Source organism: Aegilops tauschii, chromosome 7 (assembly GCF_002575655.3).
Source record: "Aegilops tauschii subsp. strangulata cultivar AL8/78 chromosome 7, Aet v6.0, whole genome shotgun sequence".
NCBI lineage: Eukaryota > Viridiplantae > Streptophyta > Magnoliopsida > Poales > Poaceae > Aegilops > Aegilops tauschii.
Window position 1 is genome coordinate 589,969,468 of NC_053041.3, and position 72,089 is coordinate 590,041,556.

At 46.6% G+C, this 72,089-nt stretch overlaps 1 pseudogene; it reads left to right on the forward strand.

The window, feature by feature from the left end:
* The first annotated feature begins 24,313 nt into the window (after positions 1-24,313).
* Positions 24,314-28,533, forward strand: LOC109760431 (DIMBOA UDP-glucosyltransferase BX8-like; annotated as a pseudogene).
* The last annotated feature ends 43,556 nt before the right edge of the window (positions 28,534-72,089 follow it).

Sequence of the window (72,089 nt, forward strand, 5' to 3'; positions counted from 1 at the left end):
CCCTTTGTGGGTAGTCTTTATGAAGATACCACATGAGGATTTTCACTTTTAGTGGAATCTTGGACTTCCAATTTTTCTTGTTATTACTCACTGGTACCTCAGAATGTGTGAGCGCACAGTACATAGAGTCTATTGTGAAAGACCCTGATGTAGTAAGATTCTAGCGAAACACATCCCGGCCTTGTGTCAGGTTAATCGAATCCAATTGGAACAAAAGATTATGCCATGACGGAAGTCTGGGGCCAATCAAATCCCGCCTGAACGAAATGTTCGGCGGGGATGAACTGAACACGTGCGCAATAGTATTGTTCTTATCGCGAGCAACATTATATAAGGCTGGATATTGTACTCTGAGACTGGCATTGCCTAGCCAGATGTCTTCCTAGAAATGAATCTCCGACCCGTCCTTTATCGCGAAAGACCCAAAGCGAAAGAGATGTTTCTTTGCCGCCATTAGGCCATCCCAAAAGTGCGAGTCACCACGTTTCTAAGATGCCTGGGACACCGCCTTTTGTCCTAGATACTTGTTGCGCAATATGGTTTGCCAAACACCATCCTCAGTAAGAAGTTTGAACAACCATTTACTGAGCAGGGCCTCATTTTTGACCTGCAGGTCATGAATTCCAAGGTCGCCTTGGTCTTTTGGCCTACAAACCACGCTCCATTTGGCCAACCTATATTTTTTTCTTTTCTTCGTTTCCTTGCCAAAAAATCTTGATCTAAAATAGTCAAGTCTTTGCAGGACTCTTTTGGGAGCTGAAAGAAAGAAATCATATAGAGAATCATATTTGTGAGGATGGAGTTAATCAAAATCAGCCGTCCTCCAACTGACAGCAGCTTGCCTTTCCAACTGCTTAATTGTTTCTCTAAACGCTCCTCTACATGCTTCCACTCCGCAATGGTGAGATGTCGATAGTGAATCTGTATTCCCAAATATTTAATTAAGAATCGGCCATGTGCGCAACTAGCTAGGTGGGAACTGATGTACATAATTAGTTCAGTGTAATGTTCTTGATTGTTCCTTTTTCTTCATAATATTAAAGCCCGTGGGTTCTCTCTTTTTTTTTCAATTTTTTTACTTTCATGTGGGAAGTTACATAAAGGGACACATGTGCATACTTTAGTCTGTTCTGTTACGAGCCGTCGGGAAGCCACACTCGCCTACCTCTTCACTTCTCCTTGGTAAAAAGAATTGCACGACATTATTCACCTCAGCCAGCGCACAACCCTCCGCCTGCTACGATGTGGCCGCATGGCTGCCTTGCTGGCGCAGCCGCTCTTCAATCTCTCCTCTAAATGGAGAGCAACTACTTAACGAGCATTTTTTTGAGCCTCGCAACGATCAGTGCCACTTGGCGTGCTTTCAGCCGTCCGTCACGTGTCACGCTCTGGACTCTTCCTTCGATTTAATTTTTTATTTTTTTCACATGTTTTTTGGCTTTTTAAATAGTTTTTTTGACGTTAGTTTTCTATCGGTCTTCCTTAGCTTCTGGGTCAAAAAAAATTCGAAAAAAATATTTTTGCATGAAAAAACCATTTTTTCACGAGAGTTGCGGTTTTGCTTCCGCGAAAGGCACGGTTATGCTTTCGCGAGAGTCACGGTCGTGCCTTTCGGAAATGAAAAAAAAGTGTTTTTTGTTTTTTCCTTCCGCGAGAGGCACGTTTTGCTTCCGCGAGAGATTTTTTTTGAAACTATGATGATTTTTATAGCAAATTCGGAAACTATACGCCCTAATGCATAAAAATCGAAACTATGACCCTGTCGGCCTTCTGTTGGCCGAGGAGGGATTTTTCGGCCTACCGTTGGCCGAAGTGGGCTCTTCAGCCTCCCGTTGGCTGAAGAGTGCCCAATTGGGCCGAAGATAGTATCTTCGGCTTCCCGTTGGCCAAAGAGCTCTCTTCGACTTTACGTTGGCCGAAGAGTGTCAGGGGCACAAAACGCAATTAAGATGACCTTAAATGAAAAAGATATCAACATGAAAAATCTTCGTCTCGTCGAAACGGTTGAATTTGATATAAAAATCATTTTAATCCGAGGTCGTATGCAACCTGCAGAGCCAAAACAAGGTCAGGAGCAGAAGCTGCAGAGTTACTTCGGACAGACCGAATGGATGTCAGAAAATTTATCACGGGACACCCGGTGCACTCGGTGAGACCGTGTGGAATATAGAAGAGTACATAAGTTTGGACACGTTCACTTGGTGAGACCGAACCAAACCACTCGGAGGCTCCGAATGGATCCGAAAAATTGCCAAAGATTCCTGTCCGAGTTAAAATTAGGATTTTTGATCCGAAAAATTGTTCATCTGCATCCGGAAGACTACTTGCGTACCGCGCTTCCGGCCGGGTCTTCTTCGACGTGAGCTACGGTGCATCACCCCCAGCGTCGAGGGTACACGGTGACCTTTTTGTGTGCATCACCCCCGGCGTCGAGGGTACACGTGACGGGCCTGAGAGGTGACCATTGCCTCTACTTTGCATGGTGGATGACGCCACCACCGAAAGTTTTGGTCTCAATTCCTGCCATCGCAACAAAGACATTTATTCAATGCCGGCATATGTCTTCCCGGTGCAGACGAACAATGCCCACATCGATTTATGAGGCGGCTGGACTTCCCGTACAATAAAAGGACTAAAAATTCTATCCAAAAATCTTTGGCAATTTTTCGAAGCCTCCGAGTGGTTTGGTTCGGTCTCACCGAGTGAACGTGACCAAACTTGTGTACTCTTCTGTATTCCACACGGTCTCACCGAGTGCATCGGGTGTCCCGTGACAAATTTTCTAACATCCATTCGGTCTGTCCGAAGTAACTCTGCAGCTTCTGCCCCTGACCTTGTTTTGGCTCTACAGGTTGCATACGACGTCGGATGAACACGATTTTTATATCAAAATCAACCATTTCGACGAGACGAAGATTTTTCATGTTGATAACTTTTTCATTTGCGGCCATCTTAATTATGTTTTGTGCCTCTGACACTTTTCGGCCAACGGGAAGCCGAAGATACTATCTTCGGCCCAGCTGGGCAGTCTTCGGCTAGCAGGAGGCTGAAGAGCCCACTTTGGCCAATGGTAGGCCGAAAAGTCACTCTTCAGCCAACAGAAGGCCGACGGGGTCATAGTTTCGATTTTTATGCATTAGGGCGTATAGTTTCCGAATTTGCTATAAAGGTCATCATAGTTTTAAAAAAAATCTCCACGAGAGGCACAGTTGTGCTTTTGCGGGAGTCACGGCCGTGCCTTTCGGAAACGGAAAAACAAACGCATTTTTTGTTTTTTCCCTTCTGCGAGAGGCACGGTTTTGCTTCCGCGAGAAGCACGGTTGTGGTTTCGCGAGAGTCACGGTCGTGCCTTTCGGAAAAGAAAAAAAAACACATTTTCTGTTTTTTTTTCTTCCGCGAGAGGCAAGGTTGTGTTTTCGCGAGAGTCATGGCCGTGCCTCTTGGAAACGGAAAAAATGCTTTTTCTGTTATTTTTTCTTCCGCGAGAGGCACGGTTTTGCTTCCACGAGAGGCACGGTTGTGCTTTTGTGAGAGTCGCGGGCGTGCATTCGCGAGAGGCACGGACGTGCCTCTTTCGGAAAGGGAAAAACCCGTGCTCCCAGGACGGGTTTTGAAGGAAATATGCCCTAGAGGCAATAATAAAGTTGTTATTTATATTTCCTTATATCATGATAAATGTTTATTATTCATGTTAGAATTGTATTAACCGGAAACTTAGTACATGTGTGAATACATAGACAAACAGAGTGTCCCTAGTATGCCTCTACTTGACTAGCTCGTTAATCAAAGATGGTTAAGTTTCCTAGCCATAGACATGAGTTTTTATTTGATGAACGGGATCACATCATTAGAGAATGATGTGATGGATAAGACCCATCCGTTAGCTTAGCACTATGATCATTTAGTTTATTGCTATTTCTTTCTTCATGACTTATACATGTTCCTATGACTATGAGATTATGCAACTCCCGAATACCGGAGGAACACTTAGTGTGCTATCAAAGGTCACAACGTAACTGGGTGATTATAAAGATGCTCTACAGGTGTCTCCGATGGTGTTTGTTGAGTTGGCATAGATCGAGATTAGGATTTGTCACTTCGATTGTCGGAGAGGTATCTCTGGGCCCTCTCGGTAATGCACATCACTATAAGCTTTGAAAGCAATGTGACTAATGAGTTAGTTGCGGGATGATGCATTACGGAACGAGTAAAGAGACTTGCCGGTAACGAGATTGAACTAGGTATGGTGATACCGAGGATCGAATCTCGGGCAAGTAACATACCGATGACAAAGGGAACAACGTATATTGTTATGTGGTTTGACCGATAAAGATCTTCGTAGAATATGTAGGAGCCAATATGAACATCCAGGTTCCGCTATTGGTTATTGACCGGAGATGTGTGATACGTCCATTTTGCATCATGCTTTTATATCAATATTTATTGCATTATGGGCTGTTATTACACATTATGTCACAATACTTAAGCCTATTCTCTCTTATTTTACAAGGTTTACATAAAGAGGGAGAATGCCGACAGCTGGAATTCTGGGCTGGAAAAGGAGCAAATATTAGAGACCTATTCTGCACAACTCCAAAAGTCCTGAAACTCCACGGAAGTTATTTTTGGAAATAAAAAAAATTCTGGATGAAGAAAATACCAGAGGGGACCCACACCCTGGGCACGAGGGTGGGGGGCGCGCCCTACCCACCTAGGCGCGCCCCCTGCCTTGTGGGCCCCCTGGTGGCCCTCCGATGCCCATCTTCTGCTATATGAAGTCTTTCGTCCGAAGAAAAATCATAAGGAAGCTTTCGGGACGAGACTCCACCGCCACGAGGCGGAACCTTGGCGGAACCAATCTAGGGCTCCGGCAGAGCTGTTCTGCCGGGGACACTTCCCTCCGGGAGGGGGAAATCATCGCCATCGTCATCACCAACGCTCCTCTCATCGGGAGGGGGCCAATCTCCATCAACATCTTCACTAGCACCATCTCCTCTCAAACCTTAGTTCATCTCTTGTATCCAATTCTTGTCTCCAAGTCTAGGATTGGTACCTGTAGGTTGCTAGTAGTGTTGATTACTCATTGTAGTTAATGCTAGTTGGTTTATTTGGTGGAAGATCGTATGTTCAGATCCATTATGCATTTTAATACCCCTGTGATTATGAACATGAATATGATTTGTGAGTAGTTACGTTTGTTCCTGAGGACATGGGAGAAGTCTTGCTATTAGTAGTCATGTGAATTTGGTATTCGTTCGATATTTTGATGAGATGTATGTTGTCTCTCCTCTAGTGGTGTTATGTGAACGTCGACTACATAACACTTCACCATTGTTTGGGCCTAGAGGAAGGCATTGGGAAGTAATAAGTAGATGATGGGTTGCTAGAGTGACAGAAACTTAAACCCTAGTTTATGCGTTGCTTCGTAAGGGGCTGATTTGGATCCATATGTTTCATGCTATGGTTAGGTTTACCTTAATACTTCTTTTGTAGTTGCGGATGCTTGCATTAGGAGTTAATCATAAGTGGGATGCTTGTCCAAGTAAGGACAACACCCAAGCACCGGTCCACCCACATATCAAATTATCAAAGTACCGAACGCGAATCATATGAACACGATGAAAACTAGCTTGACGATAATTCCCATGTGTCCTCGGGAGCGCTTTTCATTATATAAGAGTTTGTCCAGGCTTGTCCTTTGCCACAAAAAGGATTGGGCCACCTTGCTACACTTTATTTACTTTTTTTACTTGTTGCTCGTCACAAATTATCTTATCACAAAACTATGTGTTACCTATAATTTCAGTGCTTGCAGAGAATACCTTGCTGAAAACCACTTATCATTTCCTTCTGCTCCTTGTTGGGTTCGACACTCTTACTTATCGAAAGGACTACGATAGATCCCCTATACTTGTGGGTCATCAAGACTCTTTTCTGGCGCCGTTGCCGGGGAGTGAAGCGCCTTTGGTAGGTGGAATTTGGTAAGGAAAAGTTTATATAGTGTGCTGAAATTTACTGTCACTTGTTACTATGGAAAGTAATCCTCTGAGGGGCTTGTTCGGGGTATCTTCACCTCGACCAGTAGAGCAAAGAGTTGCTCCTCAACCTACTGAACCTATTGAAAATGAAAATGTCTACTTTGAAATTCCTTCGGGTATGATAGAAAAACTGCTAGCTAATCCTTTTGCAGGAGACGGAACATTACATCCTGATGAGCACCTAATCTATGTGGATGAAGTTTGTGGATTATTTAAGCTTGCAAGTATGCCCAATGATGTTATCAAGAAGAAGGTCTTCCCTTTATCTTTGAAGGGAGATGCATTGACATGGTATAGGCTATGTGATGATATGGGATCATGGAACTACAAACGATTGAAATTCAAATTTCATCAGAAGTTTTATCCTATGCATCTTGTTCATCGTGATCGTAATTATATATATAATTTTTGGCCTCGCAAAGGAGAAAGCATCACTCAAGCTTGGGGGAGGCTTTATTCAATGTTATATTCATGCCCCAATCATGAGCTCTCAAGAGAAATGATTATTCAAAAATTTTATGCTCGGCTTTCTGACAACAATCGCACCATGCTCGATACTTCTTGTACTGGTTCTTTTATGATGAAGACTATTGAATTCAAGTGGAATTTATTGGAAAGAATTAAACGCAACTCTGAAGATTGGGACCTCAACAAAGGTAAGGAGTCAGGTAAAACACCTAAGTTTGATTGTGTTAAATCTTTTATGGATACCGATGTTTTCCGTAAATTTAGCACTAAATATGGACTTGACTCTGAGATAGTAGCTTCTTTTTGTGAATCTTTTGCTGCTCACGTTGATCTCCCTAAGGAGAAGTGGTTTAAATATCATCCTCCCATAGAAGTAAAAGTAGTTGAACCTGTTAAAGTTGAAGAGAAGACTATCACTTATAATGATCCTATTGTTCCTACAGCTTATGTTGAGAAACCACCTTTCCCTGTTAGGATAAAGGATCATGCTAAAGCTTCAACTGTGGTTCGTAAAACTAATATTAGAACTTATACACCTCCTGAGAAAGTCAAAGTTGAACCTAATATTGCTATTGTTAAAGATCTCTTGGCTGATAATATTGATGGGCATGTTATTTATTTCCGTGAAGAGACTGCTAGAATAGATAAACCTAGTGCTAAAGATAAACATAGACCTGTAGTAGGCATGCCTGTTATTTCTATTAAAATAGGAGATCATTGCTATCATGGCTTGTGTGATATGGGTGCTAGTGCTAGTGCAATACCTATTGACTTATACAAAGAAATTATGCATGATATTGCACCTACTGAGTTGGAAGAAATTGATGTCACAATTAAGCTTGCCAATAGAGATACTATTTCACGAATGGGAATTATTAGAGATGTTGAAGTCTTGTGTGGGAAAACTAAATACTCTGCTGATTTTCTTGTTCTTGGTTCCCCACAAGATAGCTTTTGTCCCATTATATTTGGTAGACCCTTCTTAAACACTGTCAATGCTAAGATAGATTGCGAAAAAGATGTTGTTACTATTGGTCTAGGTGATATGTCTCATGAGTTTAACTTTTCTCAATTTCGTAGACAACACCGTGAAGAAGAATTGCCTAGTAAAGATGAAATTATTGGTCTTGCTTCTATTGTCGTACCTCCTAGTGATCCTTTAGAACAATATTTGCTAGACCATGAAAATGATATGTTTATAAATGAAAGAAGGGAAATAGATGAAGTATTCTTTAAACAGGGACCTATTCTGAAACACAATTTGCCTGTTGAAATCCTAGGGGATCCTCCTCCACCCAAGGGTGATCCCGTGTTTGAGCTTAAACCATTGCCTGATACTCTTAAATATGCTTATCTTGATGAAAAGAAGATATATCCTGTTATTATTAGTGCTAACCTTTCAGAGAAGGAGGAAGAAAAATTATTGAAAACTCTGAAGAAGCACCGTGCTGCTATTGGATATACTCTTGATGATCTTAAGGGCATTAGTCCCACTCTATGCCAACACAAAATAAATTTGGAGAAAGATGCCAAACCAGTTATTGATCACCAACGGCGTCTGAATCCTAAGATGAAAGAAGTGGTAAGAAAGGAAATACTAAAGCTCCTTGAGGCAGGTATAATTTATCCCGTTGCTGATAGTCAGTGGGTAAGTCCTGTCCATTGTGTCCCTAAGAAGGGAGGTATTACCGTCGTTCCTAATGATAAAGATGAATTGATTCCGCAACGAATTATTACAGGTCATAGGATGGTAATTGATTTCCGCAAATTAAATAAAGCTACTAAAAAAGATCATTACCCCTTGCCATTCATAGATCAAATTCTAGAAAGACTATCCAAACATACACATTTTTGCTTTCTAGATGGTTACTCTGGTTTCTCTCAAATACCTGTGTCAGCTGATGATCAATCAAAGACCACTTTTACTTGCCCTTTTGGTACTTTTTCTTATAGACGTATGCCTTTTGGTTTATGTAATGCACCTGCTACCTTTCAAAGATGCATGATGGCTATATTCTCTGACTTTTGTGAAAAGATCTGTGAGGTTTTCATGGACGATTTCTCCGTTTATGGATCCTCTTTTGATGATGCCTGAGCAACCTTGATCGAGTTTTGTAGAGATGTGAAGAAACTAACCTTGTCTTGAGTTGGGAGAAGTGCCACTTTATGGTTAATGAAGGTATTGTCTTGGGGCATAAAATTTCTGAAAGAGGTATTGAAGTCGATAAAGCTAAAGTTGATGCTATTGAAAAGATGTCGTGTCCCAAGGACATCAAAGGTATAAGAAGTTTCCTTGGTCATGCCAGTTTTTATAGGAGGTTCATTAAGGACTTCCCAAAAATTTCTCGGCCTCTGACTAATCTCTTACAAAAAGATATACCATTTATCTTTGATGATGATTGTGTAGAAGCATTTGAAATACTTAAGAAAGCATTAACCACTGCACCTATTGTTCAGCCACCTGATTGGAATTTACCCTTTGAAATTATGTGTGATGCTAGTGATTATGCTGTAGGTGTTGTTCTAGGGCAAAGAGTTGATAAGAAATTAAATGTTATTCAATATGCTAGTAAACTCTAGACAATGCCCAGAGAAATTATGCTACTACTGAAAAAGAATTCTTAGCAGTTGTATTTGCCTGTGATAAGTTCAGACCTTATATTATTGATTCTAAAGTAACTATTCACACCGATCATGCTGCTATTAAATATCTGATGGAAAAGAAAGATGCTAAACCTAGACTTATTAGATGGGTTCTCTTGCTACAAGAATTTGATTTACATATTATTGATAGAAAGGGAGCTGAGAACCCCGTTGCAGACAACTTGTCTAGGTTAGAAAATGTTCTTGATGACCCACTACCTATTGATGATAGCTTTCCTGATGAACAACTAAATGTCATAAATGCTTCTCGTACTGCTCCATGGTATGCTGATTATGCTAATTACATTGTTGCTAAATTTATACCACCTAGTTTCATATACCAGCAAAAGAAAAAGTTTTTCTATGATTTGAGACATTACTTTTGGGATGACCCGCATCTTTATAAAGAAGGAGTAGATGGTGTTATTAGACGTTGTGTACCTGAGCATGAACAGGAACATATCCTACGCAAGTGTCACTCCGAGGCTTATGGAGGACACCACGCAGGAGATAGAACTGCACATAAGGTATTGCAATCTGGTTTTTATTGGCCTACTCTCTTCAAGGATGCCCGTAAGTTTGTCTTATCTTGTGATGAATGTCAAAGAATTGGTAATATTAGTAGACGTCAAGAAATGCCTATGAATTATTCACTTGTTATTGAACCATTTGATGTTTGGGGCTTTGATTATATGGGACCGTTTCCTGCCTCTCATGGATATACACATATTTTAGTTGTTGTTGATTACGTTACTAAGTGGGTAGAAGCTATATTCCAACTAGTAGTGCTGATCATAACACCTCTATTAAGATGTTTAAATAAGTTGTTTTTCCGAGGTTTGGAGTCCCTAGATATCATTTCATTCATGGCGCTTTTCGTAAAATGCTTGCTAAGTATGATGTCAATCATAGAATTGCATCTCCTTATCACCCACAGTCTAGTGGTCAAGTAGAATTGAGCAACAGAGAGCTCAAATTAATTTTGCAAAAGACTGTTAATAGATCTAGAAAGAATTGGTTCAAGAAACTTGATGATGCATTATGGGCTTATAGAACTGCATATAAAAATCCTATGGGTATGTCTCCGTATAAAATGGTATATGGAAAAGCATGTCACTTACCTCTCGAATTAGAACATAAGGCATATTGGGCTATTAAAGAGCTCAACTATGATTTCAAACTTGCCGGTGAGAAGTGGCTATTTGACATTAGTTCACTTGATGAATGGAGAACCCAAGCTTATGAGAATGCCAAACTATTTAAAGAAAAAGTTAAAAGATGGCATGACAAAATAATACAAAAGCGTGGGTTTAATGTAGGTGATTATGTATTGCTATACAATTCTCGTTTAAGATTTTTTGCAGGAAAACTTCTCTCTAAATGGGAAGGTCCTTACGTTATCGAGGAGGTCTACCGTTCCGGTGCCATAAAAATCAACAACTTCGAAGGCACAAATCCGAAGGTGGTGAACGGTCAAAGAATCAAACATTATATCTCAGGTAATCCCATAAATGTTGAAACTAATATTATTGAAACCGTAACACCGGAGGAATACATAAGGGACACTTTCCAGAACGTTTCAGACTCCGAAAAGGAATAAGTAGGTGGTACGGTAAGTAAACCGACTCCAAAACAGTTCTAATGGCAAATTTTCTCCGTTTTGGAATATTTAGAAAAATAGAAAAATAAGAAGCAGTCCGGGAAGGACATGAGGGCTCCACGAGGGTGGATGGCGCACCCTACCCCCTGGGCGCGCCCCCCTGCCTCGTGGGCACCTCGTGTGCTCTCCGGACTCCGTTTTCTTGCACGTTACGTATTTTGGTCGGCAAAAATTCATTATATAATCTCCCGAAGGTTTTGACTCCTGTACCACGCAAATATCCTCTGTTTTCGTTTCGAGCTGTTTCTGTGGCAGATTTGGAGCAAGATTTCATCTCAGGATTCCGACGGAGAGAGCTATGTCTCACACCTCATTGCTGACCCAAAGACCTATGGGGATCTATCTCCTTGTGGTCGAACTATGGATGAGGAGGAGGATGCTCATTTGACGAGGATGAATGATTCAAGTTCGTCGGAGGAGGATGTCCCTCTACCTCAACCTGGGGATATGCACGTGAAGTTCAAGAAATCTAGTTTCCCTAAGAGGGCTAAACTATCTAACAACCGATCTATTCCTTCTCGTTTTTGGCAGAAAAGCAAAGGAGATTTATGTGACAAGATCTTGAAGCTGGAATCGGAGGTCGATGATTTAAAAGAGGAAATTGCCCTTCTCAATTACAGTATGAAGAAGCTAAAGCACAACTGTCATCATCAACAACTCCATCATCACCACCACCCCCTTCACCAGCAAAGGAGATATAATCACAAGGGTATGGGCACCCCCCTTGGCAACTGCCAAGCTTGGGGGAGGTGCCCTGGTATCGTATCACCATCACATCCTATCTTTACCTTTTTCTTAGTACGATCCTTTTAGTAGTATCTTGATCTAGTAGAATAAAGTTTTTGGTATGATTTAATTTTGAGTTTTGCTTTATGATCCCTCTATGTAATCGAGTCCGTGAGCTATATAATAAAGATTAGTGTTGAGTCAAGGGCTTGATTATTTTGCTATGATCTTGAGGGAAAAAAAGAAAAAAAAAAGAAAGAATAAAAAGAAATAAAGAGATCATATTGATCTTATGGAGAGTAATGACTTCACATAGAAAGAGTATGATGATTAAAAATTGTTGAGAGTTGACAAACATAGCTTTGGTCATCGTTGCAATTAATGGGAAGTAATAAACAAAGAGAGGTTTCACATATAAATATACTATCTTGGACATCTTTTATGATTGTGAGCACTCATTAAAATATGACATGCTAAAGAGTTGATGTTGGACAAGGAAGACAACGTAATGGGTTATGTTTTCTTATATCTGAAATAAAGTATATTGTCATGGATCACCCAACATGTTGAGCTTGCCTTTCTCCCTCATGCTAGCCAAATTCTTTGCACCAAGTAGAGATACTACTTGTGCTTCCAAATATCCTTAAACCCAGTTTTGCCATGAGAGTCCACCATATCTACCTATGGATTGAGTAAGATCCTTCACGTAAGTTGTCATTGGTGCAAGCAATAAAAATTGCTCTCTAAATATGTATGACTTATTAGTGTCGGAGAAAATAAGCTTTATACGATCTTGTGATGTGGAAGAAATAAAAGCGACGGACTGCATAATAAAGGTCCATATCACAAGTGGCAATATAAAGTGACGTTCTTTCGCATTAAGATTTCGTGCATCCAACCCTAAAAGCGCATGGCAACCTCTGCTTCCCTCTGCGAAGGGCCTATCTTTTACTTTTATCTTCTACCTTATGCAAGAGTCCTGGTGATCTTCACCTTTCCTTTTTACATTTTATCCTTTGGCAAGCACAGTGTGTTGGAAAGATCCTGATATATATATCTAATTGGATGTAAGTTAGCATGAACTATTATTGTTGACATTACCCTTGAGGTAAAAGGTTGGGAGGCGAAACTATAAGCCCCTATCTTTCTCTGTGTCCGATTAAAACTCCGTAACCACAAGTATTGCGTGAGTGTTAGCAACTGTGAAAGACTAAATGATAGTTGAGTATGTGAACTTGCTGAAGGGCTCTGACATAGACTCTGTCCGATGTTATGATAAATTGCAATTGCTTCAATGACTGAGATTATGTTTGTTAGTTCTCAATAAAGTTTCTGATTCATACTTGACATTGTGAATAGATTATTACTTGATGATAAGAAATCATATGACAATATCCATATATGTTGCTGTTATAAGAATGATCATGATGCCCTCATGTCCGTATTTTATTTTATCGACACCTCTACCTCTAAACATGTGGACATATTTATCGTTATCGGCTTCCGCTTGAGGACAAGCGAGGTCTAAGCTTGGGGGGAGTTGATACATCCATTTTGCATCATGCTTTTATATCAATATTTATTGCATTATGGGCTGTTATTACACATTATGTCACAATACTTAAGCCTATTCTCTCTTATTTTACAAGGTTTACATAAAGAGGGAGAATGCCGACAGCTAGAATTCTGGGCTGGAAAAGGAGCAAATATTAGAGACCTATTCTGCACAACTCCAAAAGTCCTGAAACTCCACGGAAGTTATTTTTGGAAATAAAAAAAATTCTGGATGAAGAAAATACCAGAGGGGACCCACACCCTGGGCACGAGGGTGGGGGCGCGCCCTACCCACCTAGGCGCGCCCCCTGCCTCGTGGGCCCCCTGGTGGCCCTCCGATGCCCATCTTCTGCTATATGAAGTCTTTCGTCCGAAGAAAAATCATAAGGAAGCTTTCGGGACGAGACTCCGCCGCCACGAGGCGGAACCTTGGCGGAACCAATCTAGGGCTCCGGCAGAGCTGTTCTGCCGGGGACACTTCCCTCCGGGAGGGGGAAATCATCGCCATCGTCATCACCAACGCTCCTCTCATCGGGAGGGGGCCAATCTCCATCAACATCTTCACTAGCACCATCTCCTCTCAAACCTTAGTTCATCTCTTGTATCCAATTCTTGTCTCCAAGTCTAGGATTGGTACCTGTAGGTTGCTAGTAGTGTTGATTACTCATTGTAGTTGATGCTAGTTGGTTTATTTGGTGGAAGATCGTATGTTCAGATCCATTATGCATTTTAATACCCCTGTGATTATGAACATGAATATGATTTGTGAGTAGTTACGTTTGTTCCTGAGGACATGGGAGAAGTCTTGCTATTAGTAGTCATGTGAATTTGGTATTCGTTCGATATTTTGATGAGATGTATGTTGTCTCTCCTCTAGTGGTGTTATGTGAACGTCGACTACATAACACTTCACCATTGTTTGGGCCTAGAGGAAGGCATTGGGAAGTAATAAGTAGATGATGGGTTGCTAGATTGACAGAAGCTTAAACCCTAGTTTATGCGTTGCTTCGTAAGGGGCTGATTTGGGTCCATATGTTTCATGCTATGGTTAGGTTTACCTTAATACTTCTTTTGTAGTTGCGGATGCTTGCATTAGGAGTTAATCATAAGTGGGATTCTTGTCCAAGTAAGGACAACACCCATGCACCGGTCCACCCACACATCAAATTATCAAAGTACCGAACGCGAATCATATGAACGCGATGAAAACTAGCTTGACGATAATTCCCATGTGTCCTCGGGAGCGCTTTTCATTATATAAGAGTTTGTCCAGGCTTGTCCTTTGCCACAAAAAGGATTGGGCCACCTTGCTACACTTTATTTACTTTTGTTACTTGTTGCTCGTCACAAATTATCTTATCACAAAACTATCTGTTACCTATAATTTCAGTGCTTGCAGAGAATACCTTGCTGAAAACTGCTTATCATTTCCTTCTGCTCCTCGTTGGGTTCGACACTCTTACTTATCGAAAGGACTACGATAGATCCCCTATACTTGTGGGTCATCAATGTGTCTCGGTCATGTCTACATAGTTCTCGAACCCGTAGGGTCCGCACGCTTAGCGTTCGATGACGATTCGTATTATGAGTTGGAAGGGGGGGGGGTTGATTCCTACTTGGACTAGGAGTCCAAGTAGGACTCCCCCCACGGTGCGCCCCCTCCTAGGGCCGGCCTCCTCTCCTCCCCCCTTTATATACGGGGAGGGGGCACCCCATAGACACACAAGTTGATCTTTAGCCATGTGCGGTGCCCCCCTCCACAGTTTTACATCTCAGTCATATCGTCGTAGTGCTTAGGCGAAGCCATGCGCCGGTAACTTCATCATCACCGTCACCACGCCGTCGTGCTGACAGAACTCACCCTCAACCTCAGCTGGATCAAGAGTTAGAGGGACGTCACCGAGCTGAACGTGTGCAGATCGCGGAGGTGCCGTGCGTTCGGCACTTGATCGGTTGGATCGCGAAGACATTCGACTACATCAACCGCGTTACTAAACGCTTCCGTTTTCGGTCTATGAGGGTACGTGGACACACTCTCCCCGCTCGTTGTTATGCTTCTCCTAGATAGATCTTGCGTGATCGTAGGCAATTTTTTTGAAATACTACGTTCCCAACAGTTTTTTTCGTGAAAAAAAACTTCGTCAAAACCTATCAACATGGGATCTAGTTTTGAAGATCTCGATGCGATGAATCCAACGGTGGAAACGGTTCAAGATTTGGACGCACGGTTTAAAAGATAAAACGTTTTGAATAAACAAATCAATGAAAAAAGGGAAAACTGCCAGGTTGCAACAAGTGACGCACATGCAGCGCGCCACTTGTCGCAACCTGAGGAGGTGGGAGTGATCTTTGTAACGAGTACTCCTCAACTAGTGATGTCGCTTTAAATGCCTCTCCTCCAACTCCACTCGACCATGGTGGACCGTAGCCCCAAACCCTGGGCCCGTTTACTGGGCTCGGTCAGCCTTTTGAGAGAATTCCTTATTTAACACTGTGCTTAAATTTTATGCCCTATTTGACATTGACAGAAAAAATTCTTCTCTATCTAACAACAAGTCTAAATTTTATGCCTTTTATGACACTTCTGTCCATTTTGAGCCTAAATGACACTTAAAAAGACCATTGCCCCTCATGTGGTATGTTTGTGCGCGCGTGCTGTTCGATGATTTTTTTATCATCTTTATTAATAATTATTTTATTATTATTTGTTGGATTTTCATGGAGCTCACATAATCCATTTTGAATGTCTGAGTTTTTTTAGTGCAAGATCTCCACGGGAAAATATATGTACGTGTAGATACATGATATAGTAGATGCATACACTAGATGGTCTATCATTAACTTTGTACGTGGTGCATGGCAAAATTGCCCATGTACAATTGCATGCATGCATCGAAGGCCATGCACACGGCAGTAGCATGTACGTGGCTTATGGCTCTAGCCGGTGTACGCATACACTTCTGAATACTCACACGTCTCTACTGCATGTACACAATACACATAGCCATGTATGTATATTTGTTCGATTATTCATGTACCGGCTGCCGCAAGGACATGTACATATTTAAATACCCACGTATCCGGGCTAGCTAGCTATGTGCTCTTACAATGGGATCAATGAAATACTTGTTCGGGTATTCGTGTACCGGCTGCCGCGCGTACGTGCGTGGGTGTGTGCTGCTGCTGCGTGGGTGTGTTGCGTGCGTGTGTGCTGCTGTGCGTGTGTGATGCGTGCGTGTGTGATGTTGTATGTGTGTGTGCTGCGTGTGTCGGTGCGTGTGTGCTACAGTGTGTGTGCGTGTGCGTATGTGCTGATGCGTGTGTGTTCGTTATTGCCTCACTGATGTTGTGCGTCTGCTACTGCCCCGCACACATATATATCATATGAGGGGCCAAAGAGTCTTTTCAAATATCATAAAGAGCATATAATTTTAGACTCGTTGTTAAATAGGGGAAAAAATTCAGTGTTAAATAAGGAAATAAAATTAAAGATAGTGTTAAATAAGGAATTGTTTCCAGCCTCTATGGATGTAGTTGGGCTCCGGCGGATAATGCTGCTGATCCAGCGCCGCTTTCGCGACCATCGGCCTTCCATCCCAACCTATCCTTAACGAGACTATGTAGAAAAGATGGTTTCTGCAATCAGGTACATATCCAATGTACACCGTTTCTAATTTGATTTTTCTTTTCTGCGGTATATGGCACATATACATTATGCGATATTCATAAGTTAGTTGCGTGAATTTCTTTTGTAGGTTATTGCTGAGATGGCAGTTATCTGGCGTCATTTGAGTTTGTCACCCATTAGTTCTACACGTCGACCCAAAGGCCCCAATTGATCAACATGTACGTGACTACCCTACATCCCAAACTTCCCTGCTCTACTTTTTAGCACATTGATTTCACTAAAGAGTTTGAGGTAATTGGCTTGACCCCTAATATATTCAGGTGGAGGGACTCCTCCCCGGTGATTCTTAAAAAAAAAAAATTATTGTTTATGGTCGCTCAGATATGAAAAGTTTGGTTTACCTTGTATGCGGATTTTGCAAGAATAGGGATTTGGAAGATTAAATAAGTGGAACTGATGTACATAATTAGTTCAGAGTAGTGTTGTTGATTGTTCCTCTTTCTTTATAATATTAAAGTATGTAGCGATCATTTTTTTTCCTTTTTCGATTGTTTTTAATGTCATGTGGGAAGTTACGTGGATGTACACAGGTGCTTACGAGCCTTCGGGAAACCACACTCTCCCACTTCTTCACTTCTCTTTGGTGAAAAGAATTGCCTGACATTCTTCACCTCAGCCAATGCACAACCCTCCTCCTGGACGCCCTGTTGGCGCAACCGCTCCCACATCTCCCCACTACAGCCTCTCCTCCAACTCCGCTCAGGCATGGTGGACTGCGGCCCCAAACTCTAGGCCCTTTTCCTTGGCTAGGTCAGGTCCGGCGTATGTAGTTGCGCTCAGGTCCGGCCTATGTAGTTGCGCTCCGACGGGTGATGGTATTGATCCGGCGCCGTTTCCGCAACCATCGGCATTCCGTCCCAACCCCGTCTTTAACGAGACTGCATAGAAAAGATGGTTTGTGCAATTGAGGTACATATCAAATTCATACTTTTTCTAAATTAATATTTTCTGCAGTACATATATGGCACATATATATTATGCAATATTCAGAAGTTTGTGCAAACTTCTTTTGTAGATTATTGCTGAGATGGCAGTGATCCACTAACGTCACAACTTGCTGAATTAGTGGAAGTGTCCATGTTTGTGGTTTGAAGAAAACCAGTGCTAACCATTATCTGTTAGCCGGCGTCTGAGTTAGTCACCCATTAGTTCTGCATGTCTACCCGAAGGCCCCAATTGATCAACATGACGAGAGTACCCTATATGCCAAACTTCCCTTCTCTACCATTTAGCACATTGATTTCCTTAAAGAGTTTGAGATAATCGGCATGATACTTAATGTCTTAGGAAAAGCTCATACATCATGTTGTTTATGGTCGCTGAGATATGATTTTTTTCCTTTTTGCAGATTTTTCGTAAATAGGGATTTGGAAGGCTAAGTAGGTGGGAACTGATGTAGATAATTAGTTCGGAGTAATGTTCTTGATTATTCTATTTTCTATAGATGAAATATCCATTTCTTCCACATGGGGTCTCAATGGGATTTGAGAAATAGGTCAATTTTGATTGATCCAATGATTCGTGTTCTTTCTTACCCATCAGGGTAGAAAAGATAGTTTTGTTGTGGTAGAGATTTTCAGCAAGGAGTAAGTTTTGATTGGCGAAAAGGTGAGCACCGATGGAATTAATTATATGGATGCTGTATGTTGAAAATCCCCATGATTTTCATTTGCGTTATGTTTGAATTATTACATTATATAATTACCGATACATCTTATCTATGGAGAAAGAAGAGAATAAGCTCGTAATCCAGTGAGCGTTATTATTGTTGAATGGGTTTTGGTTCTTGCTACCAAGAACAAAAAAAAAAGGAATCCAGCGAAAATTATAATTACTCACAAATCTCCATCTCTATTTTTCCTTGCCTTTCCTTTACGGGTATGCCTGTGAATTTTCAAGAGATGTCCCTAAAGAATAGGTGGAATGAATGATTATGTCTAAGTTGTTTGGCTATCTGCTGGCTTCCAATGATGGAACACCTGAAGAGTACTTGGTAAGTCCCAATAATATATTCCCTTTTGTTTTTATTCAAAAATTGATAATCAATGATAAACATTCAGCTTACAAAAGGGGCAAGCGACATGATATGCCAAGGGTGTATATGTATTTACTTCCATTACTTTTGAAAGCACTGGGAATATTTCGGTTATTTAATATAAAGGTGCAGGGGACAATAAATATTCAGGTTGACAAAGATCTTCATGTTCGAGCTTTTCGTGTTTGAACTTCATATCTCTTAGGTTTCAATGAAATTCAATGAACATAAAAACTTGATCTTATGGTGTTCTTCTCCCATCTTACATATAGTGATTTGTTGTAGAGGCGCAGAAGCACCGACCCAATATTTGAAGCACCCATAGAAACTAAAGAAAGTTGATACATCCTCGAAAACCTTTAAGCCCATCCTTAACTTCAATCATGTTTGAGCAAGTAAGCTTCATGCTATGCAAAGAAATAAAAATTCCTATAGAACCCACTACATACAATCAAAACACCAAATTAAACCTCTATGTGTACCACTAGATACAAACTGCTCCAAGACCTAGTAGTGTAAGGATAGAATAGGAGAACCACACCAGTATGAGCTAAGATAAGTGATGCGGAGCATCCCTCGCTCATCCCCATGGACTCTACTACAACTCGTCAAGCACCTCGAGGACCGATGACAAGAGCACGTGCACGCAACATCGAGAACGAGGTCACTTCTTTCCTCTCCGAGTTCCATTCTATTTCACACGAGAATTGGGTCCTACCTCAAACGGAAGTACTATGCATGATTAGGTGTCAAAGTGTTGATCACGAAGAGGCTAGCACGAACACCCAAGCAACTACGGTCGAGGAGAAGGAAGAAGGACACGCGAGGCGTGAAGCAAGAGAGGTCGCGGACCACCCCGGGTGCCCGGCCACCTGCCACCCCGGGTGCCCGGACCCCAACCGACGGAGGGCCAAGTCCCTGGCCACCTCGGGTGCCCGGCCACTAGTAGCCCGGGTGCCCGGCCCTCCCCTGGGCGCTGCCTCTGTCGGCCCCGGGTGCCCGGCCTTGGAGCCCCGGGTGCCCGGCCCTTGGCCCAGCCGCCGCCTGGGCGCTGGCGCGGCCCACGCCGGGTGCCCGGCCTCCTCCCAGCGCGGCCTAGCCCCGCCATCGAGTGCCCGGGCCATCACCCCCGGGTGCTCGGCCCAGCTCCAGCCGGCCTCGGCCTAGTCCGGGTGCCCGGCCCCTCGCGCCCCGGGTGCCCGGTCCTCCTTTGCCCGGCGCCTCTGACCGGTCCGGGTGCCCGGACCCGTCCGAGTGTGTCTACGTTTAGAGGGTCATTTTGGACATTTGTATCCGGCCCCCTCTCCCTCTATTTCGTCCCTAGACTATAAGTACCTCCCACCTAGCTCATTTAGAGGATAGCTAAGAATAGACACAAATCATAGAGCTTAGCTCATGTACCTCCCCTTGTGGGATTCCTCTTGAGAGAGAAGACTCCATTGGAGTACAAGACCTCCATTGGAGAAGATCCCTAGGGATTCAAGCCCCCCTTTGAGGGAAGGGTCTACCTAGATCATCAAGCCCTCATCTCCTTCATAGGATTTGGGATGAACTCTACCATGTATCTTGTTTCCCTTTGATTGTTCATGTACCTTGTGGATCTTGTGTGTTTGTTGGTCTAGTGGATGTTTGATTGGACTTGTTATTGAGTGTTCCTCTTGTTTTCTCTCTTGTGTTCATCTTGTTCTTGGGGATTCCCCCCTCCAATTCGTGAAAGATCTCCACTTAGGGTTCCACCCTACAACAATAAGATGTATATATACATCACTTGTTTTGATGTGATGTTGGCTTTTAGGATCACCTGCAAATGTGAATCTATTATTTATTATTAAATTATAAACTGTAACAAGATGCTTTTGACATCCACGTTAGAATACCATCGTATTCAACTTTCTTAGGAGTGTTTTCAGTTTGTGTTGTTCACTATGACCAAATAATCATGAAGTATCTTGGGTTACCATCCCCTTTCTCAATCTTTTTTGTTTAGAATGTTGCTACCACTTAATCTCCTCTTCTCTAACAATCTTATTCAAGTCATCTTGCAACTTGTTTGTTAAAACATAGTCAACTTCTGAAACTCCAGAAAGCTCACTTTTCTTATCCAAAAAGTCAAGTTTATTAGCAATATAATCTCTCTCTCTCTCTCTCTCTCTCTCTCTCTCTCTCTCTCTCTCTCTCTCTCTCTCTCTCTCTAGTAAGGTTCCAGCCAATTACTCATGAAATCCTGCCACCAATCTAGACTACTTCCTCTATGAACGGTGGAACACTAGACATTATCAACAATAACCGGAAGTTCTTCTCTAGATAACCAACACAACTCAAATTTGGATGGCTTGTTACTAACAGCAGGTTTAACACATGTTTGTAATAAAAGGGTTGCATGATCAGAAACCCTTCTCACCAAGGTTCTGACTGTAACAAAGGGAAACTATTGTTCCCCAAAAGTGCTAACTAGAATTCTACCTAATTTCGCAAAAGAGAATCATCTTGATTATTCGACCAACTATATCTCCTACCAGATAATTCTAGCTCTTTCAAACCTCAATGCTCAATAACATAATTAAAATAAAAGGACCATTTAGAGGTTTTTAAAACTTTGTTCCTCTAACCAATTCTCCTAATTAAGTTAAAATCGCCTCCCAAATCATAAGGCAATTTATTGTATCCCAAAGCCTGAACTAAATCAACCAGGAAATCCTTCTTGTCTTTTACATGAGCAACTCCATAAACATTGACTGGATTCCACTTAAATCCTAATCTTTTATCCATAATAACCATTCATCTTGTGTTTACTAGCAGTGCAAACATCAACCTCAAACAAATCCTCTCGAACCCCGATAAGCAACCCCCCCAAAAGCACCTTCAGAGGGCTACCATAGCCAAATATAAGTAAATCAGCCATGGATGCCAGCCAACCAAGGATGAGTAAAGTAATTTTTTGTTTCTTGCACACAAACAAAATTTAAGCTATGCTCCGAGATAGATCCCTAAGAAACCTTATCTTTCCGAGTTCACCCATCCCTCTCGCGTTCCAAAATAAACCCTTCATAAAAAGAGATTTATGTATCATTCTTAGTGTTACATCTAGCTTTAGGTTTAACACTGACCCCCCCCCCCCCTAGTGTAAGTACGTAGATTTCTTAATTTACATAACAAAGACAACAACACTAATTCATCTCTAAGCTCCTCATCCTCCTCAGCATCAGAATCTAAGTCGGATAAAGTGTATAATCTCATAGCTCATACACTTGTTAACTAAAAATTAATGGAGAACTTTCCGATCATATTTTTTGAACTTCATTGTCAGCTGAGGATCTATTGGAAGGATGTGAAACTTTGTTAACGTGGTGTCCAAATTTTTCCATTAAAATCATAAGAACCTTTGAGAAAGTTCGACATAGCTCCTACATGTTTAACTGAAAAATATATAGAGAACTTTATTAACTCCTTTTTAAAACTTTATCTTCAACTGAAGATTTGCGAGAATGATGCAAAACTTTGTAAATGTGGAATTCGAACTTCGTCGTTAAGATTGGAAGGACTTTTGATAACTCGTTCACTAAGAATAAATGGAGAAGTTTATTATTGCATTTTAAAAACTTTATTTTCAAGTCCCAAAGAACTTTTTATCGGTATTTGATTCATGGGTTGAAATTATTTCGAAGAACTTGCTTAGGAGTGTATTCGAGCTTCATTGTTTGTATGTCCGATTCAACACTTGTAATTTCTTTGACGAAGAGCTTTTCCATGGGCGCCATGTTAACAAAGTGTATCCTTTAGTGTTATTGCTCTATATTGACCCAGCATACCATATCATCGTCATTGTGAACTTGATGTATCTGAATACTGACCTCTTGACCCTGATATCCTATATTATCTATATATTGAGTACTTCATATATCCAATCAGGCAATCATATCATCTTCGACAAATAGATTTCCATGTGGCATGTTTAGCCATCATTGAGCACTTTATGTTCACGAATGGGGTCTCTCATATGGCGCACACAATAATAGATTTCCGATAAGGTTCACTAGATTTTCCCGTAAAGTTCGCCAATTATAATAGTAAAGTTCACTGAACGTTTTGGCGCGAGCTGTTCAGTGTTATAGGTACTGAACTCAATATGAGCACGCCGTATCACCCCCAGACGGATGGTCAGACTGAACGCGTCAACCAGTGCTTGGAGGTTTATCTACGTTGTTTCATACATGCCTGTCCAAGCAAGTGGAGTCAGTACCTCGCCCTTGTAGAATTCTAGTACAATTCAAGCTATCACTCAGCTCTGAAGACTTCACCATTTGTGGCACTGTACGGACACGAGCCGAGGCATTGCGGCATCGAGGCAGCATCGACCTGCAAAATACCAGCTCCCAAAGATTGGCTCAAGGAGTGCAAGCTCATGCAACAACTGCTCAGACAACATCTCAGCAGAGCTCGCAACACTATGAAGATTCAAGCAGACAAGAAGCGGACGGAGCGGACTTTTCAAGTGGGAGACTCTGCCTTTGTCAAGTTGCAACCGTACGTCCAAACTTCGGTCGAAAGGCGCTCCAATCAAAAGTTAGCTTTCAAATTCTTTGGCCCCTTCAGAATCATTTAGGCGATCAATCCAGTGGCCTACAAGCTCCAACTACCTAAAGGATCCAAGGTACATGATGTATTCCGTGTCTCTTAACTCTGTCCAACTCTCAGCCATGGCATCGTGGCATCGACACATCTTCCTCAACCTTCGGAGCATGTTCTGCAACCAGTCGAGATTGTCAACTCTCGCTGGAAGCAAACGCCCATAGGCCGTCGAGAGCGGATTTTGGTCCGCTGGTCTGATCCCGTGGTTCTCGATGCCACTTGGGAAGACGCAGTCCAACTGAAGGAGCGTTTCGTCAATCTGCCGGCTTGGGGACAAGCCGTCTCTCAAGCGGAAGGGGATGTCAGCGAACCAGGTTCCACTGACGGACGACACAGCAGGAACGCTGCCATGGCTGCCACCTCGGATCAAGTGACGTCGCAAGGAGAAGACTGCGTTCTGAGCCGCCCACGTAGGATCGCTCAGCCGAACCGACGCTACGTGGGCCCCGAGTGGACCACCTCTTTCCTTCTTTCCAGTCTGTAGCTGAATCTGAACAAATTGAGTTGTATCTGAGAGAGAGTAATACAGTGGGTGAGAATTAGCTGCTAACGGAGACGGATGCGGTGTAGATCTTTTTAGGAACACTAAACGTGGTTGTTGCGATCAATGTGGTGCTGGGTCGTATAGAAGGACGCGTGACCCGCAACGAAGGCGACGGAGCGCACCATGATTATGAGCCAGCCGAGGAATCTTTTCCCTTTATATTATGCGGCACATGTTGGACGATATAGACGCGGGCCTCCGTACATCTCGTCCCATCTTTTTCTCAGAGCAATATCTCGTCCCACCTATACACAGCCTGATTGATGCTCGCTGTGTGGCTGTCTAACCATCCAGCGGCCTGCGATTCTTTCGTGTCCACCGGATTAATGGAATACCATGTGTTTTGCATCAAAAAAAGCTGCATTCTTTCTATATAGATACTCGATAGAGAAGAGAAGAGAAGAGAAAATGAGGGTACACGGCGCTTGCTAAAGACCAAGATAGAAGAACCGTTGGCCACGAGCTGAGATTGACCCAAAGCAATGAGCACAACAACTACTGCCCAAGAAGCATCAAATGGTGGCGGCGACGGCCGGCGGCCGCATGCGCGCGCACGCCGAGTACTGATGTTCCCGCTGCCATTCCAGGGCCACATCAACCCGATGCTGCAGCTCGCCGACGTGCTCCACGGCCGCGGCCTGGCCGTCACCATCCTCCACTACACCGGGTTCCACAACCACAACACGCTCCGCCCCGCTGACGGTGTCCCCGCTGACGTCCTCGCGTCAGGGAACGTCATCGCTATGATCGTCGCCATGAACACAGCCATGGAGGCGTCCGTGGCCTTCCGCGACGTCCTCGCGGCGGAGTCGATGCTCGCCGGCGAGGGGAAGCCCCGCGCCGCGTGCCTGGTCATCGACTCCAACCTCTTCGGCGCGCAGAAGGCGGCCGAGGAGCTCGGGCTGCCGACGATAGCGCTCCGGCCCGGCAGCGCAGCCTGCTTCAACTGCTTCCTTGCCTATCCCATGCTCCACCAAAACGGCTATCTGCCCCCCAAAGGTCAGTTACTCCTACTCGGTACTAAACACAATTCTCGGGACATGGAGTTTTTTATCCCAACTCACACGCACCTTGGTGAACAGTAAACTAAAAAAGTAAAAAAAAATGATAAACATTAATAAATTATTCACCTGCGGACAAAATTTTGTGATAAATAACATTCATAGAGGTCTGAGCAAAAAAAGAAGATGCTTCAACAGGTTATTGTTGGAAGCATTTTGAAGAGTCGATTTCGTATTTTTGCCCGGACGTCCACCATTGTCGTTTCATCACAAAATTTTGCACGCACTTGAAACCTGAAACATTCATCAATGTTTACAAGAAAAAACAGAATTTTTAATAATTTTATTGAATTTTATCGTTCATCAAGAAGGATGTGAGCTCAAGATCAAAAGAGTGTTTTGCCAATTCTCGTGGCTAATCTCCCTTTATTTATGATAGAGTATTCCTTCCGAATGCTTAACAAACATAGAAAAAATAATTATTCGCTCAAGATTTTTTTTTTGTGAATGCTTAAATATATGTAAAATGGAGCCATAAAAAAATTACGATTTTTTCGCTCAGTATGTGAATTTTAAAATTTTGTGGGTTTTTTCAATCATCGGACCCACCCATCATAACTGTTATCAATCGTGCTCTTTTTATCACCCCCGAAACCATATAAAATTTGTAATTTTCAAATTTATTTTGGACAAATCAATGAATTTTTTATTTAAATTTAGCTATATTTGAATTTGAATAATTTGATAAATTGTTATTTTGCCTGTAATCTAAATTGGGCTTCGTTCCGTAGAACTGAAATACAGCTGAAGCAAGAGAGAGTAGAAGTACCACTAGTCTACCCGAACGAGCTTTGTAACAATGGTGGATTCCTCCTTCTTTTATAATTTTTATAAGAACAATGCTAAATGCTGATATTTTTTGAACAAAACACAAATATTTCACTCACCCTCAAAATTCTTAAATTTTGTCGGAACTCCCAAATGCCTACACCGGTAGTTGATGTTCTTTGCAAGAAACGCGAAGAATAGGTACTCCTATCACGCTAGTGTTCTTCCTTCTGCAGCACGTAGGACAAACTAAGGATTTATTTTTTGTAGAATAGTAGATTTCCTTTTCCAACACTGCTAACTGTACTGTAGCTTAGAAAAATTGGTCTCTTGCTAGTTAACTAGAATGAGACACTTGACCAAAGATCGATGTGCATCCTTGCTGCCAAGCAGCTGTCTTAATATCGGAATAGGAATCCTACTTGTACGTAATAGTTCTTAAAAAAAAACGTTCTAAATGACGGTTTAAACTGAACTGTCAAAACGTTTAATATTTCGAAAAGTCTAACGCCCACACGTGTGGGCATCTGGCAACTCGCCACACGCATGGATCCTCGTCCAACCAATTCTGCACGAATTTTGGCGCGTTCTAGCAGTTTTTGTGTGCCACGTAGGACTAAGCTGGTGTGTGGCATTCATCCGGTCGCCCACACGTCCTTTTTTCACCACACGGGGGCTGGTGTGTGGGCGTTTAGCAATTCGCCAACACACTAGTTTCATGCACGCAGAGGGGGCTGGTGTGTGGGCGTTTATCACTTCGCCCACACGCCCGTCTCCTAACCCACACCCAAAGCTGGCAGTTGCCATGTATTTCTGCAGGTACATGGCAACTGCCCTAACTCTGCTTGTAAGCAGATGGCAACTCTTTTTACCCGAGTTGCCATGTGTTTTTGCATGATACATGACAACTGCCGTAGCGTGCACGTAAGCAAATGGCAACTCTTTCTTTTACATGGCAACTGCCGTAGCGTGCTTGTGAGCACATGGCAACTCTCTCTTTTACCTGAACATGTTTTTTTGCCATGCCTTTTTGTAGTGCTACATGGCAACTGCCTAGTGTTTAGTGGGTGGCAACTCCTAAAGTTTTGAAATCATGGCAACTGCAGTAGATCAGACCATACATGGCAACTGCAGTTGAGCAACCATGGCAACTGTAGTTGTCCGACATGACAACCGAAGTTCAGCGACATGGCAACTGCAGTTAAACGAACATGGACGAGGGTCTGGACCATGGTAACTGCGGGACGCGCGGTGACTGTCACGCGGGCGTGCGGGACCACGAGGTACGAGGCCTGACGTACGGGACGTGTGGGCGTTATCTATTTCGCCCACACGCACGCGTGTGAGAGGGATCGGGAGGGGAAAAAAGAGGTGTGTGGGCATTATTTTTTTGCCCACACGTGGGTGTGTGGGCAATTCCTTTTATACACCACACAAAATGTGTGGGCAGCTCCCTAAACGCCCACACGTGTGGCAGTTATCGACGTCCTAATATTTAGGAGCAGAGGAAGTATGTACTACTCTTTCATCTCCAAAAAGAATGGCTATAAGTTTTATCTTGTGTCAAACGGTGTAATGTTTGATCAAAGTTTGTAAAATGTATATTAATAATTACTATATTAAATAGAGACTTGAGATAAAATTTAAAGGCTTTCTTTTGAAAGATGGAGGGAGTATTTTATATTTTTATTTGGATTGCAACCATCTCAATATTATTTAGTTTTGGTAAAGTTTTGGTAAAACTAGTACGCACGAATAGCACTGCTAGTTTTCATTTACCCACGTACATGTTTGTTTCAGAATCGCAACTCGACATGCCAGTGAAGGAGCTTCCCCCGCTGCGCGTGAGGGACCTCTTCCTCTCGAGCAGGGCCGACCATGAGATGTTATCCAAATTTCTAGCCAAAGCAACCCATGCAGCAAGGAGCTACTCCGCCCTTGTGATCAACACATTCGAGGCACTAGAAACAGACGAGCTTCAGAAGATCCGCGGCGAGATAGGCATGTGCACTACAAAAAGGCATGGCAGGGAGGAGCAGCAGTGTGCTTCCGCACGAGGATCACACCTGCATCGAGTGGCTGGACACGCAGATCACGGGGTCGGTGTTGTACGTGAGCGTTGGGAGCCTGGCGTGCATGGACTCCGGCGAGCTCTCGGAGGTGGCGTGGGGGTTGGCCAACAGCGGCCAGCCGTTCCTATGGGTCGTCCGGCAGGACCTCGTGCCGGGATCGGACGGACCATGTCTACCGGAAGGGTTCGACGATATGATGAAGGGCAGGGGCAGGGTGACCCCATGGGCCCCGCAGCAAGAGGTGCTGGCCCACCGTGCGGTGGGCGGGTTGTGGACCCACAACGGGTGGAACTCGACGCTCGAGAGTGTAGCCGAGGGTTGCCCGATGATCTGCAGGCCTCAGTTCGCGGACCAGATGATGAACGCGACATACGTGGATGCGGTGTGGGGCGTAGGCTTTGAGCTCGAAGGTGAGCTGGAGAGGAACAAAATTGCGGAGGTCATTCTGAAGCTTTTGAAGGGGAGCAAAGGGGAGGAGGCGATGAGAAAGAGAGCAGGAGAGCTTAAGAGGAAAGTAGCGTCCTGCTTGGAGAGTGGTGGTCTTCCTTGTTGGCCATTGAGAAATTGATCGACCAGGTATCATCTTTGTAGTTTTTACCTGTTTAATTTAATTGTTGCAGCTGAATTAAAACAAAAGTAATTTCATCCCTCGTGCTTGATTTTCATTATTTCCCTATAATGCTATGGTGTGTTATGTAATACTGACCCTCTGGAATCTCGGTGAAGGTTGGTTCCTGAACTGATGACGCCCTTTTCTCAAAACGAAGGACCTGGCTAGTCGGCGCACAGGCGCCTGTTGACATCCCCGAGCGCATCGCTGCATATGACAGGTACCTGTCCTTGTGCGGCTAGAAAAGGAAATTTTGGGGCCATCCCTGTAGTCCTGTAGCGCACATGTCCTCCCGCTGAATCATAGATGGTCCCACGCCCCAAGCTAGCTGCCGTGATTAGCATACCCCGCCAAACCCCCTCCAGGACTTCCCAAACCTCCTGTTCAGCACCACCCCTTTCTTGTGCTCCTCCTCCCATCAAAAAGAAGCTATGTTCCTCCCTCTATCCAACTCGTCACCTTGGTCCTGAATTTGCTAGATAAATTCTTAGCGGATGTAGAATCTCGTGTAGTTTCACAACAAAAATAGTAGCATATAAATCCCCTTCCACCCCTTCTCCCGGCAAAAACAGAGAAGATTGAAATATACATGTAGCTTTTTGAGCAACTATGATGTGTTTCCGTTAGCAATATAAGCCTTGCATCCCTCCCACACAAGTGTCCCTTCTCCCAACATCGAGCATTCTGATTTAAAGCAACTATCATGTATGCTCAAGGAAAGTTTGTCCATGCAAAAATGTAAGAAGATTGTTCAATGCAAAATACGATCGAACTTGTCCACACAAACTTAGGAAGTGTTCTTGTTTGACAAGAAAAGTACAAAGAAAATGTTTATGTCCTAACATTTAAAAAGAAGCAACTTCCTTCTAGTTTTGCTGGTGCCTATTATCCTGATGATGTGATTAGCAGGCAACTCTGTGTAATTTTCTGAACAACTCTAATGTTTTCCTCGATCGACTAGGTAGTATTCTATCAGAAAAACACACGGTAAAGGCTGCCCAACCCAGCAGTTTCGCTAGTGCCTGCGATCCTGATGATGTCATTTGGAGAGCAACTCTGTGGAGTTTTCTATTGTTTTCATTGAGCAACTACACACACCCACACACACACAGAGACACGCATAGTCCTTCGCCTCATATCTCCAGCTATGACACCTGAAAAAAGAGATAAAGAAACACATGTTCATTTTTGGAGGAGTTCACAGACAAACTTAATCCCCTAAATCATTCGCCATGATGGCTAGCTCCACCCCCATCACAATCTATGACCGTTCGTCAAGCATTTACGAGCGCACCAAGGAATCCCACCCGAGAAGAATAAATTATTGACGCGTCTCTAAGACACAAACCTGATTGAAAAGTAACTAAAACCTTTAGATATCGACTAAAATATGGTCTTGGTAATGTTTTTGCTCATGATGATCGGGCAACTGCATACATGGTTTTAGGCAACAGTATAGTTGATCGTGGGCAACTATGACACCTGGAAATGGGATAAAGAACATACGCATGCTCGTTTTTGAGAGGTTCACAAAAAAACTTAATCCCCTAAAAACAATTTGTGGTTTTAGTTATGTCCCCATGTCTAGCTCCACCCCCTCCCCCTCTACGAGCATTTGCCAAGTATTTACGATCGCACGAAGGATCCCACCTCGAGGGAAAGAAATTCTTGGCACAACTCTATGACACAAACCTAATTGAAAGGTATCTAAAACCTTTAGATATTTGCCAAAATATGGTCTTGGTAATGTTTCTGCTCACGAGGATTGGGCAGCTAGATACATGCTTTTAGGCAACTATATGTTTGATTGTGGGCAACTATATGTTTGATTGTGGGCAACTATGATTTGTGAAAAAAATGGATAAAGAACATAGAAATGTTCGTTTTTGGAGGGGTTCACAGAAAAACTTAATCCCCTAAAAACACTTCCTGATTTTACTTATGTCTCCATGACGAGCTCCAACCCTCACCCCTGTATGACCATTCACCAAGTATTTATGATTGCACCAAGGGATCATACCACGAGGAGAATAAATTCTTGACGCACCTCTATGAAAACAAACCTTTAGATATTGGTCGAAATATGGCCTTGGTAATGTTTCTACTCATGAGGATTGGGCAACTGGATCCATGGTTTTAGGAAATTGTATGGTTGATTGTGGGCAACTATGACACCTGGAAAAAGGGTTAAAGAACATACACAAGTTTTTTTGGAGGGGTCCACCAAAAAAATTAATCCCCTAGAAACACATTGTGATTTTAGTTATGTCCCCTGATACGTCTCCAACGTATCTATAATTTTTTATTGTTCCATGCTATTATATTATCTGTTTTGGATGTATATGGGCTTTATTATACACTTTTATGTTATTTTTGGGACTAACCTATTAACCTGAGGCCCAGCCCAAATTGTTGTTTTCTTGCCTATTTTAATGTTTCGAAGAAAAGGAATATCAAACGGAGTCCAAACGGAATGAAACCTTCGGGAGAGTTATTTTTGGAATGGAAGCAATCCAGGAGACTTGGAGTAGACGTCAGGGAAGCTTCGAGGTGGCCACGAGGCAGGGAGGCGCGCCCCCCACCCTCGTGGGCCCCTCGTGGCTCCCCTGACCGACTTCTTTCGCCTATATATGTCCATATACCCTAAAAACATCGAGGAACAGAATAGATCGGGAGTTCCGCCGCCGCAAGCCTCTGTAGCCACCAAAAACCAATCGGGACCCTGTTCCGGCACCCTGCCGGAGTGGGGATCCCTCACCGGTGGCCATCTTCATCATCCCGGCGCTCTCCATGACGAGAAGGGAGTAGTTCACCCTCAGGGCTGAGGGTATTACCAGTAGCTATGTGTTTGATCTCTCTCTCTCGCGCGTTCTTGATTCGGCACGATCTTGATGTATCGCGAGCTTTGCTGTTATAGTTGGATCTTATGATGTTTCTCCGCCTCTACTCTCTTGTAATGGATTGAGTTTTCCCTTGAAGTTATCTTATTGGATTGAGTCTTTGAGGATTTGAGAACACTTGATGTATGTCTTGCCGTGCTTATCTGTGGTGACAATGGGATATTCACGTGATCTACTTGATGTATGTTTTGGTGATCAACTTGCGGCTTCAGTGAACTTATGCATAGGGGTTGGCACACGTTTTCGTCTTGACTCTCCGGTAGAAACTTTAAGTACTTTGTGTTGGTTGAATAGATGAATCTGAGATTGTGTGATGCATATCGTATAATCATACCCACGGATACTTGAGGTGAAATTGGAGTATCTAGGTGACATTAGGGTTTTGGTTGATTTGTGTCTTAAGGTGTTATTCTAGTACCAACACTATGATAGATCAAACGGAAAGAATAGCTTCGTGTTATTTTACTACGGACTCTTGAATAGATCGATCAGAAAGGATAATTTTGAGGTGGTTTCGTACCCTACAATAATCTCTTCGTTTGTTCTCCGCTATTAGTGACTTTGGAGTGACTCTTTGTTGCATGTTGAGGGATAGTTATATGATCCAGTTATGTTATTATTGATGAGAGAACTTGCACTAGTGAAAGTATGAACCCTAGGCATTGTTTCCTAGCATTGCAATACCGTTTGTGCTCACTTTTATCATTAGTTACCTTGCTGTTTTTATATTTTCAGATTACAAAAACCTATATCTACCATCCATATTGCACTTGTATCACCATCTCTTCGCCGAACTAGTGCACCTATACAATTTACCATTGTATTGGGTGTGTTGGGGACACAAGAGACTCTTTGTTATTTGGTTGCAGGGTTGTTTGAGAGAGAGCATCTTCATCCTATGCCTCCCACGGATTGATAAACCTTAGGTCATCAACTTGAGGGAAATTTGCTATTGTCCTACAAACCTCTGCACTTGGAGGCCCAACAACGTCTACAAGAAGAAGGTTGTGTAGTATACATCAAGCTCTTTTCTGGTGCCGTTGCCGGGGAGGTGAGTGCTTGAAGGTATATCTTTAGATCTTGCAATCGAATCTTTTAGTTTCTCGTTCTATCACTAGTTTAGTTTATAAAAGAAAACTACAAAAAATGGAATTAAGGTTGCCTCACATGCTTCATCTTTTTAATGTCTTTCGTGAAAATGATGGGAAGGAAAATTGTGCTCAAGTACTAGAAGAAGAATTACATAGAATGCTTGGCATAAAATATGTGAATGATGAGCATGATTGCAATGTTGTTAGTATGAATTCTTTGAATACCCATGATGCTAATGATATGCAAAGCCACAAGCTTGGGGATGCTATGTTTGATGAAGATGATATGTTTAGTCCCCCAAGTTTTGATGAGCAAATTTATTATGACGAAAACATGCCTCCTATTTATGATGATTATTGTGATGAAACGTATGCTATAAAGAATAAATATAACCATGAAACTTGTCATCATGATTTTAAATTTCAATTGGATTATGCTTCACATGATAGTTATTTTGTTGAGTTTGCTCCCACTACTATTGATGAGAATAAATTTGCTTATGTGGAGAGTAGTAAAATTTCTATGCAGGTAGATCATGAAAAGAATGCTTTATGTGATGGTTATATTGTTGAATTCATTCATGATGCTACTGAAAATTATTATGAGAGAGGATCATATGCTTCTACATATTGCAATAATATCAAGTTTCCTCTCTATGTGTTGAATATCTTGAAGATTTGCTTGTTTTACCTTCCTATGCTAGTTGTTTCATGTTCCCATAAATAGTTTGCTTACTAAATCCCTATGCATAGGAAGTGGGTTAAACTTAAATGTGTTAGTAATATGCTTCATGATGCTCTCTTTGCGTTTCAATTTTTATCTTTATGTGAGCATCATTGAAATCATCATGCCTAGCTAGGGGCGTTAAATGATAGCGCTTGTTGGGAGGCAACCCAAATTTTTGTTCCTGTTTAGTAATAAATAAATCATTTAGCCTCTGGTTAGATGTGGTTTTATGTTTTAGTTAGTGTTTGTGCCAAGTAAGACCTATAGGATCTTCTTGGATGATAATTATTTGATCTTGCTGAAAAAGACTTAATCTTTCTGCTCACGAAAACAATTGTTAAAAATCGCCAGAAAGTGATAAAATACTGATTCCAATTGAAGTAGATCAATAATCAAATTATATAGGTCTTCCTATTTTGGCAGATTTTTCTGAGTTCCAGAAGTTTGCATTTGATGCAGATTACTACAGACTGTTATGTTTTTGACAGATTCTGTTTTCTATGTGTTGTTTGCTTATTTTGATGAATCTATGAGTAGTATCGGAGGGTATGAACCATAGAGAAGTTGGAATACAGTAGATATTACACCAATATAAATAAAGAATGGGTTCACAACAGTACCTAAGTGGTGATTTATTTTCTTATACTAACGGAGCTTACGAGTTTTCTGTTAAGTTTTGTGTTGTGAAGTTTTCAAGTTTTGAGTAATGATTCGATGGACTATGGAATAAGGAGTGGCAAGAGCATAAGCTTGGGGATGCCCAAGGCACCCCAAGGTAATATTCAAGGATAACCAAGAGCCTAAGCTTGGGGATGCCCCGGATGGCATCCCCTCTTTCGTCTTCGTTCATCGGTAACTTTACTTGGAGCTATATTTTTATTCACCACATGATATGTGTTTTGCTTGGAGCGTCATTTTATTTTCTTTTGTTTTGCTTGCAGTTTGAATAAAATACCAAGATCTTAAATTCTTAAATGCTAAAGAGTCTTCACATATTTAAATAATTATTCAACTACTCTTTGATCTTCACTTATATCTTTCGGAGTAGTTTGTCATTTGCTCTAGTGCTTCACTTATATTATTTTGAGAGTCCTAAACAGCATGGTAATTTTCTTTGGTTATGAATTTAGTCCTAATATGATGGGCATCCAAGATGGGTATAATAAAAACTTTCATATAAAGTGCATTGAATACTATGAGAAGTTTGATACTTGATGATTGTTTTGAGATATGAAGATGGTGATATTAGAGTCATGCTAGTGGAGTAGTTGTGAATTTGAGAAATACTTGTGTTAAAGTTTGTGATTCCCATAGCATGCACGTATGGTGAACCGTTATGTGATGAAGTCGGAGCATGATTTATTTATTGATTGTCTTCCTTATGAGTGGCGGTCGGGGACGAGCGATGGTATATTCCTACCAATCTATCCCCCTAGGAGCATGCGCGTAGTACTTTGTTACGATAACTAATAGATTTTTGTAATAAGTATGTGAGTTCTTTATGACTAATGTTGAGTCCATGGATTATACGCACGCTCACCCTTCCACCATTACTAGCCTCTCTTGTGCCGCGCAACTTTCGCCGGTATCATACACCCACCATATACCTTCCTCAAAACAGCCGCCATACCTACCTATTATGGCATTTCCATAGCCATTCCGAGATATATTGCCATGCAACTTTCCACCGTTCTGTTTATTATGACACTCTCCATCATTGTCATATTGCTTTGCATGATCATGTAATTGACATCGTATTTGTGGCAAATCCACCGTTCATAATTCTTTCATACATGTCACTCATGAGTCATTGCACATCCCGGTACACCGCCGGAGGCATTCATATAGAGTCATATCTTGTTCTAAGTATTGAGTTGTAATTCTTGACTTGTAAGTAAATAAAAGTGTGATGATCATCATTATTAGAGCATTGTCCTAGTGAGGAAAGGATGATGGAGACTATGATTCCCCCACAAGTCGGGATGAGACTCCGGACGAAAAAAAAGAAAAAAGAAAAGAGAAAAGGCCCAAATAAAAAAATGAGAGAAAAAGAGAGAAGGGGCAATGCTACTATCCTTTTACCACACTTGTGCTTCAAAGTAGCACCATGATCTTCATGATAGAGAATCTCCTATGTTGTCACTTTCATATACTAGTGGGAATCTTTCATTATAGAACTTGGCTTGTATATTCCAATGATGGGCTTCCCCAAAATGCCCTAGGTCTTCGTGAGCAAGCGAGTTGGATGCACACCCACTTAGTTTCTTTTTGAGCTTTCATACACTTATAGCTCTAGTGCATCCGTTGCATGGCAATCCCTACTCACTCACATTGATATCTATTGATGGGCATCTCCATAGCCCGTTGATACACCTAGTTGATGTGAGACTATCTTCTCCTTTTTGTCTTCTCCACAACCACCATTCTATTCCACCTATAGTGCTATGTCCATGGCTCACGCTCATGTATTGCGTGAAGATTGAAAAAGTTTGAGAACATCAAAAGTATGAAACAATTGCTTGGCTTGTCATCGGGGTTGTGAATGATTTAAATATTTTGTGTGATGAAGATAGAGCATAGCCAGACTATATGATTTTGTAGGGATAGCTTTCTTTGGCCATGTTATTTTGAGAAGACATGATCACTTTGTTAGTATGCTTGAACTATTATTATTTTTATGTCAATATTAAACTTTTGTCTTGAATCTTATGGATCTGAATATTCTTGCCACAATAAAGAGAATTACATGGATAAATATGTTAGGTAGCATTCCACATCAAAAATTCTGTTTTTATCATTTACCTACTCGAGGACGAGCAGGAATTAAGCTTGGGGATGCTGATACGTCTCCAACGTATCTATAACTTTTGATTGTTCCATGCTATTATATTATCTGTTTTGGATGTTTATGGGCTTTATTATACACTTTTATATTATTTTTGGGACTAACCTATTAACCGGAGGCCCAGCCCAAATTGTTGTTTTCTTGCCTATTTCAGTGTTTCGAAGAAAAGGAATATCAAACGGAGTCCAAACGGAATGAAACCTTCGGGAGAGTTATTTTTGGAATGGAAGCAATCCAGGAGACTTGGAGTAGACGTCAGGGAAGCTTCGAGGTGGCCATGAGGCAGGGAGACGCGCCTGCCCCCCGGGCGTGCCCCCACCCTCGTGGGGCCCTCGTGGCTCCCCTGACCGAATTCATTCGCCTATATATGTCCATATACCCTAAAAACATAGAGGAACAGAATAGATAGGGAGTTCCGCCACTGCAAGCCTCTGTAGCCACCAAAAACCAATCGGGACCCTGTTCCTGCACCCTACCGGTGGGGGGATCCCTCACCGGTGGCCGTCTTCATCATCCCGGCGCTCTCCATGACGAGGAGGGAGTAGTTCACCCTCGGGGCTGAGGGTATGTACCAGGAGCTATGTGTTTGATCTCTCTCTCTCTCGTGTTCTTGATTCGGCACGATTGTCGGTGTACAAAAGTAGGGGCACACCTTTGTACCCCTTTACTTGTGCGCGGGCAGTCAAAGCCACGCGCCACAGCCACACTAAGCAGGGCAGAGGAGGGGAGCCGGAGAGAAGCCGAAGCCCAAGACAACCACGACAATGCCAGGACCAGGAGCACTGAGAGCAAAGGGGCGAGGTGGACTCCCCCGGCAAAATCCTTGCCGGGGCGGCCTCCGCGGCCCCGGCAAGAGCCTTGCCGCGACAACTTGCCCAGCACCCATAGAGCGAGCCACCCTTGAGCCCAGGGGTTCCAAGTATCACCAACAGCTGTGTTGGAACCCAGGCTCGGGAGGCACCTCTGTAGGTAACATGCAGATCTTCATCAAAATCATAAGTACATGAGATCAGATGAGGACTAGAAGATGGCGACCCTCGGCGAGATCCTTGCCGAGGAAACCCACAAGACCCCCGGCAAGATCCTTGCCGGGGACGACTGTGCGCCACGGCAAGACCCTTGCCGGCCCCCCGGCAAGGCCCTTACCGAGGACATCAGCGGGGCCACTGCCAGGCCCGCGCGAGCCAAAGTTTTCCACCGCTATTCGCATGCAGCTGCCAGCCCAACCAGCTGGGCTGGCACCTGCGTGGCAACATGCTGCTTCCAGATCAGATCGGCAAGCGCTTGCGTGGCGGCATGCAGATCTTCGTGAAGACCCTACCACCGCGCCACCTTAGCTGCCTGCCTGCCTACATGGCACCACATGCATCGCTGGCCAGGGCACGTGTTGAAGCGAGGAGGAGCGGCGACGGACGGGACGGGCCTCACTCCCGTCCCCAATAAAGCTAGGCGACACCTCAGCGGTGCATTAAATGCATCTTGTCCTGTAATACGGGCGATAAGCTCGCAGTACTGTATCGCTTTCCACCTCCTGTGTGTCACTATGGCAGCCCCTTTCGACTATAAAAGGAGGCCCATGGCGTACTGGAGAGGGATTCAGCTCTTTTGGACCACGCAGCCACCATAGCTAGTTCGAGAGCTCAAGAACTCTCTAAAATACAGCCACCAAAGCAGGACTAGGATATTACGCATCCTCGCGGCCCGAACCTGGGTAAACGATCCTTGTGTTGACTGCTAATCCTGCTCTTCTCGCAACCCTGCGCCCTGGCAACCGTAGTAGGGATTCTTGTGATCCCATAGGTGTCGTTTCCCACCGACATCTTTGGCGCGCCAGGTAGGGGGCGCAATTGTGAGAATCTGGTCTAGTAGTTGGCCTAGCGGTTCTTCATCGCCATGGCTCCCAAGAAGAAGACGGTCACGGCGATCGGCCTGACAGGAGCCGAACGGCCCGTGCCAGTGCGGGCGAGCAGCGGGCCGGTCGCGGACAGGACCCCGGCTGCAGTCCGCGAGCACCAGCATTGCCCTGGAAGCCAGAGCCTGGCGAGCGGCGTCGTTCGTACGCCAGGCGACGGGTCGCACGCCGCCAGATCCAAAGACGGAGCTGAGCCCCCCGCAGGCGACGCGGGGCCCGCCAGGAGTGTCGTTGTGCCACCAACGGGCGGCGCATCAACTTCCAAGACGCCCACGCCGGCGCCCACGGCGCGCTCCTCCCAGGCTGCGCGCGACGAATGGCGTCACCACGCTGAAGACCCCGGGCACCGCCGCGGGACGCAGAAGGTCAGCATGCCCGCCGAAGCGCTGGCGAAAGTGGCACGCAGCCGCTGGGCCGTGACAGAGCTCCTTCTAACGTGGTTAGAGGTCGAAGCGCGCCACGGTCCACGCAGCTTTCGCCACCGCCCACGCCACCAGAAGCTTTGGCACACGCACAACTGCTCCTCGACTTCCCTCCTGTTGCGGAGAAGCTCGACGAATGGAGAGCCACCATCCGGAGCCTCGTCGCCGTCGCCAATAGAGATGAACCGCGACCGGCCGAGCCCTCGGGCCGGCGCTCCGTCGAGCCACCACATGCCAGCGGTGGAAGGACCGGGGGCGCTACGGTCACGGTGCACTCTCCTCCTCCACGCTAGCCACCGCGGATGTCAGCCCGTCGCGACGACGCTTGTGATAACATCTCCATAGCGTCGTCCGACCCGTGGACCCACCGCGACCAGTGCCAAGTTCTTCGGGAATGAGCCCATGAAGACGCTCAAACCACCATCGAGCGCCGGCGCGATACGCGCCACCAATCGGATAAACGGGCGGGACCCGCTATGGACCACCCAGCACCGGGGAGCTTCGGCGGCCTACCTTATGAAGTGTGTAGCCCAGCCTTTACCCGTGAGCCGCGACAGTTCCAGTGGCCGTCCCACCGCACGTTCAAGCCCGACGTCGGCGAGAAGTACAACGGCAAGACCTATCCGTCGGAGTTCCTCAGCATTTACACCATCGCGATGCAAGCTGCTGGAGCCCGCGACAAGGTGCTCGCCAATTACTTCCCGTTGGCGCTGAAGCCCAACGTCATGGTTGATGCACTTGCCGGTGGATTCCATTTCTTCTTGGTCGGACCTGTGTCATGAGTTCGTTGGTGCCTTCACTGGAGGCCACCAAGCTCACGGCCAGGCGAGTGATTTGCATATCATTCCCAGAAGGATGGAGAAACCTTGCGCAAGTACATCCAGAGGTTCAGCCGGGTGCAGTACAACATCCCCGATGTTCACCCCACCGCCGTGATTAGCGCGTTCCATCATAATGTACGCAATCGCAATTTGCGCGAAGAGCTAGCGATGAACAAGGTTAAGGATGTGGCCGAACTTTATGTTCTGGCCGATAGATGCGCCCGGGCTGAGGAGGGAAGGAAGTACCCCGGCGAAGATGCCGGCGCGGAAACCGACTCTACTGATGAAGACACCCCCGCCCCAACAAAGAAGGGTCGGCGTCGCAACAGGAAACGCAAGGGCAAGACCGTGCTTGCTGTCGAGGGATCCGACAACACCGGTGAGGGAGTCCTGGACTAGGGGGTCCTCGGACAGCCGGACTATATACTTTGGCCGGACTGTTGGACTATGAAGATACAAGATTGAAGACTTTGTCCCGTGTCCGGGTGGGACTCTCCTTGGCGTGGAAGGCAAGCTTGGCAATTCGTATCTGTAGATCTCCTCCCTTGTAACCGACTCTGTGTAACCCTAGCCCCCTCTGGTGTCTATATAAACCGGAGGGTTTAGTCTGTAGGACAACAACACTCATAATCATAGGCTAGTTTCTAGGGTTTAGCCTCTACGATCTCGTGGTAGATCAACTCTTGTAATACTCATATCATCAAGATCAATCAAGCAGGAAGTAGGGTATTACCTCCATCAAGAGGGCCTGACCCTGGGTAAACATTGTGTCCCCCGCCTCCTGTTACCATCCGCCTTAGACGCACAGTTCGGGACCCCCTACCCGAGATCCGACAGTTTTGACACCGACATTGGTGCTTTCATTGAGAGTTCCACTGTGCCGTCGCGATAAAGGCTTGATGGCTCCTTTGATCATCTGCAACGATGCGATCCAGGGCGAGGCTTTCCTCCCCGGACAGATCTTCGTATTCGGCGGCTTCGTACTGCGGGCCAACTCGCTTGGCCATCTGGAGCAGATCGAGAGCTACGCCCCTGGCCATCAGGTCAGGTCCGGAAGCTTGAACTATACTGCCGACATCCGCGGAGACTTGATCTTCGACGGATTTGAACCCATGTCAGGTGCGCCGCACAGTCACGTAGCTCTGTCATTGGACGGTGTTCGGGAGATCACACCTGTAGCTACTCCGGCCCTCAATCCGGAGCAGATTGCGCCGTCCGAGGACGGGTGGATGGACCCGCCACGGAGGCCGCACACTCAGCGGCGATAGAGCCGAATACTGACTTCACCTCCTATGAGACCCGTGTTGCCGGACACTTGGATTCGTCCCCGGCCACGGGCTCCGAACCGCCTGCGTCCGTGCCTATCAAATCTGATTGGGCACCGATCATGGAGTTTTCCTCTGCGGATATCTTTCACCACTCACCACTGGGCGACGTGCTAAACTCATTAAGGTCTCTCTCCTTGTCAGGAGACCCTTGGCCGAACTATGTCCGGCTGGAGTGGGATGCGGACGACGAAGAAATTCGCTCCCCACCCACCACCCACTTAATAGCCACTGTCGACGACTCAACCGACATGCTCGATTTCGGCTCCGAAGACATCGACGGTATGGACGACGATGCAGGAGACGAACAGGAACCACCTCCCACAGGGCGCTGGACTGCCACCTCATCATATGATATATACATGGTGGACACCCCCAAAGAAGGCGATGGCGATAAAGCAACAGAGGATAATCCCTCCGCGAAGCAACCCAAGCACCGGCGTCAGCGGTGCCGCTCTAAGCCCCGCCATAGCAAAAGCAGCGATACCGGCACAAGAGACAATAACGCTCCGGATAGTGCCGAAGACGAAGACAATCCCCTCCAGCCAGGCTTAGAGCAGGAGGACGGGCAAGCTAGCCCTAAGGAACAGGCACCTGGCGGAGAATCTGAGGATGACAATTACATGCCCATCTCCGAAGACGAGGTGAGCCTCGGCGACGAAGAATTTATCGCGCCCGAGGATCCTGTCGAACAGGAGCGCTTCATGCGCCGGCTTATAGCCACAGCAAAAAGCCTGAAGAAAAAGCAGCAGCAGCTTCAAGCTGACCAAGATCTGCTAGCAGATAGATGGACCGAGGTCTTGGCGGCCGAGGAATACGAACTCGAACACCCAACCAAGAGTTACCCAAAGCGCAGGTTACTACCCCAACTCGAGGAGGACGCAGTAAAACCTACACTACCAGCGTACGATGCGGCTGATCGGCCACCTCGTGGCCGAGACAGAGCGGCATATCAGTCCGAAGACCAGCCCGCACCCCGTCGCCTATCAAACAAAAACACCAAGGCCCGGGGCAACACGCAGGACCTGCGAGACGTACTGGAAAATAAAGCAGGACATAAAAGATCGATCTACGGATCACGAGGGCGCCCCCCAACGCATGACGACGACCGTCGCACCGGATAGACTAACAAATCCGGCCGGGCCGAATACAACAGACAAGACTCGTATGAACTGCGTCGTGATATAGCCCGGCACAGATGCGCCGCACACCCCCCATGCTTCACCGATGAAGTAATGGATCATGAATTCCCAGAAGGGTTTAAACCCATAAACATTGAATCATATGATGGTACTACAGAGCCCGCGGTATGGATAGAGGACTTCTTCCTCCACATTCACATGGCCCGTGGGGATGATCTACACGCCATCAAGTATCTCCCGCTAAAACTCAAAGGGTCGGCTCGGCATTGGCTGAATAGCTTGCCGGCAAACTCCGTCGGAAGTTGGGAGAACCTGGCAGACGCATTCCTGGACAATTTCCAAGGTACTTATGTGCGACCACCGGATGCTGACGATTTAAGTCACATAACACAACAGCCCGGAGAGTCAGCCAGGAAATTCTGGACTCGGTTCCTAACTAAAAAGAACCGAATTGTCGACTGTCCGGATGCCGAAGCCCTTGCAGCCTTTAAACATAACATCCGTGATGAGTGGCTCGCCCGACATCTCGGCCAAGAGAAGCCCAAATCCATGGCAGCCCTCACGACACTTATGACCCGCTTTTGCGCGGGCGAAGATAGCTGGTTGGCCCGTAGCGACAACACAGCAAGCAAACCTGGCACATCAGAGGCCAGAGATAGCAACGGCAAACCCCGACGCAACAAACACAAGCGCCGCAAATATGGTGAAAACGCCGAAGACACGGAAGTTAATGCCGGATTTAGTGGCTCTAAGTCCGGTCAGCGGAAGGGGCCACTCAAAAATAACAATCTGGGTCCATCCAGTCTGGACCGCATACTCGACCGCCAATGCCAAACTCATGGCACCCCAGGAACGCCAGCCACCCATACCAACAGAGAATGCTGGGTCTTCAAACAAGCCGGCAGGGCAGGCGCCAAAAACAGAGATGGGGGGGTCTCAAAGCGATGATGGCGACGAAGAGCCCAGACCACCAAGCACAGGAGGGCAAAAGAAATTTCCCCCGCAAATCCAAATGGTGAACGTGGTAAACAACACCCACATTCCCAATCCGGACTGGATGCGCACCCTTAGGGATGCCGACTTAACGGAACTGGTCGTCCCACAATATAAACTAGGGCTGGTAACCTTCAACCGCACGGATCGTCCGGCTAACGCCAATCAGGGCAATCCAGCCGCACTAGTCATCGACCCAATAATTGACGGGTTCCACCTCACACGAGTCCTTATAAACGCAGGCAGCAGTCTAAATCTTCTTTACTAGGACACAGTGCGCAAGATGGGCATCGATCATTCGGTGATTACACCCACTAAAACCACTTTCAGCGGCATTATACCAGGTGTGGAAGCCAGCTGTACAGGCTCCATCGCCCTTGAAGTAGTCTTCGGGTCACCAGACAATTACCGTACCGAAGAGTTAATCTTTGAAATCGTCCCTTTCCGCAGTGATTATGAGGCCCTGCACGGACAAACTGCGTTCGCTCGATTCAACGCGGTGCCACATTATGCCTACCGTAAGCTCAAGATGCCCGGTCCACGCGGCATCATCACGGTTAATGGCACGGCCGAACTTTCCTTCGGCACCAACGAGTAAACCACTGCCTTAACAGCAGAATCAACGAGCAGCACCTTGCAGCCGAACCTCGAGTCGACGGCCAGGCTCCCGGACACCGTCAAAGGACTCCGAACTACTTCGCGGCGGGATAGCCCGGCTCGTCCAGAGATCAATTAAACACTCCGGCGAAGGCCAGGACAGGCCGCACTCAGCGGCTCAACCGCTCTCCGGCACACAAACATTTCTTACATTTCCTTTGCAGGTTCACATTTGCACCGACCAGGACGGGCGATATGGAGGCAGCTCGAACGCGCAAGGGAATCCTTAGATATTCCCCACGATGACCATCCGACTATACTCCGAATCCGCACACAGCTTCTTCCCCCTGGTCTCAGCAGGTTCCATAGTCATATTTCCTTTTTATCACATTATCTGTACTCATACGCATCGATGTACTATTCAAATACAACATGTGGATTCATATGACGCTTATCTGCTGTTATTTCTTATTAAAATTCTTTCGTCAAGTGGCATCCGTACACCGCGATATGCCTTTAAACATGCCAGGGGCTTCGTTTTACCCATAATACGGCAATAAAGTCCGAACACCTTCACGGAAGTTCGGCACCCCGAACTTATAGCATTATATGCATCAGCTCCGAATCATGTCTTGGGTCAATAGTTGGGTTTGCCCGGCTCCCATGTTTTGGTACCTTATGTTCCGCTATATCGGCTAAGGTAGCACTGGGAGAACTACTGCGATTGTGTCCCGGTTCTTCCGGATGAGCACCTCAGTAGAGAAAGCCGAAAACTGACTATCATGATATGGCGAGAGCTGGTCAGCTGTTCGAGAGGTTGTAAAATCTTTAAGGATTTCTCCCGCATAATGCCATAACCAATGCAGCGTGCGATGGATCGGTTCTTCCTCCGATCAGGTGCTTATAGAGCCCCTCGTGCGGTCTTCCGAACACCAGGGGCTGCGCCTACCTTCCTAAAGCTCCTATGGCTAAGTGAGAGTGATAAAGCCCTATAGTCCGATTGCCTTATTCGTTGTGCTAAACAACTCCTTCGAAGGACCCAAAACTGGGATAAAGAGTGATCAGGTTTATCCCGAACACCCCCGTACTTCTTACGTGAGGGCAGAAGCCGACGACTGGCCAACTCTCAGGATAAATATATAAAACGGCCGCGTAGGAGGATAAACTTTTATATAACAGGCAATAAATAATATAAATGGCCTTGTTCAAACATTACAAAGGACAACATGATTTACATTCATGGAAATATAATGTCCTTGGTGCATAGATCCGCTGCAAGGTAGGATCCTTTCAGGACACTCTCATAATATAATTCGGGCTTGCGGTGCTCCTTCCCCTCTGGCGGTCCTTCGGTCATTAGCTTTTCAGCATCCATCTTCCCCCAGTGCACCTCTGCGCGGGCGAAGGCCATTCGCGCACCCTCTATACAGACCGACCGCTTGATGACATCAAGTCGAGGGCAGGCACTCACGAGCCGCTTCACGAGCCCGAAGTAGCTGCTTGGAATCGGCTCGACGGGCCATAGCTGGATAAGCAAATCCTTCATGGCTAGTTCCGCCGCGTTATGCAGTTCGATCAGCTGTTTCAATTGATCGACAAAAAGCACCAGATAATTTGGTGCCAAATACTGCGACCAGAAGAGCTTATTCGCAGTGTTCCTTTCTTCGGCTCGGTAGAATTGGGCGGCATCCGATATGCTGTGGGGCAGCTCGGCAAATACCCCTGAGAAATCCAAATTCAAAATTAGAAACACCATTCTCTCCTCAAATACTTGCTTTACATGGAAAAAAGCCTTACCCGCCGCGATCTTCCTCGCCTCTTGGATCCCCTGCAGGGCGCTTTGGGTTTCCCCCCGGGCATCGCTCGTGGCCTGATGAGCCTTGGTGAGTTCGGATTCTTTCTCCATTAAACTCTGCTCCAAAGTGTCGCACTTCTTCACGGCCTCTTGAAGCTCCTGCTCAGCTTCAACAACCCTGGCCTCGTGCTTCTCACGAAGACCCTACTCTACGGCTGCCTTTTTCTCGGCCTCGGCCACAGCCTTCTTAAGAGCCTCAACTTCAGTCATCATCCCTAGCGCAAATCATGAAACATATTTTATCATACTGAAAATTCATTCGCAATATACGCGAACAAGACCTGCGCATACCTTGTTTATCTCCCAACTGCATTTTCAACTGGCCAAGTTCTTCTTTGGCCCGCTCCAGACTTCGATTCAACCCGGAGATCTCCACAGTATGACAGGCAGCAGTCGCTACAGACGCCTGCTTATAAAAGAAGAGAGATAGATGTCATCCAATGAGTCTTCCTGCGAACATAAATTTGATCCTCTGTCCGGTTCTTTCTTTCACCGAACAGTGTATCAGGGGCTACTATACATACCATGACACTCTTCGAAACCTCATAAAACATACCTCAAAACCTTTTATAAGGCTGATACAGGCTTCATTCAGTCCACTCTCAGCAGACTGAATCTTCTCAATCACCGCACCCATAAGGGCACGGTGTTCATCGACGATGGAGGCGCTCTTCAGCGCCACCAACAAAGCATCCGACACCTCTGGTTGGACAGAGGTTGCCGGTGGAACTGGCACGCCCCCCCCCCCCCCCAGCTGAGGGAGGCTGCCTTCTTGATTCTGGAGCCGTATTGGTCTCTGGAATTGCATCCGGCTAGGAGCCGAATTCAAGATGGCCCCCGCCGTCAGCTCCCATGGGAATCTTCTCCCCCATGTGTCCGGCCCCTGAAGTTTGACCCTTAGGCATCGCCTTCACGGTCCTTTCCTCTCCTCCTTGGCCGGGGTCCTTCTGGGACGAAGCCTCGGTGTTATTCACCTGTTTGGGGGAAGGGGCCTTCGGGGGCGTCCCGCTCTCCATAGCATCCGAGCTCAGCGAATCCTCTGATGAGGATTGTTTGGTACGGGACCTCGCCGGACTACAAAAAATATGGCTCAGGTTAAAATATTATGCCATGATGAGTTTGGACGCATAAACGTACTCGGACTTTATATACTCACGAGTTCACCAGGGGCTGGGCCTGGGATCCCACGTCGGGCCACTGTCGGCGGCGGCAGTGGACTCCTCTGGAAGAGGAGCTTTTCCCCTTTTAGGCGAATCGGCCTCCAAGTGTGCGGAGGCCGTCCTCTTCTTTCTTCCCCCCGCGGGGGATTCATCTTCCTCCTCCTCGTCGTCCTCTTCGGAGGCGGAACTGGCATTGGAGCCTTCAGATATTGTGTCCGAAGTGCCGCGGCGACGAAGGCCGCCCCGGGTCTTTTTGGCCTCCTTCTCGGCCGTCTTCTTCGGCACCTTGTAAGGCGCCGGGACCAGCATCTTCGTCAGAAGTGGGCGGCCGGTTCTTCGGGCAGCGGGGCCGGACAATGTATCCGCTCCACCTTCTTCGTCCAGCCCTAGGAGAGTTGTGGAAAACACGTTAAGCGTTTCCTTTGGGTTATGCGGATAAAAAGTATCATGACTTACCGAGCTTGCAGGGCGGGACAGTTGGTACCCGCGGTCCTCGGCTGAGTCCGGCCATGATTTGCCGGACTTGAAAAGCACCTTCCAGATGTCTTTATGCGAGGAGCCAAAAAGCTCTCGCAGGGTTTGGTGCTTGGCCAGATCGAATTCCCATAGATTGCAAGTCAGGTGTTGACAAGGCAGGATCCGGCGAACTAACATCACCTGGACTACATTGACAAGCTCGATGTTCTTGACTTCCATATCTTTAACGCGCGTCTGGAGCACCGGCAGTTCGTCGGACGAAGACCAGTTCAGGCCCTTCTTGACCCAGGATGTAAGCCACAGAGGGGCTCCGGATCAAAGCTGGGGAGTAGCGGCCCATTCCGTGCCGCGCGGCTCGGTGATGTAAAACCACTGCTGTTGCCACTCCTTGACGGAATCATTAAAGGTGCCTGTTGGCCATGTGACGTTGGGCATCTTGCTCACCATAGCACCCCCGCACTCGGCGTGCTCACCGCCCACTACCTTGGGCTTCACATTAAAAATCTTCAGCCATAAGCCGAAATGTGGCGAGATGCGGAGAAAAGCCTCGCACACGACGATGAATGTCGAGATGTTGAGGAAGGAATTGGGGGACAGATCGTGAAGATCGATCCCGTAATAATACATGATGCCGCGAACGAACGGGTGGAGGGGAAACCCTAGCCCGCGGACAAAGTGAGGGAGGAATACAACCCTCTCGTGGGGTTCCGTAGTAGGGACGATCTGTCCCGCCGTCGGAAGACGGTGGCTGATTTTCTTGGCCAGATACCCGGCCTCCCGAAGCTTTTTGATATCCTTCTCCCGGACGGTATAGGCCATCCACTTACCTCCTGCTCCGGATCTGGACATTTTCGGAAGGCCTTTGTGGGCAGAGAAGATGAACGCTTGGGCGCTGGAGCTCGAGCGAAGGGGAATGGATCAGGAAGAAGAAAGCGTGGGTGCGAAAGGGAGTCCTTATCCCCTTATAAAGGCAGCAGGGATTCTGCGCCTCCCCACTTGCCTGGTAAACTCGCTTATTCTCCAAGCGCCGTGATTGATGGCACGGTTGGGTTACCCACACCCGTATTGATGAGAATCCCGTAATAATGGGACACGATCTCTGCTTCGACAAGACGTGCCAAGAAAACCGCCTTGCAATATGTGCAGTAGCTGGTTGGGAAAACGGTTCGAATAATGACCGGGCCGTGGCGTGATGTCACGCTATGAAACTTGTCAGCAGATTAGACTTGTGGAATATTATACTCTCTACGGTGGTATGTGGAATTTTGTTTTGCCGAGCCGGACACTATCCTTGTGTTCAAATGCTTCTATGGAGTATTCGGAGGAGGAACCCGCCTTGAAATGCCGAAGACAATATGCGCAGCGGACTCATCGTCATTGAAGCCTGGTTCAGGGGCTACTGAGGGAGTCCTGGACTAGGGGGTCCTCGGACAGCCGGACTATATACTTTGGCCGGACTGTTGGACTATGAAGATACAAGATTGAAGACTTCGTCCCATGTCCGGGTGGGACTCTCCTTGGCGTGGAAGGCAAGCTTGGCAATTCGTATCTGTAGATCTCCTCCCTTGTAACCGACTCTGTGTAACCCTAGCCCCCTCTGGTGTCTATATAAACCGGAGGGTTTAGTCCGTAGGACAACAACAATCAGAATCATAGGCTAGCTTCTAGGGTTTAGCCTCTACGATCTCGTGGTAGATCAACTCTTGTAATACTCATATCATCAAGATCAATCAAGCAGGAAGTAGGGTATTACCTCCATCGAGAGGGCCCGAACCTGGGTAAACATTGTGTCCCCCGCCTCCTGTTACCATCCGCCTTAGACGCACAGTTCGGGACCCCCTACCCGAGATCCGCCGGTTTTGACACCGACAACCGGCGCCGCCAAGAAGGCCAAGGCAGACGACCCCGGCATGGAGATTGCCGGGTGCGCCGCCTGCCGGGCCTTGGCGGCTGCCAACAAGCCAGGAAGCTCCGGCAAGCAATACTGCAAGATCCACCGCACCAAGGGCCACGACCTCCAGAACTGCCGACAAGTCGAGCTGCTTGCTGAGAAGCAAAAAGCTGAGTACGAGAGGTGGGACAAGGAGAAGGACCAGGATGGTGCCGAGGGATCCGGCAAGAAGTGTGGCGGCCAAGGAGGCCGCCGCGGCAAGGACAACCAACAAGAGTGGCCCGCTCGGGCCACGACAAGAAGCAATAAGATGATGGTCATGACGAGGACGACGAGTCCGGCGAGCAAGAGTTCCAGAAGGCTACAGAGGCCATGTGCATCGACGGTGGCGCCTCGCTACATACTTCTCACCGCCAGCTCAAACAGTGGGCGTGTGAGATTATGGTGGTGGTGCGCAAGGCAAATAGGAAGTGGAGGCTGTGTATTGATTACACAGATATCAATAAGGCTTGTCCTAAGGACCTCTTCCATTGCCACGCATCGACCAGATTGTTGACTCCACGGCCAGGTGTGATCTGTTATCATTCCTCGATGCCTACTCGGGCTACCACCAGATCTTCATGATGAGAGAAGACGAAGAGAAGACGACATTCATCACCCCATGTGGTACGTACTGCTTTTTACGGATGCCCTTCGGGTTGAAGAGTGTTGGTTCAACATTTGCAAGAGCAGTCCAAATTGGTTTTGAACCCCAGCTAGATAGAAATATGGAAGCTTATATGGATGACATAGTGGTCAAAACCAAGGACAGGACAACTCTTATACAAGATTTAGAAGAGACGTTTGCCAACCTGCGCAAGATCAACCTCAAGCTGAACCCTGAGAAGTGTGTCTTCGGCGTTCCATCCGGCAAACTTCTCGGGTTCTTTGCATCGTAGCGTGGGATCGAGGCAAACCCAGACAAGATCAATGCTATCGAACAGATTGAGGCGCCCAAGCGGATCAAGGATGTGCATCGGCTAACTGGCTGCGTTGCCGCCATGAGCCGATTCATCTCCAAGTCTGCCGAGCGGGCCCTTCCCTTTTTCAAAATCTTGAAGAAGGCGGGCCCTATGGAATGGACCCCAGAGGCCGAGGCGGCATTGCAAGACCTGAAGAGATACCTTTCCTCTACACCGATACTAGTTGCGCCTAAACCACAAGAGCCGTTGCTGCTGTATCTGGCGGCGATGAATCAAGTGGTCAGTGCTGCGCTAGTGGCGCAGAGGGAAGTTGAAGAAGAGGTAGTGGCGGCGGCAGGACCGATGGGCGGCAAGTCAGAGACTCCCCCGGCAGGGCCCAGGGCCGGAAAGGCAAGGCCCCCGGCAGAGTCCGACGACATTGGGACGGGGCCCGTGCCGTCAGGTGGAGTGGTGCAGAAGAAGATGATGCAGCACCCGGTTTACTTTGTCAACTCTCTCTTACAGGGGGCTAGATGAAGGTACTCTGGTGTGCAAAAATTGCTCTTCGGCCTCCTTATGGCCTCGAGGAAGCTGCGTCATTACTTCCAAGCCCACGAGATCACTGTCGTCACCCGCCTCCCGTTGCAACGGATACTGCACAACCCAGACCCGACCAGAAGGATTGTGGAGTGGGCCTTGGAGTTGTCAAGCTTCGGTTTGAAATTTGAAAGTACCTCGACGACCCGAAGCAGGGTCTTGGCGGAGTTCATTGCAGAATGGACCTCGACGCCTGATGAAGAGGTCCAGGAGACTACCCTCCCCGGCAAGGAAACAGTTCGCGACTGGATTATGTACTTTGACGGAGTTTTCTCGCTGCAAGGTGCCGGTGCTGGAGTGCTGCTCGTCGCACCCACCAGAGAGCACCTCAAGTATGTGATCCAGATGCACTTTCCCAGGGAGATGTCCACCAACAACACTGCTGCGTACGAGGGGCTGCTTTCCGGTCTCAGGATCGCGGCAGACCTCGGGGTTAAGAAGCTCATCGTCAGGGGTGACTCGCAGCTTGTTGTCAGACAGGTCAACAAGGATTACCAGAGCCCGTTGATGGAGGCCTACGTAGATGAGGTGAGAAAGCTGGAGGAACGCTTTGACGGTATCCAATCGGAGCACGTTCCCCGAGCGGAGAACGACATCGCCGATTACCTGTCAAAGCGTGCTGCATTCAAGCTACCTGTGGAACCAGGTACCTGTGACACCCCAAAATTCTAACCTTGTTTTATTAATTAAATTTTTTCCAGGAAATAAAACTTTTCCATTTGTCTAGATTTACCCTTTTGATATTGTGGATTTTTACCTCAAGTGGAGACTTTCCAAAAGGATTATTGGACTTGAATACTCTCTCTATAAAAAAATTCTTTATCAGTAGATTTAATTGCAAGATTTGTTTTTTCTGAACTTTATTCCTTTAAAATGATTTTTTCATAAATTTGGAGCCTGTATTGCACTGCAACCATTTGGCAAATGCCTTTAAAATTTCCACCAAAATTTGGGGATGTCATGTGATGCTTCCACATCACTTTTATGCAAAGATATCTTTTGGTTATTGGAGATTTTGAGCTCTTCATCAACTTTTCAAATCTGGCCCAGTAGGCATCTTTGCACTACAACCTATTTAAATATTTCTTTAAAAATTCTTCAAAGTGTTTGGAGATGTCAGTAGTGCATACAATTCAACTTCAAGCAAAAACCCAGTGATGATCTTTGAAGAATTTGAGTGAATCAACCTCTTTTTCATTCTGGTCCAGTTTGGTGATTTGTACTGCAACCCTATTTTATTTTGCTCTAATGACCCTGAGCTTTTTCCTTCTTGTAGCCCTCCCTACCAAACCCTTAAGTCCAGGAGAATGGACTCATTTGAGGGTTTTAAGTGTATGCATTGAGACCTTTTTCTTTCTGCCCAAAACTGTAGTTTTGCAAAACTTGCACTAGCAAGTTTCGGGTTTTGCCCAAATGACCTTGCCAACATCACCTACATCCAGGGAGACCCTGATCTGGAAATTTTGGCCACTCCAAGAGTTGCCTAAATGCACTTGGCATTCTGTCGAACACTTGGTGTGCACATCAGTTTTGGGCATGTTTCCTAGTTTGCACTATGATCTTGCTCCAATGACCCAGCAACCTTGTCCACTAAGCTCCTAACTGTCTCTATCCTAGTCCTGTTTATTGCCAGCCTCACTCTCGCACTCTAGGCTGCCCTGGCATTTCGTCGAGCGCGTCCCGTGCGTGCTCTGGGCGCGCCCAGAGCGCACGTTTTGCACGCGCGCGCACCGAGCAGCCGCGTCGCACTGCCGCACTCGCCGCGTTCCGCCCCTGGCCCTTGCTCGCCTGCAAAGACGCGCACTAACCTCGCCCACTCTCCACGCCACCTCTGGTCAAACCTGACCAGTGGGCCCTCTGGACCCACTGTCAGTGACCCCCGCGCCACCCACGCTGGCTTAAGTGGTCGCGTAAAACCCCGGAGTACGTCTCCTATGTGTCGAAAGCGTATTCTCCCCCGAAACATTTCTTTTTCTGTTTTATTTAAAAACAGAACTTTGACCAGACTTTGACTGGCTATATCTTTTAAAATAAAACTCCAAATGAGTTGATTCTTTTTCCTACCTCTCTCAATTTTCATCTAGTTTATTCGGATGGAGAAACGGTTAAACTAGAATCTAGTGACGGTCTTCAGATGGAGAAACGGCTAGACTAGAACTTTGATTATGACCTGTGACATGAGGATTATGTTTATTATTATCATGGACTAACCATTTACATTACTTGAATTCGTGAGTATCCCTGGGACGGTTCTACCTCCCGGATATTCACTATGATTATTCTTATATAAGCCCTCTCCGTGGTGTCGCTCAGACTCCCGACTGCGGCATGCTTGTTATTTAATTATTCTTTATAAGCCCTTTATGTGGTGTCGCTCAGACGCCCGACTGCGGCATGCTTGTTATTTAATTATTCTTTATAAGCCCTTTATGTGGTGTCGCTCAAACGCCCGACTGCGGCATGCTTGTTATTCGATTATTCTTTATAAGCCCTTTATGTGGTGTCGCTCAGACGCCCGACTATGGCATGCTTGTTATTTAAATTATTCTTTATAAGCCCTTTATGTGGTGTCGCTCAGACGCCCGACTGAGGCATTGTTAATTTATTTGCAACCTTTCGAGGAGTCATTTCAGACACTCGGTCAGTGCATTCTATTTTTACTCCCGTATTGCATGTTCATATTTTTCCTGCATGCGTGCATCACAGAGTTTCGTTTAATTAGTGACAGACGTTATGATCATGAATGTTTCGGAGCATGATTATCCCGTGTTATATTATACCCGTGTTCTTAATGTTTGCGAGTACATTCAAACGTACTAACTAGCTTGTCCCTGGCTATTGTCTTGGCCAGATTTCTTGCGTGGAGAGAGCATTGCGATGACAGCCCCGAAACCTACGCTATGATGATAGCAGCCTCGTGAAGATAGGAGTTATCCTGGTCAGCTGTTCTTGTGGGAAATGGAGTCCCATAGACGCAGATGAACCACAAACCGCTTCCGCCATCACCCACTAGAAACCAAGTGTTGTACTCCTAGGCCACAATGGTCTTGTACTACATATTTTGTACTTTGCTTGGAATTCTTGTATCAAGTTGGTACCTCATCAGCTAACAGTAATCCTGGGGCTGGTGAGCACAAAGGCCATTTTCTGGGAAATTAATATCCCGAAAATCCGGTCGTGGCAGACTTGGTACCAGAGCCAGGCTGACCATTGGCTAGTCCTATCTTAGCCAGGTCAATAAACCTAGGTTAACCAAACCACCAGACCTTAACCTAATCCTGGCAAGCTTCCCGCGTAAGATAGCCCCACAGTGACCCAACGCCTTTCGGCGGACGGTGCCCAACCTATCAGCCTAGCCCGTCGATCACACGCTAGTGACCGACACCTAACACGTCTCAATCGCGAGCGTGCGAAGGAAGACTCCGTCCCCTTTTCCTATAAAAAGGGCGCACTAGCCTCAACACAGCACAACAAAACCTCTTTCCCAAACCGAGCCACGATGCCTGGCCCCATTGTTCACAATGAGACCACAGCAACCAACCTTGGAGGTTTTGTGACCGTGCTCGCAAACCTCACCCGCCGTGCCTATGCATTAGAAGAGCCCCCAGAATATGTTGTGTACCAAGGACCCATGTACGGTGAGAGCCGTCAGTACTGGGCCACTGTGCACATCTATGGTAGGGGTCTGTCGCCAGAACGCCCCTACAGGTTCACTGGAAGGACAACTTCCTTTGAGCCACAAGCCATCCAACTGGCAGCTCGAGAAGCTATAGTTCAACTCCGGCACTTGTCGCCCAGAGTTAACTGTCGCTCGTTCTACTACTACCCCAGTCGTGACGGGTATGGTAGGCCGCCCCTGGTTGCCAACGGAGATCACGAGACAGATCCTGCACTATTGCATCTGGTGCGCTATGTAAGCGCACTAGAGCAACTGTTCAATCAGGTCACCCTTGATCTGATCGCAGCTCGTGGAGAACTGGTTCGCCGAGCCCCAGCGAGAAGAGAAGTGGAGCCCGACGCCGACAACCCAGTCGTGCTGTTCGGACACCCGATCGATCCCTTGAGGTCTGCCCCAGCCATCAACCAGAGTGCTTTGGTGTCCCCAGAAGCGCTTCGTCGCCTTTTGGGAACCCGTTCCAACGGGATTGTGGCCAACAACCCCCGCGATGGTCATCACCACTACCCCGACCCTGCAGCCCCTCAACCTCAACCAGCAAATCCTGACGGAGAAACCCGTGGAGAAACCTCGGCATCCGCCAGGCCAGCCCACTTAGATATTAACGAAGTAGACTAAGTCGCTTGAGTAGTATCAAGCCTTAGTTTTCCTACGCTTTGTAATGGTGTGATCTTGTATCGCTTTTATTAAATGTTGTCTGCTTGTGCGTCCCTATTTTTGGAGTAGTAGCTATGCATATGTACGTTGGCGTATAGTTGCATTTTTAAATTTCGGGCGCAGCTACCAAGACCAACCTCGACGGCATCCACAGTAATGCGTCACATTTATGAGATGTGTATATCTGTGGCTTTGACCCAAGAACAGGATCATCAACCAGTTACCCTTCACCACGGTAGGTAACCCAACCCCAATGCTATATAAAAGGCCACCCCGTGACCTTGCCGAGTACCCCTCACCTTGTGCGCAGCACTCACAGCCATTTCCCTGGCCATGCCGACCCCTAGTATTTATCTGAGAACCCCAGACGCAACCCCGGGTAGTTTTGTTAAATTATTGTGGGACTTTACCTGCAGTACCATGAGTGCCATCCATCCACCCCAGTACGAGTTGCTCAAATCGAGGATCACCCCATCCACCTCGAAATATTGGGCAGTGGTGCACATCCCTCCCGCATACCCAAACCAAGACCCAACGGAAGTTTCCTTCGTGGGAAAATCCATGCCAACTCCGCATATGGCCATAGAAGCTGCTGCGTACGAGGCGCTTGCTCGTCTTTGATTCGCGGTACCCTATGCCAGCGAGCGAGGATATTATTATTTTCCAAGTCGTGCAGCACCTGGAGAAGTAGCATCTTTTCTCGGTGGACGAATTTAGAGAGATCCAGTACTGGCCAACCTTGCCCAGTACGTTATCGCTCAGGAGCGTTTGACTCAGCGGGTGATGGGTTATCTCCAGAGCCTCGCTGATTTAAATCCTCGGATCGCTATTGGCAGACCACTGAGGCCTGACCAGGAGAGGTGCATTCATCGACTGGTCAACCCACTTCCCCCGATAGAAGAAGAGTGTGCCCCAGTACCAGAGGCGTTTTCTCAAGACCCTGTCCTTTTGCCATTTTCCTTGTAAACGTCACCGCTGTGTTTATTATCCCAGTATTTTATTTATGTGTTGTAACTTGTACAAATTTGTGCGACGGACCAATTTTTTGGTTTTCATTTGTGTGAGCAATTTTATTGCTGGTAACTTTGTTTTAACTGATTTTTTCACTCGCGGTAAAATTTGTAATGAGATTTCTTTCCCCGAGTTGCTGCAGCGTATATATCTTCACGACATAGATTTTTATTCGCGCAGCACCATAATAGCAGACTCACAACCTCAACCACTCGACCTCGTGCACTAATTGCAAATCCTCGTACACATTGTTGCGCCTAACTGATCACACGCGAGGACACCACAGTCTCAGTAAGAGAGATTTGTGAGTGATCATTCGGGCGCGAGTTGCCCCAGCACACCGATAGCAGTTAGCACTTGATGCCGCACCTAGTCCTCATGATCGCCGCCACCGCGAAGAGCTAACACTCGAGCGACAGCATCACGACGATCATCCAGGATCATTGCACACAGGAGCACGGAGTACCCCAGCAGCACCGCCAAACCTCCACACACCAGGACCACGTACCAGTCCGGCATCGCCTCCACCATTAGAGCCTCGTCTTGAGCTCCTGCTAATAGCAATGGAGAAGAAGGAAGGAGAAGTAGAAGCGAGGCCAGGTGTGAGGAAGAAGAGAGGAGCACCGCGATCGTTTTATAGCTCGAGATCGGTGTACGGTGGGCGAGGTCCACCAGTGCCACTCGTCGCTCTATCGCCGGTGTTCGGAGGCGAGTCCGCGAGCAGTGCCGACAGTGCACTGGCCCGCGAGGTGACTGCACGCTGCACCGGCAGCTAGCATGCCGCGCACTACCGCAGTACGGCCTAGATGCCCTACGCGCTAGGCGTCGCCGGTGGAGGAAGCGCGGGAGAGCACGCGAGAGAGAAGAGAGAACCAGAGGTAGAAGAAGAGGCCGACAGTGGGCCCTGGGTCCACCTATCAGCCAGAGAGAGCACTGTGCTCTCGGGTACAACCAGCGTGTTTTAGTAATTTAGAATTTATTCTAAATTACTGTATCCACGTAGAAATATCTCGTTTTTCCCCGACCATGGATTTTTCCACGCAACGCCAGTAGACCACACTGTGGTTTTACACCACTAATTGCCCTCTCACTGTAGCCACATTGTTATTGCTTAGTAACATATTGTTTTCTTTTGGTAAGAGCAATGCTTGTTCAATACAGCTTTTAACAAATCTCGAGGACGAGATTTTTCTTAAGGGGGGTAGTGTTGTGACACCCCAAAATTTTGACCTTGTTTTATTAATTAAAATTTTTCCAGGAAATAAAACTTTTCCATTTGTCTAGATTTACCCTTTTGATATTGTGGATTTTTACCTCAAGTGGAGACTTTCCAAAAGGATTATTGGACATGAATACTCTCTCTATAAAACAATTCTTTATCAGTAGATTTAATTGCAAGATTTGTTTTTGCTGAACTTTATTCCTTTAAAATGATTTTTTTCATAAATTTGGAGCCTGTATTGCACTGCAGCCATTTGGCAAATTCCTTTACAATTTCCACCAAAATTTGGGGATGTCATGTGATGTTTCCACATCACTTTTATGCAAAGATATCTTTTGGTTATTGGAGATTTTGAGCTCTTCATCAACTTTTCAAATCTAGCCCAGTAGGCATCTTTGCACTACAACCTATTTAAATATTTCTTTAAAAATTCTTCCAAGTGTTTGGAGATGTCAGTAGATGCATACAATTCAATTTCATGCAAAAACCCAGTGATGATCTTTGAAGAATTTGAGTAAATCAACCTCTTTTTCATTCTGGTCCAGTTTGGTGATTTGTACTGCAACCCTATTTTATTTCGCTCTAATGACCCTGAGCTTTTTCCTGCTTGTAGCCCTCCCTACCAAACCCTTAAGTCCAGGAGAATGGACTCATTGGAGGGTTTTAAGTGTATGCATTGAGACCTTTTTCTTTCTGCCCAAAACTGTAGTTTTGCAAAACTTGCACTAGCAAGTTTCTGGTTTTTCCCAAATGACCTTGCCAACATCACCTACATCCAGGGAGCCCCTGATCTGGAAATTTTGGCCACTCCAAGAGTTGCCTAAATGCACTTGGCATTCTGTCGAACACTTGGTGTGCACATCAGTTTTGGGCATGTTTCCTAGTTTGCACTATGATCTTGCTCCAATGACCTAGCAACCTTGTCCACTAAGCTCCTAACTGTCTCTATCTTAGTCTTGTTTATTGCCAGCCTCACTCTCGCACTCTAGGCTGCCCTGGCATTTCGTCGAGCGCGTCCCGTGCGTGCTCTGGGCGCGCCCAGAGCGCACGTTTTGCACGCGCGCACACCGAGCCACCGCATCGCACTGCCGCACTCGCCGCGTTCCGCCCCTGGCCCTTGCTCGCCTGCAGAGACGCGCACTAACCTCGCCCACTCTCCACGCCACCTCTGGCGCCCTACAGCGCCGCCGTCAGTGAGCCTCTGCCATGGACGGCGCCGCCCAAGCCACCCGCGCGCGCCAGCTGCCCCTGTGAACAGCTCGAGCTTATCCCGAAGCCCGTCAGCACGCGCTCGTCGCCGCCACGTCGCCCTGCAGCTACAGCACCACGGTCGCCAGCGTTCTTATCCTCGGCCGCCGCGGGACCGACCTCGAGCGCCTATTTAAGGGATCCCCGAACTTGTTCAGGACCTCAGGCGACCTCAGGCTTTCCCCCTAGTGCTCCCCTAGCCGGGGATTGGCCGGGAGAGGCCATCTTCCCCAACTCCGGCCGGTTCGGCCGCCGCTGCCTTCCGGTGCCATTCGTCGCAACCAGCCACTCCCCCGCCCATCCAGTGCCACCACTTGCTTCCTCTTGTCCTTGCGGAGCTGCCCAGTGCCTCAGCCTCGATCGGAAACCACCGGAGCCCAAAACCCACTTCACTCCCGTAGCCCCCTCCGCCGCGGAGCTCGCCGCCGGCGACTCCACCCACCACCGTCAACCCGACGACCACCGAGAGGACCGCCCCGGTCTGGCGGGTCCATCCCTGCCCTCAGGTGCCCTCGAGGAGCCGCCGTTCATCGCCGGCGATCGCCGGAGTCCCGCTCCCGTTCGGGCAGAGAAGAGGAGGGAGAGGGAAGAATGGTCAAACCTGACCAGTGGGCCCTCTGGACCCACTGTCAGTGACCCCCGCGCCACCCACGCTGGCTTAAGTGGTCGCGTAAAACCCCGGAGTACGTCTCCTATGTTTCGAAAGCGTATTCTCCCCCGAAACATTTCTTTTTCTGTTTTATTTAAAAACAGAACTTTGACCAGACTTTGACTGGCTATATCTTTTAAAATAAAACTCCAAATGAGTTGATTCTTTTTCCTACCTCTCTCAATTTTCATCTAGTTTATTTTAAGATTTATTTTAAAAAATATTTGAGACAACTGTTTGCACTGTGTTTGAAATATTTGTTATTTGAATATTTTGCAAGATAGGGAATGAAGAGAGAAGAAAACTTTCAAAAAAGTGCACCCTTTGCATACTCTTGAAGGCAAGCATTCTGAACTCTGGCATAGTATTTTCGTGAGGTGTTTTGATATAGTTACAACACCACTTTGACTTGGAGCATGCGTTATTTCTATGTATCGATAAGTCACATGCATGAGTACATATTGGAGATGTTTTGCTGTTAGTAATGGATATGCTGGTATTAGTGTTCATCCTCATGAGCTTCTCATGCATACCGGAAGGAAGCCGGGAAAGTCGTGATCTTGGGTAGACACAAACTTGTCCCTAGTTCCTCGTTGAGACGAGTATGTCTGGTATGGCATGGTGAGGCTTGATGAGTGGTGAGTTATCTGTTAATGGTAATATATTGGTTATGCTAATCATTCGGAGAATACTTGGACCCCTGAGTCGGTCGTGGGTCGAGTCTTGTTTAGTAACTTCCACTTCTCGTTTTGTACTACCACTTGTCCCTGCCGCAGGTAGGGTACGGTTCAGTAAGTTGTCAACCCCTTACCAAGGCACACACCGTACAGAGAGGCCATGGTGGAAGATACCGGAGGCCTCCGGTAGGCATGCCACCTGGTCCGGGGGCGTGGGTGTTTCCGGTTGGGACCGAGAGGGGGGCACCCCTTAGAGCGCGCGATATAAATTTGATCCCATGCTACGTCGAGGTTGTAGCCTCCCCACTTAGAGTTTGGCTTGACACGTGTTGTGGGTGATTCCAGACACCGGTAAGTTAAGCTGGTGTGTGCAGGTCAGGCGTGTTTTCAATTAAAAGGCCGTAGACGGAATTAGTCCCGATGGACTAAATAAATCCGTTACTCGTGGGTAAAGAGTACACCCTCTGCAGAGGTTATATCTATTCGGACAGCCACATCCATGTATAGGGACCACAGTCTGAGATGGGTCTAGTGATGATTTTCGGATGGAGACATGGCTAAACTAGATCATAGTAACGGTATTCGGATGGAGAAACGGTTAAACTAGAATCTAGTGACGGTCTTCGGATGGAGAAACGGCTAGACTAGAACTTTGATTATGACCTGTGACATGAGGATTATGTTTATTATTATCATGGACTAACCATTTACATTACTTGAATTCGTGAGTATCCCTGGGACGGTTCTACCTCCCGGATATTCACTATGATTATTCTTATATAAGCCCTCTCCGTGGTGTCGCTCAGACTCCCGACTGCGGCATGCTTGTTATTTAATTATTCTTTATAAGCCCTTTATGTGGTGTCGCTCAGACGCCCGACTGCGGCATGCTTGTTATTTAATTATTATTTATAAGCCCTTTATGTGGTGTCGCTCAGACGCCCGACTGCGGCATGCTTGTTATTCGATTATTCTTTATAAGCCCTTTATGTGGTGTCGCTCAGACGCCCGACTATGGCATGCTTGTTATTTAAATTATTCTTTATAAGCCCTTTATGTGGTGTCGCTCAGACGCCCGACTGAGGCATTGTTAATTTATTTGCAACCTTTCGAGGAGTCATTTCAGACACTCGGTCAGTGCATTCTATTTTTACTCCCGTATTGCATGTTCATATTTTTCCTGCATGCGTGCATCACAGAGTTTCGTTTAATTAGTGACAGACGTTATGATCATGAATGTTTCGGAGCATGATTATCCCGTGTTATATTATAGCTGTGTTCTTAATGTTTGCGAGTACATTCAAACGTACTCACTGGCTTGTCCCTGGCTATTGTCTTGGCCAGATTTCTTGCGTGGAGAGAGCATTGCGATGACAGCCCCGGAACCTACGCTATGATGATAGCAGCCTCGCGAAGATAGGTGTTATCCTGGTCAGCTGTTCTTGTGGGAAATGGAGTCCCATAGACGCAGATGAACCACAAACCGCTTCCGCCATCACCCACTAGAAACCAAGTGTTGTACTCCTAGGCCACAATGGTCTTGTACTACATATTTTTTGTACTTTGCTTGGAATTCTTGTATCAAGTTGGTACCTCATCAGCTAACAGTAATCCTGGGGCTGGTGAGCACAAAGGCCATTTTCTGGGAAATTAATATCCTGAAAATCCGGTCGTGACAGTACCTTTTTGCTGCGGTTAACTCAGCCATCCGTCGAACCATCAACGGAGCAGAACAAGCGGAGGAAATCAGGCCCCGGCAAGTACTTTCCCGCTGAGCCCCCTGGGGCTGCCGGCAAGGATATTGCCGTGGACCCTGAGCCTGCCAAGGAGCAGCTGGCTCCGGCAGGGCGTCAAGCCCTGGCCGTAGAGACAGCCGCTCCCATGGCGGAAGAAATGCCTTTGGTCCTTGTCGTCGAGCCCCAGGCTCCGGCGTGGGCGCAGCATACCGTCCGATTCCTCCAAACAGGGGAACTTCCTGAGGAGCAGGAAGAAGCAGAAAGAGAAGCCCGTCGGTCTGCCCTGTATCAGTTCGTCGATGACGTCCTGTACAGAAAAAGACCGAACGGGGTGAAATTGAAGTGCATCCCCCGGGAGGAAGGACTGGAGCTGTTGGCGGAGATACATGGAGGCATATGTGGCTCCCACATAGGGTCGAGGGCCCTTGCCGGCAAGGCGTTCCGGCAAGGTTTCTTCTGGCCCACAACCCTCCATTATGCAACGGCACTAGTAACCAAGTGTGAAGCATGTCAGTTCCATTCAAAGAAGCTTCATCAACCAGCTCAAGCCCTTCAAACAATCCCTCTCCCCTGGCCATTTTCGGTATGGGGGCTCGACATACTAGGCCCCTTCTCCCGTGTCGTCGAGGGCTTTGAATACTTGTACGTTGCAATTGACAATTTCACAAAGTGGCCGGAGGTGGAACCAGTGAGGAAGGTGACATCACAGTCAGCCGTCAAGTTCTTCAAGGGACTAGTCTGCCGTTTTGGTGTGCCAAACAGAGTCATCACTGACAACGGCATGCAGTTCACAAGCCACACCTTCATGCAATACATACAGACCTCGGCAGCAAGGTCTATTTTGCCTCTGTGGCACACCCACGGAGCAACGGCGAAGCGGAAAGGGCAAATGCTGAAGTATTGCGAGGCCTGAGGATAAAGACTTTTGACAAGCTGCACAAGAGCGGAAGGCGCTAGATTGATGAGTTGCCGGCGGTTCTTTGGTCGATCAGGACGATGCCAAATTGAGCCACCGGCCAGACACCCTTCGCCTTAGTGTATGGGGCAGAGGCAGTTCTCCCCACGGAACTCATATACGGGTCACCTCGAGTGCTCGCTTATGACGAGCTTGAGCAAGAGCAGTTGCGGCAAGATGACGCAACGCTCCTTGAGGAAGATCGTCTTTGGGCGGCTGTGAGAGCAGCACGCTACTAGCAAGCCTTGCGCCGCTACCATAGCCGCAAGGTTCATGCCAGAAGCTTTGAGGAAGGCGACCTTGTTCTTCGGCGTGTTCAGTCGGCAAAGAATTCCAACAAGTTGACGCCGAAGTGGGAAGGCCCTTATCGGGTAATACGAGTCACCAGGCCTGGCGCAGTCCGCCTGGAGACCGAAGAAGCTGTCCCAGTGAGCAATTCCTGGAACATCGAGCATCTTCGCAAGTTTTACCCATAAGGCACGGCTTGCCGGGCCCCCCGGCAAGCCACCTTTTGTACAAGCTTTGCCGGCAAGGCATGTAACCCTTTGTACAAAGCCAGGCGCAGACCCTGAGCATAAATAAACGAAGCGCTGGCACCCTAAGTTATAGCATGCGTGCTAGGTTAAGTCTCTCCCTCGGTTAGGGTTGATACTGCTTAGCAGCGATTAACCCCTAGCCTAGAGGTCGATTGTGCGTCTTTCTGTTCTCTTTGGTTCGCAGGGTACTTCTGCTGAGCCGCTTGGGAAAAGGAGAACGAACCGGCGCTCCGGCCCCAGCAAGACGAGGCTGCCGGGGGCTAAAGATACAAGGGTCCAACCACGGCAAGCCACGATTGCTGCGGGCTGCGGATTCAGATAAGCTTTTCATCCCCTGTTATGCCTTTCCGTATAGAACTGGAACATATGAAACCACGTTTATATTCCTAAACCACCGTGCTCCCCTTTTCCCGTACCCAAGGGCTATCCCCCTAGTTCGGAACTTGGTCGTAGTCGCGGTGGCAAGGAGGTAAACGAGGGGCCTAAACCCTACTTCTCCCATGCCTCCGCCAAGAGCGCGAGAATGGTCGACCGAAGTGGGGGGCGGCAGGGCCTGTTGCTGGGCGACAATGTTTATCTTAAAAATAACAAGGACAGGTTCCTTGGCATGGGCCTCTCTCACGCACAGAGAACCTGGCAAGCACCCTTTTTCGTTAAAAACATCCCGTACAGGTACAGTTCATGCGAAATGAAAAACATGAGCAAGGGGATTACAAGTTTTAAATTCTACTAAGGCCCGAAGGCTTACAGACTAAAAAAGAGATGAGATGCCCGTAATCCCTTTCTTGTCCCTCTCCTCAGGAGGCAGGTGAAGGAGGCGAAAGGGCAAAAGGGGCGCCTAGGCGAACTACGAGCAGCAGAAAGCACCAAGAGAACAGCTTGGTGGCTGCCCACGGGTGGGCCGGTGATGACGGTGCCAGGAAAGGAGCTGGAAGACGAGGCAGCAGGTCGCCAAACACGCGACGAAGGCGTCGGTGTCCGTGTACTCCGAGTTGACGGCCTTGCCACCCGCCCTCTTCCTCTTCCGCAGCCCCCCAACGCCAGCCGCCCAAGGAGACGGCCCCGAGAATTTCAAGGAGCTGGCCCCTCCCCCGGCAAAACTCCGCCGGAGGAGCGGCCAGGTGTAGATGCTGCTGCTGCCGCACCCGCCCAGGCACGGGGCGTCCGACGCCTAGTCGGACTCGTCCCCGTCATCTGCCCCGCTGTCCTCCTCGTCACTTTCGCTCGAGGAAGGGCTTCCATCGTCGGAATCTCCATCGGAGGAGCTCTCCATGCAGCACTTCAGGCGAGTTCCAAGATCTCCGAAGATCTTGACGGAGAGCAGGCCGTCCTCCATTAATTTGAAGTAGAGGACGAGCCCCGCAGTCAGGCTACGGATGCGAGCGAACGTCTTCCATCCACGGCGGAGGTACATGACCCGAGGAGCCGGGAAGTCGACGTCGACCCGCGTGCCCCCATTCCCGCAGCCCCTCATTTGCAACCTGAGGGTCTGGGGCGGGTCACGCTCCATCTCCCGAGCAAACGGGGCGGGAAGACGAAGACGGCGACGCAGAGGCCGGCGCAGCCTGATGAAGAACTCGCGAGGCTGGTCTCCAACGTGGCCCTCCATCAGGAAAGGCATCATTGGCGGGGGTGAGGCCGGCGCGCCGCCCCGTCCTCCTCTTCCCCGGGCACCACGACCTCTGCCACGGCCTCGCCCATGGCCTCGCCCCCTCCCCCTTCCCCTCGCGGCCGGCTCCACCACCGCGGGCTCATGAGGAGGAGGGACGCGCTGTCGAGTGGCGACCTTTGCCGCCACCGTCGAGGGACCGGGGTTCCCGTTCTCCATGGCGGATGGGAGGAAGAAGCAGAAGCAGGAGGAGATAGAGGATAGAAGAGTGCGGGACGCCATCCCCCCTCCCCTCTCCTTATAAAGGGGCGGGGTCGGGGCTCGGCCGCCCCGCTCAGCCAATCCAGCCACCGGAGGCGCAGGGAATCGAGACCGACCCGCTGCCCCAATCAACGACGGCCCGGTTTCCCACCTCCACTGCTTGCCACCCCAAGCGCATGGAGGACGCGTGGCGAACATGCAGAACCGAGGAGACGGGTGAGGCGACCTCCCCCCACCTTGTGATCGTGGGGTGTGGACGCCTTGAAGACCGTGACCCGGCCCCACTCAGTAAATGGGCTGCGCCTTTACGCCTCTCCCTCTTCATGGGGAAGCCATGAGACGCCCCTGTATCGCAATATGACGCACGCATGCGGGAATCGCCCCACACATGACCCCCACATCACACACGACCCTCCACGTCGCGCATTCAACGCGGGTCGTGGGAAGCGCAGCGGACGAGCAGTTACTGCGGTAAAATCCGCCCCGCCTGCCCGCGCACCATTCTGGGCCTGGCCTAACAACGTGTCGCGCTTATGTGTGGCCCAGGCCTGGGGGCTCCTGTCAGTGTACAAAAGCAGGGACACACCTTTGTACCCCTTTACTTGTGCGCGGGCAGTCAAAGCCACGCGCCACAGCCACACTAAGTAGGGCAGTGGAGGCGAGCCGGAGAGAAGGCGAAGCCCAAGACAACCACGACAACGCCAGGACCAGGAGCACTGAGAGCAAAGGGGCGAGGTGGACTCCCACGGCAAGATCCTTGCCGGGGCAACTTGCCCAGCACCCACAGAGCGAGCCACCCTTGAGCCCAGGGGTTCCAAGTATCACCAACAGTTGTGTTGGAACCCAGGCTAGGGAGGCACCTCTATAGGTAACATGCAGATCTTCGTCAAGATCATAAGTACATGAGATCAGATGAGGACTAGAAGATGGCGACCCTCAGCGAGATCCTTGCCGAGAAAACCCACAAGACCCCCGGCAAGATCCTTGCCGGGGACGACTGCGCGCCACGGCAAGACCCTTGCCGGGCCCCCCGGCAAGCCCCTTTCCATGGACATCAGCGGGGCCACTGCCAGGCCCGCGTCGGCCATAGTTTTCCACCGTCGTTCGCATGCAGCTGCCAGCCCAACCAGCTGGGCTGGCATCTGCATGGCAACATGCTGCTTCTAGACCAGATCGGCAAGCGCCTGCATGGCGGCATGCAGATCTTCGTGAAGACCCTACCACTGCGCCACCTCAGTGTAGGGTAACGTAGCAGAAAACAAAAAAATTTGACCTACGCACCAGCCCAGGACCAGTATGGAGACTGCATACAAGGTTTGATCTTTTTCGTTACCGACTCGTAGCGCAGCGGGAAGTAGAGTCGATGACGATCGGCGGTGCAGATCCCCGCAGCTAGGATTTACAACCTCCCAACCGCGAGGATGTATACCCTCATTACCCATACGGACAGCCCTCTGGGAGGTGGTCGAACAGTCCCCCGGACGGTGTCGCGGGCAGCCCTTCGGGAGGACCTTTGAAACTCGAACGGTCACTCGGACAGCCCTCCGGGAGGACCCACAGAACTCGGACCGTCACTTGGACAGCCCTTCGGGAGGCACACTCGAACAGCCCCTCAGGGCACTAAGATCGAAACTACGACCTCTCTACAGAGTTGCACACATACGGTGTCAGCTATCCGGCAGGGCTTCGCCGTCCAGAACTAGTTCCTGCCGGAACCCAGACAGCCTTTCGGCTCTACGAAACTATTTCGCTGGGAGGGAGAGAAGAAGCCAGATCATTGCAATGGCATGTATGTGAGAAGGGATGAGTCTTTAGGCAGCCCCCTCCACCCCTATTTATAGGCCAAGCCCAAGGGTGGCTTCTCCAAGAAGCCAAGGGGGGAAATACCAAAAAGGCCCTCAAGGTGGCTTCTCCAAGAAGCCAAGCAAAAAGCACTTTCACTATTCATGACGACATTTTTCAGCGTCCGTTCGAATTGAAAATATTTATGTGGGTTCAGAACATTTCCAGTACCCACTAAAATAATTTTCAACGCGTTCCGAAACAATTTCGGTTTAGTAATTTTCATCTGCGAAAAGCAAACAAGAATGCGTTTTCACTATTCATGAAGACAATTTTTCGCGTCCACAAAATCCGAAAATATTTCTGTGGGTCTTAGAATAATTCCAGTACCCACTAAAATGATTTTGGATTCGTTCTGAAACAATTTCAGATTAGTGAATTTCATCTGCGAAAAACAGCCAAAGCGGTACAGGCAGCTCCGAAACATTTTCGGTTTTTATTTCTGAAAATTCCAAAAAGTTTCCAGAATGATTCTGGCACCCTCCAAGAATTATCAGGCATGTGCCGAAACCATTTTGACTTAATGGCATACCCCGAAACAACTTTTTCGGTTTCACCGAAACTCATCCGGTGACCTCTCTCTGCGGTACGATTCCGCTGTCCGAAACTTTTCGGTGTCCGAAACTTTTTCGGTGATTTTCTCTCAGACTCCCTGTCTAGTATTCAGCAGATAGATGACCCTTAAGCGTGTGACCCTATAGGTTCGGTGAAGTATAGACATGACCTGGAACCCCTTCCGATCAACGATCAACATCGGAGCCGTGGACACCCATACTGACCCCTATACCCACACGAATGAATATTCGAGTGAACCTCCAGTTGAGGTGAGCTATTCCTGTTGCTTCACGATATATCACAAACACCTGAGGTGAGATTTATTGCATCCCCGTGGGCCAACACTTTGTCCACTATGCAAGTTACCTCATTACCGGTTTTGTTCTCTTTTCTCGTTTCGTGTTCCGGCATCCCCGTGATCAAATCACAAAGTGTCTGGCCAGACGATGATGGACACCGTAACACCGAGTGGGCCCGAGTATATCTCTCCATCGTCGGAGGAGCAAATCCCAATCTCGAGCTATCAAGTTACTTAACATACTTTCTCATGAACCCGTAAGCCGCCGTAATAGCCATCCAGTTACGGATGACGTTTAACAAACCCCAAAGTTCATGAAGCAAGCATGAAGAAACTCGATACTCTCATGGTCTAAGGAATTATGCAAACATTAACTATCTCTGTGTTATAAACCATTAACTTGTGACGAATGTATCTCATAGCATAACATCAATTCGGGTCGATTCAACACAAATGTCCTTCCTGACATTGTGCCCTCAAAGTTGCTTGGCATAGACATGCCCATGATTGGGAAAACATAATCATCATGCAACACTTGAGCTAGTCTTAGAGGCACGACTAGGAATACATTTTACCGTTTATTATTCCACACGTGCATATGGGTTCTCCCCAGAGCCTTTATGGATATACGGGCTCGGGAACCACATCAGTTATAGCATGGAACATAAACATAATTATGAACAGGGAGATAATCAATAACATTTATTATTGCCTCTAGGGCATATCTCCTACAGACTCCCACTTGCACTAGAGACAATAATCTAGCTTATGCTAATGCACTTCACACCTGTGGCACACCGGTGTAAATATGCTTCGCTTGTGGTATAGCCTGATGTCCAACGGATCTGACGACTTCAGTTCCGTGTGTATCTTTGCATGTCCTCGCGTTTTCACAAAGTTCATATTTTGTGTGGACTTGGCTTTGTATGTATGTGAATCACAGGTCGAACCTGGATTCCTCAGACTGAGTTATGGAGCAACTACCTGCAGTAGTGTCCCATTGTCAAAAGCCATCTTGGAACTATACTAAGTTCATGAATGAACTATATGATTCAACATCTTCTTTGTCGCTTCTAAAGCGTCAACATACTTAGCCCTTGTTATAGAATTCGCCACAGTAACTAGTTTGAACAAATTCCAACTAACTGTGCCACCACATTGTGTGTTACACAAAACCCTTAATTTAAATCGAAAATCGCATGGAGAAAAGATGAAGACTGTATCGATGTAACATTTTACAACGAACTCTTCATGATCTCTGCTTGCGAGAAAACCATGTCATCAGTACTTACTCTAGTACTCTGTGACATCTTTCACTGTTGTCCCATGATCAGTAATTTGATCACTTTGGTATCCATACTCGCAACACCTTGGGAGTATCGGACATATCTGGTTGTTTTACATACCATGGAATACATGATTAATCCAAACACAAAAGTGTGTGGAATCTGCATCATGTATTTTACTCATCAGTGTTTTGGGACACCGAGTCTTGCAAAAACTCTTTCCATGTGACTTTGGCAAGAATCACTCCTTGGCGTTTTAAATGCTAAAAGGTTTTAGCATCTTGTCAATATGTATTCATTGCTTAGCCCCATTAGGTAAATCTATCTCCATAGATCATCATGCCTAATATTGAGGCTATTTACCCTAAGCACTTCATCGAAAAACTATTTTCAAATGAAGTCCTAATTTGTGTCAAGAAATTTATTTCCAATTACCAATGTGCCAAGCACATAAGGTTTTTAGAAATATTATTACGCTCCCACTTACTTTCTTGAATTACAAGCATCTTCGTTACCCATTGATGAAGTCAAAACCCCTTTGACCATTTCATCAAAACACGAAGATTCCAACTCCATTTTGCTCTCTTCTGTCCATTCCTGGAACTCTGAAGTTTGCATACCTACTAGCATCCTCTGGATCGACAAATTACTTTGGACTGTATCATATACAAGTCCTAGCTTTCATTTCCATCGGATGGAAATCCTTTTATCATCCATGTTTCATATCTCATGATTGAAATATGTATTAATTGCTAGTTCAACCCGAACCGACTTTAAGCATCGCTACGATGAAAACAACCTCATCGTAGTCAACTCTTGAACTTGTTATTTCAACAAGTCGAGCTTTATGGATAAAACTTTTTTATCCGTATCAGTTTTAAGTTCCATATATATTCGTTAGACTCTAAGTCTTCCGAAAGGTGTATCAAGGTTTTAATCTGGAATCACTTATATGGAAACTAACTCGGGTTGTATTGGCATTTAGCCAATTCTGGAGTCAGGGCCCATCAACGCTTCCTTGTGTATCGTAGGTATAATGTTGTCTAACAACAATATCTCGTTTGCGCACCTGAGAGGTTTGCACGAGCCTTGCCTACGTGGTTCAGCTGTAAGTTCGACCGAAGTTCATACATTTTATTGTAGAGACTTCCGTATCAGTCGCAGTAGGAAACTCTGGAATTACTTCCAAGGTCTCTTTCCTTTGATCTGATGAAGATACTGTTATCTCGTCGAGTTGCACTATTCTCGCACTCACCTTTTAGAAAGAACCATTCTCTTTAAAAGCATACCGTTCTTTGTGGCAAACCTATTTGCCTCGGTATAGTGAGGGAGGAATACCCAATGACTTGGGATAACCTACAAAGTAGCACTTGTCTGATTTGGAATAGGTTTGTAACCTTTTACACAAGCCCCATATTCCAAATGTTAAGAAAAGATACAACATGGTTGGGCGTACCATACCATGGCTTCATTTCAACAGACCCGATGTAGCTCTTTTCAGTGTAAAAGCCGCAGTCTCTAAAGCATCACTTTAAAAAGGATAATGGCAAATTTATTTATGTCATCTTTGACCTTACCATGTCATAAATGGTTAGATTACATCTCCACGGACTTTTCACTTGCAGTGGTGTTCCGGGAGGTGCAAGTTATGAAACCCCTTTCACAACTCATCAGACATTCGCTAAACATGTAACTCAAATATTCCTTTGTGCAATCAAATTGCAGAAACATAATTTTCTTGTTACAATAACTTCTACTTCATTTTTGAAAACCTTTCGAATGATTTCAAAAGATCCAGACTTACGTCTCATCAAGTAAATATCCATATATCTACTTGAGTCATTTCTGAAGATAAATAAATCCACCACTAACAACACTTATCGGACTACACACATCAAATGTATGATCACTAATAAGTTTGTTGTTCGTTCCTTATGGCCTGTGAACGGTATTTTAGTCACTTCACTTTTCGGAGGAAAGTTGCAAGTGTCAGATGATTCAAAATCAAAAAGACTTCAAAATCCATCATAATGGAATTTTCCATGCGGGTTTCTCCAATGTGACCAAATGTAGTGCCACACTTGTGTGGTATTCTTTTAGTCTTGCGACATTTAGCGTCAGTGTTATGGATGTATCATATTACCCTCAATATTCATAACATACGTCCCATCTTGGATGGAAGCATGGCCCTTCATGTTATTCATAATACTTAACAACAATTGTTGTTTTTATGAACAACTCTTTTGCAACAAACATTGTGCAATGGGCTAGAGTGTATGAAACTCTAAAATGAATTATGGAAGTAAACCCAGAGGTATTGTATTATTATCAATATTCATAACATACATCTCATTCATAATGAAAGTATGGCCCTTGTGTTATTCATAACATCGAACATAAAAGGTTCTCTTATGAACAACCTTCTTGCAAGATACCTTATGCAATGGGCTAGAGTTTGTAAAACTCTAAATGAATTATGAAAATAAATACAGACGGCAATACACCGATGGAAGGTATAGTAACATTTACTATGTTCCCTGTGTATACCTTAACCTCATTTCTGGCTAGTCTTTTTAGGCCATAGTAGCTCTTACAGTGATTCGCAATTGAATGCAATCGAGCGGGTATCTTTGTGATTAACTCACAATACCCAAGAATTAGTGATTAACATGTTTAACCATAATTCCCAAGAACTATATCTTTGACCAGCCTACTATACATCAAAAACTTGTATGACATTCATACATGAGCTGGATATTCCAGTCATCTTTCTTTCTGCCTTTATACTTCTAACAGTTTAACTTTTAGTATTTCTCCTACTCGCAAAAGAAGCACCCAACTTAAGAGTGGCGTTAGTCCCGGATTTCCTAGGCGTGTAAGTCATACTAACACCCTTTGGACACTTCCTTTCTCTTTAAGTTGTTGTTTTATTCACCTTTCATTATATGACAGGCGTTCTTCTAGATCCCTTTCCCAACAGTCAAATGCATAGTAAACACTTTTACTAATACTTGCAAACAAACATTGCTTTGTTTGTATCTGAAAATAATTTCCAGTTCCATGAATATCATATAACTATCCCAACTTTCGAAGTTTGGGTTTCATGGAAGCAAACATATTGCACTTGACTGAAATGGAATTACAGCTTTTGGATCGAAGGACGAGAGTCACATGATCCATAGCATTAGCAGGAGGATACGGAAAGCATGCGATAGGACAAAGTCCTTCTCGACACTTTTGAGGACAATCCTCATATTACGTTACCAATCGTAAAGTTTTAACCAGATATTTAACAGCTATTCAATTTTAATAGGGAAGGTGGAAACGCGAGCCATTATTCTACAACTATTTTGCAAGAAACACTTAGACAGTGTTCATAATTAATTGCACTGAGAATTAAACATGTTAATTCAACAGTGCGCTCCCACTCAAATCAATATCTCTCAAAATTGATTGTGAGTGATACAAGACCCACATTTCAATTGTTCGCCATTGGTGTAACACCACTGATGATGAAAAATCTCAACCGGTAGGCTAACTTGCCAATCACATCTCTATGTGACTCTTGTTCATCTTTCGATGCGTGTGTTCCGAGCTCATGATGGTCATGCCTGAACGTCAAGACAACCAAGTGATCTTGCTGCGAGGTCTCAACTCACCCGCCTCACACTTCTCTAAT